General features: G+C 58.9%; 2 protein-coding genes across 9 annotated transcripts; one reads left to right on the top strand and one right to left on the bottom strand.

Moving 5' to 3' along the window:
* Positions 1-3,601: 3,601 nt before the first annotated feature.
* IQCE (IQ motif containing E) lies at positions 3,602-43,681 on the bottom strand. Of its 6 annotated transcripts, XM_052654801.1 has the most exons (23): positions 43,554-43,681; positions 36,209-36,256; positions 35,283-35,328; positions 32,586-32,714; positions 31,925-32,059; positions 30,452-30,522; positions 28,168-28,281; positions 28,019-28,069; positions 25,455-25,525; positions 24,179-24,251; positions 23,884-23,933; positions 22,039-22,202; positions 20,454-20,509; positions 19,120-19,298; positions 17,431-17,535; positions 16,255-16,345; positions 15,254-15,427; positions 13,974-13,997; positions 12,843-12,953; positions 12,112-12,233; positions 11,332-11,432; positions 10,446-10,532; positions 4,659-7,423 (listed from the first exon to the last, which is right to left on the bottom strand). In XM_052654801.1, exons 1-23 carry the CDS (start codon positions 43,587-43,589, stop codon positions 7,296-7,298), a joined length of 2,166 nt encoding a protein of 721 aa, XP_052510761.1. In that variant the 5' UTR covers positions 43,590-43,681; the 3' UTR covers positions 4,659-7,295. The 6 variants fall into 6 exon arrangements, with proteins under 6 accessions (XP_052510790.1, XP_052510761.1, XP_052510775.1 ...); XM_052654830.1 differs by lacking the exons at positions 4,659-7,423; positions 10,446-10,532 and adding an exon at positions 3,602-3,729; XM_052654815.1 differs by lacking the exon at positions 10,446-10,532 and having other exon boundaries at positions 31,925-32,044.
* Positions 43,682-45,372: 1,691 nt separating this feature from the next.
* Positions 45,373-55,227, top strand: BRAT1 (BRCA1 associated ATM activator 1). 3 transcript variants are annotated; one of them, XM_052663386.1, is made up of 15 exons: positions 45,373-45,558; positions 46,161-46,343; positions 46,429-46,571; positions 47,872-48,026; positions 49,814-49,961; positions 50,393-50,765; positions 51,045-51,161; positions 51,352-51,443; positions 52,111-52,229; positions 52,305-52,491; positions 52,699-52,772; positions 53,319-53,421; positions 53,545-53,643; positions 53,792-53,967; positions 54,272-55,227. In XM_052663386.1, exons 3-15 carry the CDS (start codon positions 46,445-46,447, stop codon positions 54,944-54,946), a joined length of 2,445 nt encoding a protein of 814 aa, XP_052519346.1. In that variant the 5' UTR covers positions 45,373-45,558; positions 46,161-46,343; positions 46,429-46,444; the 3' UTR covers positions 54,947-55,227. The 3 variants fall into 3 exon arrangements, with proteins under 3 accessions (XP_052519346.1, XP_052519354.1, XP_052519359.1); XM_052663394.1 differs by having other exon boundaries at positions 54,275-55,227; XM_052663399.1 differs by having other exon boundaries at positions 52,305-52,455; positions 52,702-52,772.
* The last annotated feature ends 12,427 nt before the right edge of the window (positions 55,228-67,654 follow it).

Raw genomic sequence — 67,654 nt, forward strand, 5'->3', positions numbered from 1 at the left:
GGGCCTAGATCTGATAGATAGAGTGCCTGATGAACTATGGAATGAGGTTCGTGACATTGTACAGGAGACAGGGATCAAGACCATCCCAGTGGAAAAGAAATGCAAAAAAGCAAAATGGCTGTCTGGGGAGGCCTTACAAATAGCTGTGAAAAGAAGAGAAGCGAAATGCAAAGGAGAAAAGGAAAGATATAAGCATCTGAATGCAGAGTTCCAAAGAATAGCAAGAAGAGATAAGAAAGCCTTCTTCAGCGATCAATGCAAAGAAATAGAGGAAAAGAACAGAATGGGGAAGACTAGAGATCTCTTCAAGAAAATTAGACATATCAAGGGAACATTTCATGCAAAAATGGGCTCGATAAAGGACAGAAATGGTCTGGACCTAACAGAAGCAGAAGATATTAAGAAGAGGTGGCAAGAATACACGGAAGAACTGTACAAAAAAGATCTTCACGACCCAGATAATCATGATGATGTGATCACTAATCTAGAGCCAGACATCTTGGAAAGTGAAGTCAAGCGGGCCTTAGAAAGCATCACTACAAACAAAGCTAGTGGAGGTGATGGAATTCCAGTTGAGCTATTTCAAATCCTGAAAGATGATGCTGTGAAAGTGCTGCACTCAATATGCCAGCAAGTTTGGAAAACTCAGCAGTGGCCACAGGACTGGAAAAGGTCAGTTTTCATTCCAATTCCAAAGAAAGGCAATGCCAAAGAATGCTCAAACTACCACACAATTGCACTCATCTCACATGCTAGTAAAGTAATGCTCAAAATTTTCCAAGCCAGGCTTCAGCAATACATGAACCGTGAACTCCCTGATGTTCAAGCTGGTTTTAGAAAAGGCAGAGAAACCAGAGATCAAATTGCCAACATCTGCTGGATCATGGAAAAAGCAAGAGAGTTCCAGAAAAATATCAATATCTGCTTTATTGACTATGCCAAAGCCTTTGACTGTGTGGATCACAATAAACTGTGGAAAATTCTGAAAGAGATGGGAATACCAGACCACCTGACCTGCCTCTTGAGAAATCTGTATGCAGGTCAGGAAGCAACAGTTAGAACTGGACATGGAACAACAGACTGGTTCCAAATAGAAAAAGGAGTACGTCAAGGCTGTCTATTGTCACCCTGCTTATTTAACTTATATGCAGAGTATATCATGAAAAACGCTGGACTGGAAGAAACACAAGCTGGAATCAAGATTGCCGGCAGAAACATCAATAACCTCAGATATGCAGATGACACCACCCTTATGGCAGAAAGTGAAGAGGAGCTAAAAAGCCTCTTGATAAAAGTGTAAGAGGAGAGTGAAAAGGTTGGCTTAAAGCTCAACATTCAGAAAACGAAGATCATGGCATCTGGTCCCATCACTTCATGGGAAATAGATGGGGAAACAGTGGAAACAGTGTCAGACTTTATTTTGGGGGGGCTCCAAGATCACTGCAGATGGTGACTGCAGCCATGAAATTATAAGACGCTTATTCCTTGGAAGAAAAGTTATGACCAACCTAGATAGTATATTCAAAAGCAGAGACATTACTTTGCCGACTAATGTCCGTCTAGTCAAGGCTATGGTTTTTCCTGTGGTCATGTATGGATGTGAGAGTTGGACTGTGAAGAAGGCTGAGCGCCAAAGAATTGATGCTTTTGGACTGTGGTGTTGGAGAAGACTCTTGAGAGTCCCTTGGACTGCAAGGAGATCCAGCCAGTCCATTCTGAAGGAGATCAGTCCTGGGATTTCTTTGGAAGGAATGATGCTAAAGCTGAAGCTCCAGTACTTTGGACGCCTGATGCGAAGAGTTGACTCATTGGAAAAGACTCTGATGCTGGGAGGGATTGGGGGCAGGAGGAGAAGGGGACGACAGAGGATGAGATGGCTGGATGGCATCACGGACTCGATGGATGTGAGTCTGAGTGAACTCCGGGAGATGGTGATGGACAAGGAGGCCTGGCGTGCTGCGATTCATGGGGTCACAAAGAGTCGGACACAACTGAGCGACTGAACTGAACTGATGGACTTTCCCTGTGAAGAATCCGCCTGCCAATGCAGGAAACTCAGCCAGTGCAGGGGCGATCCCTGGGTCAGGTAGATCCCCTGGAGGAGGGTGTGGCAGCCCACTCCAGTATCCCTGTCTCGAGAATCCCATGGACAGAGGAGCCTGGCGGGCTACAGTCCCTGGGGTCACAAAGACTCGGACACGACTGAAGCCACTGAGCGTGCAGGCATGGAGGCTGTATTCGATTTTTTGAGGAATCACCATACGACTGTCCTCAACAGTTGTGGTCATATATTCTCACCGTCAGGGCACAGCATTCCTATCTCCCCATCTCCTCACCAACACCTGTGAGTTTTATTTTTGATTTGATAGTAGCCATGCTAATGGGTGTGAGGCCTGTCAGTGTCCTTTGGGAGAAGACGTCCAGACGTCTGAAGAGAGACGCTAAGGAGGCGGCTGGAAAGCGAGGCGTGGGTGAGGGAGGCTCGGCCGAGGGAGACGCCTGTGGCCGTCCGCGTGGAAGGAATGACCGAGGCTGCGGGTGGTGTCACCCTGCGCTCACGAAACCAAAGTTTGTGTTGTTTTATGTGATTTCAAATATGTGTTGCCAGATTAACGCATCAGGGGCAGGCTGGCTTTTTCCAGTGTAATTCACCTCCACAGAAAGTATCCCAACTTTCGGGTTGTTTTGTGGGCGCCTCAGGAGAAATGGCGGTGCTGCACACGTATCGCTCCCAGAGGCTTCAGTTTAGAGTGTGTGTGTTCACACTGCCTGTGTGGTTGCGGTGGTGTGTGGGGGCACGGCATCGTCAGGAGCTGGGCGGTGCCCTGGCGTCCGAGGGGCCCCTGGGGGCTCCCCAGGCTGCACAGCAGGTGCTGGGGCCTCAGAGGAGCTGCCGCTGGGGTCTGGAGACCGCGGAGGGTGAGGAGGCTGGGGGACGCGGCGGGGACGCCTGGTTCTGGCGCCAAGAACCGAGCAGCCGTGATTCCCTGAGGTGGGGCCGCTGGCGGGGGGCAGGTTAGGGGCAAAGGTAAGTCAGCGCTGGGCTAAGCCAAGTTTGAGGCTCAGGAGAGGCTTGTGTGCAATCGTGCACGTCCACACTGAGGGTCCTGGGTGTTGGGGTCAGAGTCCCGGGGACACCCATGTCTGACCGACAAGTGGAGGAAGGGTCGGTACAGGCCGGGGTGCCTGGGGAGGGGCCCCTGGGTCCCCAGCTGCAGAGAGAGGGGCCGTCCCCATGCTGGGCAGCGGACGACAGCGGACGAGGCTGCTGTGAGCAGGGACAGCAGCCTCCTGCCGTTTCCAGGCGCTGCGCCCACGGCCCCCCTATCTCCAGGCTGCCGGCTCTCACCCCTGCAAGCCCGGCTGGAAGGGAGGGGCCGGGAGGCGGCCTGCGTGGCAGCCTGGCACACGCTGGACCCGCTGCTTTGCATCCGGGCTGTTCTGGGCTTCATTAACGAATAGCTCAGGGGCACCCCGTTTCCCTATTCAGACAGGACACGGCACCATGGAAACGTCCCCCAGGGCCCCAGGCAGGACCGTCTAATGGGGCTCCCGGCAGGATGGGCAGCACTGGCCAGAGGCCACGAGCTGGCGACCGAGCAGAGAACAAGGGCCCGTTCCTCAACCCAGTGTTCACATTCTGGACCCAACGGCAGCTGAAGGGAACCAGGGCTTTGTCTTCCAGCATTTCCTCTCTCTGTTCTGAGGAACCTCGTATTTAAAATCATCCTGAAAAAAAAAAAAAAAAAAAAAATCATCCTGGCAGGGCCGGCAGGTTACAGTCAGCCCACAGCCTCTAGCGAGGCTCAGGTGCTCCTTGGCAGACCAGGCTGGGACCACCTTGAAAGGGAAGAGCTGGCAGGCGTCAGGAGAGGGTCCTGTGTGTGTGTGCACACGTGCGTGTCCACGGGTTCACGCCCGCGTGCCACCTTTCTTCCTATTGGGGGGGGTGCATACTCCATTCTCCTCCCACCAGCTCCCCTCGAGGCTGCCTCTCTGCTGCTGGACCCTAGCCTCACACAAGAGTGGGTGCAGCAGGCTCGTGGCCGGGCTGAGGTCTGGCGAGCCCTGCTCTCCTCTGCTGAAGCCTCCTGAGGCCCAGCCCGCTCCTCTGACGGCGCCAAGTCTCCCAAATGAACCGCTTGCCCACAGGGCACAGGGCGACTGGCTTGGGCTGGCGCTGGAGCCAAGCAGCCAGCCCTGGAAGGGCTTCAGACAAGTTCAAGGGCCCGGCCAGCCCCCGCGAGCAAGCCGAGACACACAGGTGCACGTCGTGCTGCGAGCCCCCGCGAAATGTTGGAAACCAGTTATTTTTCTAGAGGTCAACTTTTTGAGGGGTCCTTGGCATCTGTGTGATTCCTAAGTTATTCCTCCTCTGCTCCTAAAACAAAAATTAAATAGACTGAGGGGGAGAAAACCCCCTCATTTTCACGTTGTCATGCTCATGCCCTCGCTCACGAACGAGGATGAGAAATCCGAGGACGGGTGCCCGAGAGAAGAGCCTGCACGGCAGGAAACTGACTGCGGGGCCCCCAGCCCCAAGCCTGCGCTGTGCCCAGAAGCCCAGGAGCCTCGGCGACTGCACCCCCTAGGGTCGTGCATGAAAAGCCACAGGTCTGCGGGGCAGTCCAGACAGAGACCCGCCAAGCAACGTTTATTTACAAAAGCAGAGGGAAACCCGATCCCTTCCAAAGGGCTCACGGTAAGTTACGCGTAAGGTCGGGAAACTCCCACACGCGGCCGTCATCAGGGACAAGAGAGGCACCCCTCCCGCGGAGGCTGCCTGCTGGTGTCTCCCTGCGACTCCCTGACGAGTGAGACCTCTGGCCCTGAAGGAGGCTTGCCTGGCTCTATTAGCTGCTGACAGACCCCAGGGAGCTCGAGGAGGCCCACCCCCGCCCCCCCGAGTCCTGGGGCAGCAGCCAGCCAACCCAGGTGGGTGTGTACGCCCCCCCTCCGGTCCTCAGAACTTCTGAGAGCGAACACTGCTTCCCAAACCACAGCCGGGGATTGAACTGGCTTAGGTGGGTTCTCGCGCAATTTAAATATTCAGACCTTGAGGTGAATGTGGCTTTCCCAGAGGGTATTTACTTCTCAAGAATGAAGCGGAGCTCTGCAGCGCTGGCCCTGGTCCGCCTGGCTGGTGGCTGTCCCTTTCGCAATGCACTTGGTCTTTCTGCTGGGACCAGCGCTCTGGTCTGTCTGCAGGGCGCCCTGGTGGGGCAGCGCCAGGCAGGCGGGCACCGCAGGAGGCGGCCCTCTAGCCCAGGCCCCGCTCCCGTGCTGCTCTCCTCAGGCCCTAGAACCCCAGCCCGAGCCCCGGGCCCTGCAAGCCCGCTGGGCACCTGGCATTCCCCAGGGGACAGAGCCCTGCGGTGTCAGAGGGTCACAGCCTTGTGGTCACCCATTTACTGAGGTGGCTACTTTTCCTACATCAACGTTGCTGGACTCAAGGAGCACAGGCAGACAGATCTACGTTTACAGTCCTCAGGGGCATTTTCTCAGAAAACTCAGGTTCGGGGGCTGACTTCGCCCAGCTCTGCTGATGGCTAGCCCACTGCATACGGCCTGGTCTCCAGGCCCTGGCTGGGGGACGGGTGGTGTCCTGAAGGTGGTCTCTCTGCTGCAGGGCCCAGAGCCTTGGGCTCCTGAGAGTAAGGATTGAAGCTGAAACGCCCGGTTTTGAGTGGGCACTGGGGAGCAGGACCCCTGGGGACGTGCAGGCCCACGGGCACTGCTCCCACCACCTCTGGGTGCCTCCTACGGGCCTCAGCTGAGCTGGCACCCAGAGGAGGAGCAGATCCAGTGGACGAAACCGGGCAGAGGTCAGCCGGAATCCAGCCGCGTGAGCCATCAATCCAGTGAGAGAAACAGATGGAAAACAGTGGATTTGGCAGCTCCAGGCCAAATAAAGAAAAAAATAACTCAAGCCTGGTCCCCAGCTGGCATTTTTTCAAGCTACTGTATGAATAGCACCTAAGTGGTAAAAGGGGCCCGGGGGTCCCCCGAGTGACTTGGGGTGGAAGGGGCTGGGTTTGGAGGTTGCCCCGCACATGAGCCAGAACCACAGAGTTCCTTGAGCCACACACCTCGTCAGTGCTAGAGCCAGAAGCTTCTGACCACTGTGAGGAGGGCCCAGGAGATTCCTGAGAGGAGGACACATCTGAGCTGGAGCCCCTGAGGTACAACACCAGGAGCTGTTGGTGGGGGGGCTGGGGGCCAGGCTGGGGGTTGGCGGGGACAAGACCCCCAGGGTGTGGGCAGACCCCTGGGCTCAGCTGAGAGCCGGCTTTTTGCCGTCAGCCCTCCCTGAGCTGCGCGGCCCGCCCCGGGAGAGGTGGCGTGGACGTGCGGGGATGGCTGGGCAGCAGCCCTGAGTGGGGGGCCCGGACGCCTCAGGCTCCCCCCGTCAACCAGGGCTGATCTCCCAGACAGGAAGCAGACCCGAGCTCCTGAAAGGCCCTTATGTCCGCTCCCGGCCCGGGCTGTGGCCCCTTGGAGCCGGGGTCTGCACGCGGTGGGGGTGCGGGGCGGTCCCATGGAGTCCGCAGCACCTGCCGCCGCGCGGGGGAACAGCAGCCCCCCTGCGCCAGCCGTGTGCTGCAGAAGCGGCCTCGACGCTGCTTCTGTGACTGTAATTGGGACTTTTCTTAATGCTTAATCCACCCAGTGACCAATCTACCCCCCAACCCCTGACTGGGGTCAGTGCCCCAAGGGGGAAGGTGGCAGAAGAAAGGCCTGTGTGTGGGGGGTGGCGAGGCACACGAGACGTCTGGGGGCCCTGACGTTGTCGGCGTCTCCAGACCTGTGTTCTGTCTCAGGAATGGAGAGACTTCCCCGACCAGAGGCCTGTCTCCCGCTCCCTTGCTCCTCCAAAGGCACAGCAGGCGCGTCCAGCGTGACCGACTGGTAAAGCCGTCCGGAGGGTGGCGGAGTGCCGTCGCTGGTGCCGTCCGGGCTCGGCCACAGGGGCCGGAAGGGGCCATGCGGACCGTCTCTGTGGGCTCCCCACAGCCCTCCAGTCCAGGGAGTAAGTCTGTGGGCTCTGAAGACCATCGCGGGAGGGACAGCCAGGGGTCGGAACGGAGTGACCCCTTCCCAAAGGTAAAGGAAAGGCCTTGGGTTCCTTCAACAAACAAGCAAAGGGGCAAACAGAGAGAAGAGGCAGGGGAGGCCGAGGTGTCCAGCAGGCAGCGTTCTTTTCCTAACAGGATACATTACTCTCCAGTCTCAGTGCCTGTCCTCTGAGCCTAGGGTCCCTGACAGGCATCACGGTGTGCAGGCAAGCCCGGGGCCTAGGGCGGGGAGGTGCTCTTCCTCGTGGGCAGAGACGGCGCTAGGATGATCTCGTCCGAGTCGTCGGAGTTCACGTCCTCCGCGGGTGTGGGCACCGTGGGCTGCAGCCCCAAGATGGGGGACTCCGCTGAAACAGAGACGAGGGGGGTCACGGCCACGCTCGGGGCCTGCAGGCAGACGACTGGCCCGCTCCCGGCTGCACAGCCCTGCCTCCATGCTCAGCACCAGCAGGTTGGCAAGGCACCTGCGAAAGGGAGGGGACCTGGGGCTGTAGTGGGAATTCTCCGCGAGTCGCCCTGCTGGCACAGTCTTGGGGTCTGGCGGCCGGTGGCCCCAGCGTCCGAGGGAGGACACGCGCCCCGAGGCAGAGGGGGCGGGACTGGACGGGAGACCTGGGGACCACTGTGACCGTCCACTCCTTTTCCCACACACGTCTACGCTCTCCATCCCCCAGCTGAGGCGAGGCTGGGGCACCGCCTGTGGGCCGCCCTGCAGACTGCCTCCAGCCTCCATGGCCCCTGGACAGGGAGCGAGGGAGGGCCGGGCGCCTTGCTCTCACTGCTCCGCAGAGTGGAATGAAAGAGGCGCCATCTCCGATCTGAGATAAAAGACGGGAGGAAATTACGACCCAGCCGCTCTGCACATGCTGTGACCGGGCCAGCTTTTTCTCTGTAACTTCCAAGAAATTGATTAAAGTGGAAGCTTCTGAAATTAAAAACATCAGTTTTTGAGGTTATCTTCAGTTATTTTCCGTTACAAATACTCTCACAATCAGATCAGAGGACTCACTGCCCAGTTTTCACGGAGACTGCTCCCTCGTGTGAACAGGAGGCCTGGCAGAGACCTCCGAAGGTGCCCTCCAGGCAGGAGGGAGCGGCTGCTTCAAAACGACACACATTTCACGAGAGGAGGAAACAGCGGCACGAACAGACGCTTCAGCCCCGATGCAAGGCTCTGAAGGCCATGCCGCGTGGGGTCTGCTGGCATCAGAGTGAAAGTGGTTTTGGGAGGAAAATGTGCCAGCATTGGGAGCTTGCGGAGTGGAGGTCTGTGAGGGAACGTCCAAGTTGGCAGTGTGCCGGCTCGGACAGAGCCAGGGGGTGACTGAGCTGGACAGAGGGCGGTTTCAAACGTGGGGGCTCCCGGGTCAGTGAGGACGGCTTTCTTATCTCTCCTTGCTCTCCTTTGGAACTCTGCCTTCAAACGGGTATATCATTCCTTTTCTCCTTTACTTTTAGCTTCTGTTCTTTTCTCAGCTGTTTGTAAGGCCTCCTCGGACAACCATTTTGCCTGTCTGCATTTCTTTTTCACGGGGATGGTCTTGATCCCTGCCTCCCGGACAATGTCACGAACTTCGAACCTCTGTCCATACTTCTTCAGGCACTCTGTCTATCAGATCCAGTCCCTTGAATCTATTTGTCACTTACGGATTTGATTTAGGTCATACCTGAATGGTCTAGTGGTTTTCCCTACTTTCTTCAATTTAAGTCTGAATTTGGCAATAAGGAGTTCATGATCCGAGCCACAGTCAGCTCCCGGTCTTGCTTTTGCTGACTGTATAGAGCTTCTCCATCTTTGGCTGCAAAGAATATAATCAATCTGATTTCAGTGTTGACCAACTGGTGATGTCCATGTGTAGAGTCTTCTCTTGTGTTGTTGGAAGAGGGTATTTGCTACGACCAGTACATTTTCTTGGCAGAACTCTATTAGTCTTTGCCGTGCTTCATTCTGCATTCCAAGGTCAAATTTGCCTGTTACTCTAGGTGTTTCTTGACTTCCTACTTTTGCATTCCAGTCCCCTATAATGAAAAGGACATCTTTTCTGGGTGTTAGCTCTAGAAGGCTGTAGATTCTCCAAGCCAGGCTTCAACAGTACATGAAAGGTGAACTTCCAGATGTTCAAGCTGGATTTAGAAAAGGCAGAGGAACCAGAGATCAAATTTCCAACATCCATTGGATCATCAAAAAAGCAAGAGAGTTCCAGGAAACATCTACTTCTGCTTCATTGACTACACCAAAGCCTTTGACTGTGTGGATCACAACAAACTGTGGAAAATTCTTCAAGAGATGGGAATACCAGACCACCTGACCTGCCTCCTGAGGAATCTGTATGCAGGTCAAGAAGCAACAGTTAGAACTAGACGTGGAACAACAGACTGGTTCCAAATCGGGAAAGGAGTGGGTCAAGGCTGTATTGTCACCCTGCTTATTTAACTTCTATGCAGAGTACATCATGCAAAATGCCAGGCTGGATGAAGCACAAGCTGGAATCAAGACTGCCAAGAGAAATATCAATCACCTAAGATATGCAGATGACACCACCCTTATGGCAGAAAGTGAAGAAGAACTAAAGAGCCTCTTGAGGAAAGTGAAAGAGGAGAGTGAAAAAGTTGGCTTAAAGCTCAACATTCAGAAAACGAAGATCATGGCATCTGGTCCCATCACTTCATGGGAAATAGATGGGGAAACAGTGGACACAGTGAGAGACTTAATTGTTTTGGGCTCCAGAATCACTGCAGATGGTGACTGCAGCCATGAAATTAAAAGATGCTTCCTCCTCAGAAGAAACGTTATGACCAACCTAGACAGCACATTAAAAAGCAGAGACATTACTTGCCCAACAAAGGTCCATCTAGTCAAAGCTATGGTTTTTCCAGTAGTCATGTATGGATGTGAGAGTTGGACCATAAGGAAAGCCAAGAGCCGAAGAAATGATGCTTTGGAGCAGTGGTGTTGGAGAAGACTCTTGAGAGTCCCTTGGACTGCAAGGAGATCCAACCAGTCCATCCTAAAGGAGATCAGTCCTGGGTGTTCATTGGAAGGAATGATGCTGAAGCTGAAACTCCAATCCTTTGGCCACCTGATTCGAAGAACTTACTCACTGGAAAAGACCCTGATGCTGGGAAAGATTGAGGGCCGGAGGAGAAGGAGAGGACAGAGGATGAGTTGGTTGGATGGCACCACCAACTTGATGGACATGAGTTTGAGTAAACTCCGGAGTTGGTGATAGACAGGGAGGCCTGGTGTGCTGCAGTCCATGGGGTCGCAAAGAGTTGGACACGACTGAGCGACTGAACTGAACTGAACTGACTTCCAGGTCAGATGAGCCTGGAAGGGCAGGGGACTCGGCCACGGGGTCCCGCACTCACCGGAGCAGGGTGGCGGCCTCGGTGCTCCGTCCTCTGGAGCTGGCCCCTTGGCGGTCTCCCTGCTGCCCCCCTCGCTGTCTCCAGGCCCTGCGACAGCACGCAGACGGAGGCTCTCATCTGCACAGACTCGTGGTCACACCACGTCCTCCCAGCTGTCTTGGTCAGAAACGCTGCTCCTTCTGTAGCTTCTCCTTGATGGGAAGCGCCCTTCCCTTCCCGCAACCCCCTTTCCCCGACTCCATCTTCGCGACCTCAGGGCTCGGCCCTGAAAGGCCATCTCGGGAGGTTCCCGCCTGCAGGCCTTGCTCCTGAGCCAGGCTGAGGACCGTGCTTTTGGTCCAGTGACCGCTCTGACCCCGAACACCGCCTCTGCCCATCTCTGGCCTCACGGCCCAAGCAAGTACAGATGGAGCCTTCCCAGTTAGAGGAGGGAGGTCTTGGAGGACAGTCGGAATCAGCTTTCGGGCCAAAGGCGACGGGCAAGTGGTCTCGCCCCATGCTCTGTCTCACACAGGACGCCCAGCCGCGAGCGGACGCAGGCCTCTCCTGGGGCGGCCGCCCCGCCACGCCAGGGGTTTCTGCACTGACGGCTGGCAGGGCTTAAGGAGGCAGAAAAGGAAATACAGTTTTGCTTAAAAGCAACAAACAGGAAAAACACTGGCCCAAAGGAGGGAAACCACCTCACTCTGGTTAGAGCTGAGAATAAAAATCAAATCCACAAGGCTTGGACCGCGCAGTCGGTGGTCACCAACCCTGGACCCGGCTCCGGGCCCAGCCCCTTGACTGGCGACGACACAGCCCGGCTCCCGGGAGGCTAGCAGCCTTTTCGGTATCTACCTCAGAAGGCCAGCCACCCTCGTGTGGAACCCAAACAAGATGCACTTACCGGGAGCGGCCGCAGGGCGGGGTGGAGAGGAGGGGGCCCTGGGGGGCAGCCAGTCTGGCCTGTCGGGAACCACGGCAGTGCTGGCTCCGGGACCGGGGGCACTGGGGAGAGAGACACCTGCCGGCTCAGACCTCACGCAGGCCAGCCCCAGGCCGGCTCAGACCTCACGCAGGCCAGCCCCAGGCCGGCAGCTGGACCTCACACAGGCCAGCCCCAGGCCGGCATCTGAGGCCCCAGAGCCGTGGCCAACACGGCCAGCTGGCACCCGACGGGCCCAGGTCCTGAGATGTGGGCTGTGGGGAGCCTCAGACGTGGCCCCCCACCTCCCGGCCTGGGCCCTGACCCGAGCTCAGCCCCTGGCCCGCAGTCAACGCCACTCGGCCGAGTCGACGGCTGTGGGGCTCTGAGCCCTTGCAGAGGCGGGTCCAGTGGGAAGGGAGCCGTGGACAAGAGCAAGAGTGGATGAGGGGAGCTCTGACAACGCCCACGTCTTCCTGAACATGGCTCAGGCCACGCTCTCCTCCAGGAGGGAACAGGGTCTCAGGACAGGCCGCAGCCAGTCTGCAAACCGGTGGCTCCCAGAGCCTCATAGAATCTAACGCTTCCAGCGGGAGGAAACAGTTCCAGGAAGGCCTCCTCTGAGGATGGGAGCCTGGGGCCCCCAGCAGTGAGAGGCGGGTGCAGCACGCTCCGGTCCCTCACCCTGTGCCTCCCTGGATGGCAGCCTGCGCCCTCCACCCCCCGTGGTGTCTGGGCACAGGGGCCTGCAGGTGGACCAACCTGTGCCTGGCCCGTGCCAGGTGTGCCCGGAAGGCAGACTGGATGATGGTGATGGCCTCCTCTTGCCACGGGTCTCCCTCGGCCTGGGCAGCGGGGCTCGGGGTGCGGGGCTCGGGCGAGTCCTGGGGCGTAGGGACGGCGGGGGAGAACGGTCTGAGAGCCCTGCCCCCTCCCGCTTGGTGAGGGCCGCCTCCCTCGACCCTCAGCGCAATCTGATTCAGGTGGCTCCCCTCGTTACTTAGGTCAATTCTTAAGACTCTAGAGATTCTTAGAATTCATGTCCTGTGGTTCACAGGGTGGGGGGTGCTCCTATCCCACGTTAGGCCTGTTTTGACGCTACAGTGGAGATGGTACTCCACGTCCCAGCGCCTCCACGCCACTCAGCCCCTGAGCTCAGCCCTGCCAGGTGCCCAGGGCCGGGGGCCGGGGGCAGGGGCCAGGGGCACACCCAGGGCCGGGGGACACCTGCACTTGCCCTGTTTTGTTTTTCGTGGACCAATTTTAAAGTCTTTATTGAACTCCTTACAACATTGCTTCTGTTTCCCGTGTTTTGGCCACAAGGTGTGGGGGATCTTAGCACCCTGACCAGGCACTAAACCTGCACCCCGGCTTTGGAAGGTGGTGTCTTCACCACAGGACCGCCAGGGAGGTCCCAGCGCTTGCTGGTGGATGGAGCGTGAGAAGAGATGGGAGAGAGAGAGGACTTGGGTCTGAGTGCAGCCCCGATGTACCTGGGTGGGAGGGCTCAGCACCCTGGGGCGTCCCGAGACACACGCTGCGCTGGACAGCAGCCTCGCCCGAGCTAGATGCCCCCGGAAAGCCGCCTGCAGCACGGCAGCCGCCTGGCAAGAGAGACAGACAGAGGTCAGCTTCCCTGGAAGACGGGAGGCTCCCGCAGGAGGGGTCCCGACAGCAGAGAAGACGCCCCGCTTCCTCCTGCCCTTGAGGCTCCTGCTCCTCACTCGCCCGGGACCTCTCCCACCCAGAAACACGCCCGGCCTCCACGGAGAACCAGCCCGGACGCCGGACCCCACGGGAAAGCAAATTCTGGAACACAAACGATCGTCGGCTAAAGGCAAATGTGACTCCGTTGCCCAGTTAGGCTTGCACGCCAAGGCAGTGACTCCATTTTCCATACTTTATTCTCTGCGCATCTTCACGGTCAAGCCAGGTCGGGCGCGGCCTCACACTGTTGCAAAGGAGTTACTTATACTCTAACCTTGCTCTTGAGCGCTTTTCTCTAGACACCTGCGCGGACGCTTTGTAAGCTCTGGGATCAATGGGCCGGGATTCAGGAGCGGCGCTGTCATTTCGAGGATCCTGCTTCTAGCCCCAGTCAGCAACAGCAGAGCCCAAGGACGGGCCTGCAGCTCGGGAGAGCAGCAGCCGCAGTGCCCGCGTCCCAGGCACACCCTGGCTCTCCCCTTCCCGGCGGGCTCCGCTCGTGACAACTCTGCCCGGGTGCCCTTCCTCTCCCCCCGGTCCGGCAAGGCCTCTCCTCCTCAAGGCTCCCTGCAGGGATGCCCCGGCCGGGCAGGCGGAAGCAGTGGCCCCACAGTGCCGGGGGTGCGCCCTGAACCCACCTTCCAGCCTGGACTGGCCTGCCTTACGGTCCGTGTTCCGAGGGCCCTCAGCTTGCGGACGCAGAACTGAGGTCCGCACAAGTGTGCTGAGAGAATGCTGTGAGTGAGATGGAGTGTGAACTCATCCACGCACCGACTGGATGCTAAGAGCATTCAGGTGTCTCATCTCGGTGTTGGGGTCAGCCTGATTTCATGAAGACAGGGACCCCCTCCCCCACAGGCAGTGGAACCAAAGTGAAAACATGTGTTTTGGAAATTGGTGAAATAAAACTTGCTTACTTCATCCAGAAGAGCCCTTTCTTTCTGAAATAGAGAAAGGCGATGAGTCAACACGAGGGTGAGTTATTTCGCAGTGCAGTTTCTGTTTCTTGACCCCACCCTCCCCCTACCCCTACCACGGTGCCGGCCTCCCTGACCCGCCGGGAGCAGCAGGTGGAGCTGAGGAAGCCGGACATGCCCGCAGCAGGGAGGGAGAAGTGGGCGGCCGTGGTCAGGATGGCAAATCACTGCAGAAAACGCAGCCTGGTGGGGGCGTCTGCTGTGAAGTGCCTCACGGGGACCCGCCGTGACGGGGCTGTCTGAGGCTCCAGACGACGGAGCCCCCCAGCTAGAGCCGTCCAGGCACAGGGTGCCCTCTGTGGAGGACACACTCACCCTAACTCTAACCCGTGCAGGCTCTGGGTCCCTGGCTCCCGAGCCTGAACAGCCATCAGAACCGCGGGGGCAAGTGCCTCAGGGTTGGCCACAGTCCTGCGGGTTGCAGCATGTCCTTATTCAGAGAAGATACCCATGGGGGCCTCGTAACGTCTAAAACTTATTTGCAAACGATTCTTAAAAAAACAGCATGTGTGGGAAATAATCATGACTAAATGTTAATTCTTGTTGAATTGAGGTGGTAGGCAAGAATCAGCACATCACTGCACTGAATTCTTTCAACTTGCCGTCTTTTACACTTCCTTAATAACAGTTGGGAAGAAATTACAATAACAAACCTCCACTGGCCACTTTCTGGAGCTAAGATTTTACAATGTTCAGGTAAGCAGAGAACTCTGGTTTTGCTTGTCCGGCAGGGGGAATGAGGGCCGAGCTGTGTTTCATAAACCGGAGGACTCCCGTAGGGCCCTCCACCATCAGAGAGCCCATGCCCTCTCCGCGGGCCACGCGGGGGCCGAGGAGGAGTGCCCCCAGGGCTTGGGTTCGCAGTCCTCGCTGTCCCGGCTCACGGGCACCAGCACGGGCCCACTGGCCTGGCCCGCCTGCCCTGCCCCCTCAGCAGCCTCTCCCTACCCCTAACAAAATGCAGTCCCGGGAGCCCCGGGGAAGGGCAGGAACACGCTTGTGGGAGAGGATGTGCCCGGAGCCAGCGTCCCCGGAATCCGGGGACCTGAGGGGGACCCGAGCCGCCACTGTGTGAGCCCACCGGAGGGGTGACAGCGCTTCTAGACCTGCCGCTGGGCCCCCCAGCCCCCACGTGCCTCCAGGCGCGCCTCCCTCCCGCCCCTCCACACCTCTACCCTGCCTCCCGGCAGCGGGTGGAGCAGGGGCCACGGGGCGCTCACCTGGCGCTGGTACCCCTTCCACCTGCGCTGCAGGAGCCTGGCGGCCTCGTCTCTCCTCCCCTCTGAGCAGGTGGAGGGGGGCCGGGAGGAGTCCCCCTGGCTCCAGTCTGGCCCAGTGTCCGGCTGGGAGGGGCTGGCGGTGGGGCTGGGAGGCTGGCTGGGTTCTTCGTGGGTCTGCAGGAAATTTAAGGTGAGAAGGATGAGTTCTGGAGGCTCGAGGTGTGGGGGACAGAGAAGACGGCCTTCGGGCAGGTGGTGGCAGGATATGAGAGCGCCGGAGACGCTCATCAGATCAGACTCTAATTTAGAGGAAACTGTCCACACTGCTCAGAGGTCTACGAGTGTACAAGGTGAAGCCCGGCTTTCGTGAGCCCTGACACTGGTGGGAACGCTCTCCCGTGAGGACGGGAGGCGGCCGGCCCCGCGGTGCCACCCAGGTGACCGTAACGCCCTGTCTGGGCTCAGCGCATCTGGGCATCCGTGCGCGAGACATCTGCCTCTCGGGGGTCCTTTCACGGTCTTCCTTCCAGGGCAGTACCCGATTACGTGGGGGGGACTTTTGAGATAAAAGGCAAGAGATCCCTAGCTTGGTTTTTAAGGTGGAAAGAATCAAGAATTGCTTTCACGACAATAAAAATCGCACTTATTTCTACTATTTTAGGGTCCCCATTGTTATCTGCAGGGAAACTTCTCCGTGAACGGAAAAACATTAGGACTTTCTCACGGGAAGACTGCAGGCTCTGTGCAGACACGTGCTTCTCGGTGGAGAAGTCCGTGGGGAGAGCCGATACACCAAGTGGTGTGATGAACTGACCATCGGTTAGTCCAGAAGCCCAGGACTCAACGCGCACCATTCGCAGAAACCAACAGTGACGATGGGGCTGGACTCTCACCGTGGGCTTCCAGAGAAACCGCGGGTGTGGGGACAAGTGGGGACACGGCGCGTCAGCTCAGGGTTCCCCCGCCTCCCGGCGCTGGCGGGGGAAAACAGACAGCCCTACCTCGGGAGCCGCCGCAGCGGGCTCATCTTCCTCTTCCCTCTTCCTTCCTTCCAGTTCCCGAAACTTCCTGGTCAGCTCCTGAATCTCCTCTCTAAGGTGAGAAGGGGGAGGATACCTCACCTGCCATGCCGCTGCGTCAGCGTCTGCACGCGACAGCGGGGGGCTGCCCACCGAGCCACGGGGGCGCCCGGCCACCACCCGACGGCCCGGGGGACCCCACGGCCGCTCATGGGAGGAACTGAGGTGACCGACGATTAGGTAATAAACAGCGGGGACGGACGGAGATACAACTCACGTCCTGGCCACAGATCTCAAAGGTAAAGTAAAAACCGTTCTCCACCACACACCTGCCCACTCTGATTTACTTTAATTCTAGGCTTCTGACAAAGTCTAGTCACGTTTATTCTGAAAATATTTTTTTGTTCCTTTCAGTAATCTGCATCTTACTAATTATTCTGAGCACCAAATATTTCTGCTTGGATTTCTAATCTACTTTTGGGGCCTTTGTTATTGAGATAAATTCACAGAACCCCAAACCCACTTTTTTAAAGTATGCAGTTATGTGGTTTTTCAGTCACAATGTTGTGCAAACATCATCACTGCCTAATTCCAGGGCGTTTCCGTCCCCCTAGAAAGGAGCCCTTTAACCTGACAGTCACTCCCTGCCCCCACCCCCAGCAACCACCATCCGCTGTCTTCTCGAGGAATCTGCCTGCTCCGGGTTTTTCCGAATCAGACGGTCTAAGAGCGCCTCCGCCTGCCTCTTTCGCGGGCGTCACGTCTCTGAGGCTGGCCCACGTGCAGCAAGGCTCGGGCCTCACTCCTCTCGAAGGACGCACTTCAGTTTTTTCAATCTGATGGACGTTTGCCTCGTTTCTACGTTTTGTCTCCTGGGTCTTATCCCGACCAGGGTGTGGAATCTGGGCGTGTTCTGAGGCTGCCCAGGAAGATGTGCTGGAGGAGGGGGGCCGTGATGCCCAAGAGCCAACACCGGCCTGACCGTGAGGGGCCTCTCCCGGAGGCAGCAGCAAAGCCATGAAAGGAGAGCAGCCGTGTGATCAGGTTGGAGCTTTACGAGAGCCGCTCTGGGCCCAGGGCGGGGGTGGGCCTCGGGGGGCAGGCAGGGAGGCGGGGACAGCCTGGCACCGCGTGGCTTCCTGATCCTCGCCTGCTCACCTCAACACCTTCTCTCTCTCTCTTCTCTCCCTCTCTCCCTCCTTCACGTTTTCCAGCTCCTTCTCCAGCTCAGCCTTCGTCTGCAGCAGCTGCTTCACCTCCAAACTGAACGAGGAACCAGAGACATTTCAGCGTCGCTGAAACGGAGGCTCACAGTGATGGGGTCATCGGAGCAGGGGGAGCTCTCAGAAAAACCCGCGGGTCCGGCCTCCTCACTTCTGCACAGACGAGGATGCAGACAGGCCCTTCTGGGTGATGCTGGGAGCCCGGGGCCGCCTCCGTCCGCTCAGCTGTTTACTGAGCACCCGCCTGTGCCAGGAGCGGTCAGGAGCAGGGCGGCCGGACGAGGCGCAGGCCCTGCTCTCGCAGGCGTCACCGACCCGGGGACAGGCATTAGCCAGCGGTCACACTGTTTGGTGATCGACCTGCACTGAGATAAGAGCTCCTGGGGGTGCAGCCTGAGCCGGGGACAGGGGGTCCCCCCGGCATTTCCCCCCAAGCTCTCCCGTGCCCCACAGGTGGCACGTGGCCAAGAATGTGGCTTTAAAATGTCCCACTGCTCACTGAGGTGGCGACCTCACATGAGTGAGATACACGCGTGGGTCACATCGATAGGGCTCAGTGAGTAGAGACTGTTATCATGCCGGCTTAGGGGATCACCAGAGATGCTCGTCACTGAAGTGAAAGGCGCTCAGTCGTGTCGGACTCTGCGACCCCGTGGACTATGAGGTCCATAGGATTCTCCAGGCCAGAGTACTGGAGTGGGCAGCTGTTCCCTTCTCCAGGGGATCTTCCCAACCCAGGGATCGAACCCAGATCTCCCGCATTGGAGGCGGATTCTTTACCAGCTGAGCCACAAGCAAAATGACTCCTAATGTTTATAAACCTAGAGCCTGGATGCACTGGAACTTCCACTGGAAGTGAAATGAGTTGCCTTCTGCTGTGAACCCAAGACCTAAACATGCACGTGAATCGGGGAGGGGGCTCAGCAGACAAAGCCGGGTTCAGCAGAGGTGGGCAGGGCCTGGGAGGGCGGGGCCCGAGCGGCTCCACCTCTAAGCGGCCCTGTGTGACGCTGAGGCTGCTGGCTCCCAGGCCACGCTCTGAGCAGCAAGGCCTGAGAAACAGCATCTGCGAACTGCACCTGGAGAAGCCACAGGTGAGCAGGTGACAGGCGTCTTCCGCGGGCGACAGAGCCAGGCGCGAGAGAGCAGAGAGGGGACGAGCCAGACCGGAGGCTCTGCCGTCCACACACTCACGGTCGCCCTGACGACTCCGCGCTCTTCAGCACCAGCGTCTTTTCTGATGCACAGATTAGACGTCGTGAGCAGAGCACGGAATCTTTAAACCCCTGTGTGTGAGCTCTCACGGAGGGCCGACATTCTACACAGACCAATGAAAGTGAGTCCTTCTCCAACAAAGAATTTGGAAAGCCCCCTGGAATTTCGTGTAAGATTTCCATGGCACTCCCCACGCATCTGACGAGGAAACAGGCCAGTGAGTGCCACCTCGTATCACCAAAGCGGCCCTCGCCTCACGGGTGAACCGTCAGAAGGTTAATACCACGCACAGAGGCGTGTACGAGGGCCGCCGTGCGCTGCGCCTCCCCAGACCCACAGGCAGCTCCGCTGCAGCGACAGCACACGTCAGCGGGCGCGGGCCCCCTCCCGCCCGGAGCGGGCCACCTACTCTCTCTCCTGCAGCTGGGCGTGCAGGGCGCTGCGCTCGCCCTTCAGGCTCCTCACCGCTCCGCGCAGACGCTCGCTCTCTTGCAGGCGCAACGTGGGGCTGGGCGCCGAGGGGCTCGGGGAGCCCGGCCTTGCTGCCTCTGAAGGCTGGGGCTTGGGGCTTTCCATCGAACTGAGTTTCTGGAGGCGACACAGGCATCTGTTAGACGTTATTTCTGATTTTACTTTCCTAGAAAAGGGACAACGGCCAGAGGGAACCTCCTCCCAGCAAGGGGGTTGGGAAAAGCTCTGCGTGTGACCCGAGAAGGCTGGGACGCTGCCTGGGGAGAGGGCAGCTCCGCAGAGTCCTGAGGGCGACGGCAGGGGCGGCCCCCCCACCCCGTCACTCTCCCGCTCCGGGGCGGGGAGACCCAGCCGGCTCGGGGCGGGCCCTGCGGCAGCTGGAGAAGGTGAGCCCCGTCTGCCCCTCCCTGGGCTCGCCGGCCTGCTGTCCCCGGGATGTCTGCAATGTTCTGTCCCAGGCTGTCGCCCGGCACTGACGGACCCGCTCTGCGCCTGAAGGTTCCGAGCACCTTCTCCCACCGATGTCAGCGTCTCCCCAGGTGGACAAACTCTGCCCACTGGCTCCTGGACCGCCTTCAGGCGCCTTGCGTTCCTGATGGGCTTCATTCTTAAATTACCCACAGTTTACAGGAACTTTCTGTCTTCTGCCTTTGTAAACAGGTTCGATTTTTATTTTTAATGTTCCCCTCCAGGTTGACTCTGCTCCAACAACTGATGGCTCTAACTTGGTGTTCTACCAGTACTGGGACAGTGTAGACACGTCTGACCAACCTCAACAGAATCAGACTGGTTACACTCACAAATTCACACGGGGGACATGAGGATTTGTTAACGTCCTGGTTGGTAAAGTGCGGATGCACACTTTTCTGGGAACTCAGATGCTACACAAGTGGTGAGAAAACCCGCCTGCGAAGTGACTGGCAATAAAGAGCCCCCGTGTGCACGTCAGGCTGGCTCTCTGAAAGGCTCGGGGTCCTACGCTTCCCCGACGGTTATACTGTACAGTCGGAAGTGCTGTGGCGTGCTCTGTGGCCACGCCTTGCCGTCTGTGACGCGGGGACAGGCTTGACACGGCCAGGCGTCCTGTCCAGACCCTAAGAGTCTCCTCTGCCCAGCTCATCCCGGGCGTAGCTGTCCCCGGGCAGCTGTCCCCCATAATGGGGCCCCCATTATGTCCCGGGAGCGAGGCTCCTTCTGCCCGCTCCCTGGGACCTGCCCCTCTCGCATAGGCAGGGCCGGGCAGGGAAGGGCTCATAGAGGCCCACCACTCACCTTTTCCAGCTCTGCGATCCGCCGAACCAGCCGGGGCTTGCTCCAGTCCGCGTAGCCTGCCGGGACAACGGGGCTTGAAGGACACACCTCCACAGCTGTCAGACGGGCCCCTTCGGCCGGGACCTCCTGTCTGGGGCACAGCCAGACGGCTCCCCTCCAGGGGCGGCCCCCAGTCCAGGACCCTGTGGTGCCCACGCGGCTCCGCGGTGACCACTGCTCCTTTCAGCTCCTCTGTGCGACCTCTCCTGATTGCCCCACCCGCCGGGACAGCCCTGCTCTGGCTCACCAGCGAGCCCTGCGGCCGATCCCAAGCCCACCCCAGCCCTCGTCCTCCCGGACCCAGCAGTACTCCTCCAGCGCCCCCTCCACCCGGCTCTGCGGGTGCTCGGTGCCCACTACCCGCCCAGAGGCTCCGCGGCTACCCCCTGCCCCTGCTCACGGGCTGGGCATCTGTCCCCTGACCTGGTAACTCCCAGGTTCAAGTCTCCCTCCGGGGCCCCGCCCTGACTCACCCCTGTGCCTGACCCCTGCTGGGCCCTCGAGCACAGCCGCAGCCTCCCCCTGTGGCCCACTCTGTCCTGCTCAGACCAAGGCTATGACCCTGACCCCCCTCTGCCCGCACCGGCTGCAGCCAGGCCAGGGCTCACGTGCACGAGGAACGCCGCCGCCTCCCGCCACTGCAGGGCCCCAGGCCAGGCCACCAGCAGCCCCAGAGGACCCTAGGGGGTGCTGTCCTCGCGGTCCCCTTTCCTGCCTCCACGCAGCAAAGCAGCAGGGGTCCTCTCTCCTCCGCACAAACCCGCTGCCCTCTAAGTGGCCTTCAAGGCCCCATCTGCCGCCGGCCCCCGCTTCCAGGGACTGGGCTCGCTGGCTGCCTCACACTGCCAGGCCCACTCGGGGCTCTGTGCCCGCTGCCCAGAGTGCCCCTCCCGTCCGTGGGCACGGCTGCCCCCCTATCTGCCCCTTCCCCAGCGCTATTCCCACAGGCCAGCCTCCCCTCACCCTGCACGCGCCCCCATGGCTCTGCCCAGGGCCCAGGACGGTGCTTGGCCCACGGCAGGCTGGTGACTCTGGGGGCAGCCTCCCCGGCCCTGCACAGGCCTCCATAGCTCTGCTCGGGGTCCAGGACCGTGCTTGGCCCACAGCAGGCTGTGACTCTGGGGGCAGCCTCCCCGGCCCTGCACAGGCCCCCACAGCTCTGCTCGGGGTCCAGGACCGTGCTTGGCCCACAGCAGGCTGGTGACACGGGGCAGCCTTCCCCTCCTGCACAGCCCTCCACGGCTCTACCCGGGGTCCAGGACTGTGCTCGGCCCACAGCAGGTTGGTGACACGGGGCAGCCTTCCCCTCCTGCACAGCCCTCCACGGCTCTACCCGGGGCCCAGGACCGTGCTGGGCCCACGGCAGGCTGGTGACTCTGGGGGCAGCCTCTGCCCCCTGCATGGGCCTCCACAGCTACACCCGGGGCCCAGGACCGTGCTGGGCCCACGGCAGGCTGGTGGTGCGGGGCAGCGCTGCCCAGCGGGGTGGCCAGGGGAAGCCGGGCCCCCTCCCCCGCCCCCCGCCCCCGGGGGCCCGGGCAGGTACCCTTGGTCTTGGAGGCGGTGGGGGAGTTGCTGAGCATGCGGTCCAGATCCTCCTTCAGGCTCTGGTTCTCCTCCGTGAGCTCCTGGACGCTCCGGGACAAGCTCAGCAGGGCACTGCTCATCTTCTTCTGCCTTTTAAGGCCGATTTTCTTCTCCACTGGAGGCCTAGGAGCAACAAGACCCAGCGGGTAAGGTTCAGGTCCTGAGCTGGCCTAACACACATCCCGAGTGAGGGGCAGGCACACGGCGGCCTGGGCGCTCAGGGTGTCCTGAGCATGAATGTGTGCGGTTCACGGGGAAGGCTGACTACGAACCCAGACCAGAGGACTGTCACCCGGACAGAGGTCCACTCCTTCAACGGGCATGCCTGTCTAACACGGGACCACGTCCAGTCGTCAGCGACAGACGGAGCAGCATGCCCAGAAGAGCTGCGGAGGGTCCTGGCCCTCCTGCTCCGTCAGTCCTGTCCTCGGACGGCTGCTCTGATCTCGCCTCCTCCTCCAGAGTCTGAAGTACAGTCGGCGCCGGCTGGTCACAGACTCCTCGTTTGCCAAGTCGTCTGCTCGCTAAATCGTCTCTGTGAGCCCCGGGCCGACGCCTGCGGTGCCTCATGGGGCCCCCGTGGCCACCCAGGGTGGAGGGGAGGAGGCTCTGAGTCTCGGGGAGCCCGCTCCCAGCGGCGGGATAGGCGCTGCCCGCCTCTGCTCTCATGTCCGCTCTCAGCAGGGTGGACCACGAGGCCTCTCCCGTTTCTGGGCTGACTTCACCACTTTCCCTGGCCCCCACAGCGGAGTCCGTCATCGCGAGGAGCTGAGACGCGTCTCCGGGGAACCACGTGGGTCGGGGCTTTGCTCAGGCTTGAGCCAAGGCGCGGAGGGTCGAGGGCTCAGGGCTTGTGAGCTACCAGTGGGCACGAGGTGAGGCGCCTTTAGACAGCAACCCGGGGAAGCGGGCTGTGCGCTGGCCGGGTGATAGGAAAGCTGACCAGAGGGTGCTGGGGTGGAGCCCCTGCTTCCCCAGGGGTAGCGGGCCATCGCGTGCCAGCTCACACCCGAGAGCACATTACAGAACACAATGCCGCCCACCACGGGCGTTGACTGCAAGTCCTCTGGCCCCTCTCCCGCCCCCACTTTAAGCTGCTGCTGCTGCTGCTGCTGCTGCTGCTGAGTCGCTTCAGTCGTGTCTGACTCTGTGCGACCCCATAGACGGCAGCCCACCAGGCTCCCCTGTCCCTGGGATTCTCCAGGCAAGAACACTGGAGTGGGTTGCCATTTCCTACTCTAATGCATGAAAGTGAAAAGTGAAAGTGAAGTCGCTCAGTCATGTCCGACTGGAGACCCCATGGACTGCAGCCCACCAGGCTCCTCTGTCCATGAGATTCTCCAGGCAAGAACACTGGAGTGGCAAGGGACCCCTCCTTCCCTGACCTGCTGAGAGCCTGACGTCATCTGGGGACGGGACAGGGGAAGATGTACGTGGTGAGGAAACGGCCCATCTCTCCCAGTAAACGTACTTGGCAAGACGAACCTGTACTCAGCCCTAAATGTCTTCCTAAAAGGAAGATCTGCTTTGAGAAAGTGTTTCTGCTTCTAAGCTGGAAGCTGCGAGGCAGGACCACCAGTGGAAGCCCGACTATGCTGCCAGGGGTCAGAGATGGCAGCGGGGAGGGGGCATTGCGACGCCCCCGGGAGGGGACACGAGAGCTCGAAGCTCGAGCGGCAGCTGGAAGCCCCAGACCCAGGGTGGGGTCCGCGCTCCACGGAAGGAGCGCCCCACTCTGCCAGCTGCTGAGCATGCAGACAGCACGCAGAGCAGGGCTCCCAGACAGACAGACAGAGGGTCGTACCGCCGTCCTGTCGTCTCGGAGCTTGCGAGGAGACCGTGGAGACGGTGAATCTGCAAACACAAAGTTAAAACACGGTTAGCACAAAACGAGTGCCAAGGAAACTGTCCTCCGACAAAGCGAGTCTCCGTGTCGGCCCGGCGGCAGGAAGTTAGCACTAAGTTGCTGATTTGTGTTCCGGTCAAGATGAACTAGAAGGGGAGGGTCCCACACTGCAGCCAGGCCACCACCCAGCTCGGCGACTGGCCGTGCCCCCCAACGCCAAGCCCGCCGCCTGCCCCGGGTGGGGGACACGCACCTCCTCGTAGTACGTCTCCATGGCGACCCGCATCTCCTCCAGGTTCGTGGTCTTCACATCAGTCTGCAGCTTGCTAAGAACCCAAGGTCAGAGTCAATGGGGCAGTGCCGGACGGGTGAAAGGCTTCAGTCCATGGAATTCTCCAGGCCGGAATACTGGAGTGGGCCTTTCCCTTCTCCAGGGGATCTTCCCAACCCAGGTCTCCCGCCTTGTAGACAGACTCTTTACCAGCTGAGCCACCAGGGAAGCCCAAGAATACTGGAGTGGGTAGCCGGTCCCTTCTCCAGTGGATCTTCCCGACCCAGGCATCGAACCGGGGTCTCCTGCACTGCAGGCGGATTCTTTATCAACTAAGCTTCCAGGGAAGCCTGAGGGGCCTCCAGCTGGTGGGTGGCTTGCACAAAACCCACCAGAGAATTCTCACACCTACAGGGCCCTTCCCAGTTGGACCAGCCACCCTCCAGCGTGAGGTAAAAGGCCTCCTTCCGGGGGATATTCTTTGCTAATAAGACGGTGTCTTTAAAAACCTGAGTAATTGTGAAGAAAGACCTCAGGGTTAGAAAGGACAAGTCGTCTTTGGGGAAGGTGGGGGGATGATTATTTTTTTAAGGAAAGAGAACCATTTTTTTTTCTCCTTGTACTGTCCATATAATTCAGAGAAAAGGCTCTACAGAGAAATGAAGGTAAAGTTACTAATACAGTTTAGGATTCTGAAACAGCAGAAATCAGCAGATAATAAGGTCTTTTTAAGGCTGGCAATTCCGGCAAGAAACAAAGGAAGACTGGATCTATTGTATAAAGAGGATACACAGGGCATCAGAGAGTGAAAACTCAGATTTCCTTAAATAAACTCGAACACACCAGGAAAGGCTCCCCTCTGGGATGAAAGAGCAGGAAAGAAATCTGTAGCTGCTCTAAAAACAGCACAGGACCGTGCGGAACGGTGAGAGGCAGCCTGGGGAGGTGTCCAGGCAGCAAGAGCCTGGGTCTAGTCCAAGAAGTCAACCCTGGAGACGAGACGTGATCACAGGAGGTCAGGAGAGAAGGCGCTTCTTCCAAGAAACGGGAGCGAGGAGAGAGAGGGGAGGAGAGCACTGCTCCCCGGTGGTGTCTGGAGGAGGCCACTGCTCAAGCTTCGGTGGCAAGTGAGGCCAGGACGTGGGCGGGGGAGGGGTGGGACGGCGGGCGCAGACACGGGGCTGGGGGCGGGGCGGGTGCGTGCGCCCAGCTGGCCCCGGGCAGGGCCCCCCGGCCCCCCGGCCCCCCGGCCCCGTACCTGATGGCGCTGTCCTTCTCCTTGCACTGCTGTTCCAGCCTGAGGACCCTCTGCTTCAGCCCGCTGATCACCTGCCGGGGGACCACGCCCGTCAAGCTGACCGGGGACCACCCCCAGCCTCCACGGTCAGGGCCTCCTGCGCCGCACAGAGACGCAGCTGGCCCTGTGCCCGGCCTGGGGCGGGGTCCGCTGCCCACTCCCTGGGCTGTCCCCCCCAATTCGATCGCCGGCGTCTCTTCTAGACTTGGAGCAGGGGGCAGGGGGGCGGGAACAGGGTGCTCCCCCTCCTCAAAGGGCGCCAGCCCCACCCCACGCAGTCCACAGCCACCCTCGGGACGAGGGATGGGACACGCACCGCCTCAGTCACCAGGCACGGACGCCCCAAGCCCAGCAGCCCAGGGCAGCCCCATCCCTAGCACGCTCCCCCGGGCGGCTGGACTGGGGTCCTGGGGAGGCCCCTCTGCCTCAGAGCTTCCTGCTCTCTGCTCACACAGCGCTTTGGGAGATGACACCCTGCATTCCCGACAGGACTTCCCTTGTCTTTTTGAATAGTCAAACATTTTTCAACTGGATTTTAAGGTGATTTTTAGTTAATACTAGCAACACCAGGGCACACTTACCCTTTGCGCTTACCCCTGTCAACTAACTGTCGTTACCAGCATAACATGTATTCACTCTCCAGACCTCATTACGCACATGCACGCGCGTATGCACGCCTACGGCAGTCGCGGCATTTCGCTGTTTACATAAACGGTAACCCCACGCACACCATCTGCACTTTGTTCTCACCTCACAAACCGTCGTGGAGCCCTAACTCGACGCTCCTACAGACCTGCGTCATTCCTCCAGGGCATGAGCGTGCGGTGTAGCTGCCTGTTCTGCTACCGATGGACACAGAGTTCGTAACCCACTACTGCTCTCACAGAAACCCCTGTGCACATGGGCAGGTGTTTCTGGAAGGCACGTGTTTCTGGAAGGCACGTGATTCAAGCAGAAATGTTCAGTCACAGCCACTTTGAAGGGTGATCTGGCAAAGGGCAGCAGGGCGAAACTGGCACATACCTATGACCTAGAATTTCTACTTTTAATCAACTTTAACTAAAGAAAGAAAGAAAGAAGAAAACCCCAGAATTACCCGGCAGTCCAGTGGTTAGGACTCTGCGCTTCCACTGCAGGGAACATAGGTTCCATCCCTGGTCAGGGAACTAACATCCCACAGCCTCAAGGTGCAGTAAAAAAAAAAAAATTCTGAGGATCCAAACAGCGGTATGCTAATCTGAATGGCTCCTCCTCAATCTCCCCTCCCAAACTGGGCAGCTAGAAATATCCTTGTGCCAACAGCCTTTTGTGCTGGATTTTTTTTTCTCAAGGCATAATCCTAAAGAGAGCATCATCAGGGCTCTCCTGGCGGTCCGGGGGCTAACACTCTGCTCCCAACGCAGGGGGCACGCGTTCGAGCCCTGGTCGGGGAGCTAAGATCCCACATGCCGCCTGGTGCAGCCAAAAGATAAAAAAAAAACAACAACACACAAACCAGCATCACGGGACAAGTGGTGAGCCAAGGGACAGGAATGGTGGCTTGCGCGGCCACAACGCCCCAGCCTGCAGAGCCGACGGCCACTCACCGTGAACCCGATTTGGGACACATCTCTTAACCTGAGTTTCCTGATTTTAAACATGGGGACTGAAATTCCGACTGCAAAATGGTCACCGAGATTTTGTACCCGTGAAAACCGCATGGAGTTTGCTGAGCCGCCGTCACGCAACATGGGGTTTTCTCAAGCCTGTGCGCGGTTCCTCTGAGCTGTCCCAGGCACAGAGCCGGGCTAGTCGTCCGCTCGCCGCACGCTGCTTCCCTTCTTTATACACGGGTGTAGATTCTTTGCATCCCCTGGATAAACTGTTTTGCTGACCAGTCATCTCCCCCCGCTCTTTATACGGATCCATTTTCAATCGTAGTCGTGTGGGTTTTCACTATAAATTTTATGTTATCAAACCCATTTATCGCGTCATTAACGTGACTTTGTGTCAAGAGTCTCAGAAGTGAATCGCATCTCAGGTATTTCTGAAACGTCCTTCCTCGGCTCAGGTGACGTTTACTGACTCACTTTTCTCCGACTGAGGCAGCCTGTTCCCACAGCATTAACAGTGCAGCGGCTCCATTTTCCACAATTCTGTCCTGTTCAACGTGTTATGTGCTGTTACATGACGCACAAGAAGGGCCTGCGTGTGCTTAAGGCCCTAACCCTACTCCCGCTTTGGTTCCTTCTTGAATCAGCAGCGTGTGTTGGGCCCGATGTGTCCTCTGAGGCGTGGCGGGGCAAGTCCCCGCCGTGACTGCCTTCTCCCGCGTCTTTGCGCCCTTGCGCTCAGCCCGCCTCCTGCTCCCTCTAAGGCCCCTGCGGTGTAAGCCCCACCGCTCCCTGGAGGGTTTCAGGAAGGCTTTCCGCCCGCCTGTTCCTCCTCTGCTCTGAGTGCTTCAGAGATAAGGCCTACCTCTAAAGGCCGTTTTGGAGGTAAGATTTCAGCGGACAGATTAGCTGTGCGCTGGGGATTATACTCACCCAGCCAGTATCAGGCCTTTTCTCTGCCAGAGTCCGAACAAAATCTGGGCCCTGTGGTAAGCAGATTGAGAGATGAAGACAAGGTGCGCTGGGCCTCCCCCGCAGCGGGAACGCCTGCGTCCGGCACCGCGTCCCGGCCCCGCACTTACTCGGGACGCGTCCAGAAGCTGCTCTATCTGCCGGTCCTTTCTGCTGTTTTCCTCTTCAAGGCGCCGAAGCTTCGTTCTCATCAGATCCACATCACTCTTTTGCACGTTTAGTGACTGAAGGAAAGAAGGACCACACACACACACACACACACACCCACCATGCACACACAGACATCCAGGTGAAACACGGAGATGGAGAGGAGCGTTAAAGCTCGTGGTTCCTGAGCAGGGCTCTGCGTGCGCGAAGGGTGAGGCAGGTCTGGACGCTACCCTGGAGGCTGGGGCTGGGGGGCAGACACCCCGTTAGGTGCAGGGCAATGCAGGCAACCAGGAACCCTGCCCCCTAAAATGCCAACAGTGCCCCCGCCACAGACGAGCGCTGCTACACAAATGGCACGGCCAGCGGCAGTCCTGGGGGCGCCGTGGGAGTGTTCTTCACGCCACAAACTGTCACAGGCTGACGTCTACTCAAGACTCATGCTCAGCTAAGGCTCAGCTGGTCAGAGCGCTGGTTCCCACACATTTATCCGTGGGTGAATTTCCCACCCATCTGCGGTGAATTTAGAAGGAAGACTGTCAATTTTTCATAAAACTAAGTTTATTCACTTTTTACAACTATCCTGTATTTTGAAATGATGTCCTTCCTATTACTCCAGACATGTGTGGTCCTTTGAGAAAACGCTCACGGGAGGGGACTTCTAACAGCCTCACTTGAGTAAACTTTCTCCTGGTCCGTGGAACGCCATGGCTGGGAAAGTGTCAGGTTAAGTCACATGTGAGCCTCGTCCAGAAATGCCCATGGGGTCAGCCAGCACTGGAGCTGACCAGCTTCCAGCACAGCCTGCACCCGAATTAGCCAGTCGTCTTGGAGACGTCCTGTCAAGGGACTCGCAGTACTCAGCAGAGAGTCTGAGCATCAGAACAGACCCAGCCCAGCCGCTGGAGAGACAGTCGGGCGTCCACCCACTGCGGGCAGCCGGCAAAGCTGGCCAGCGGCTGCCGCCGGCGGGAAAGAGACCTGGCCCTCAGGGCCCGTTTCGTGAATTAATCAGTTAACGCCCATTCACTGGGAAAGACGAGAAATCCAATAACGGGAATTCTGCTTCCAGGAATACCCACCCTGCTCAGCACAGCTAAGAACCCTGCGCTAAAGCCCTCTTGTGGATTACTGCGTTGAACCCTCACAAAACCCCATGAAGCTGCACTTACACCCCTCCCCATTTTCAACAGCAAACTGAGATGTCACTTGCCAGAGAAAAACCACCTGTGCCCCTGCCCCCCGGGGCAGCAGAGTGCTGAAGATAAACCCTCCCCTTGGAAGGGAAGAGGAGGCCTGCGTACTTGGAATAAGGCAGTGGTCCCACCCAGAGACCCGCTTCTGGCCCCGAGAAGGCTCCCCCCGGAGTGTCGCGACCACGGGGACGCAGGGCTCTCGGTCGCCTCCCGGGTGAGGACTCTGCAGCTCCCACAGCGGGGCTGTCGTGTACAGGGACCCTCGCCCAAGGTGGCTTCCAGGCTCTCGAGTGCTCTGGGCGTGCCGGCCGCCAGCACCCTGCTTGACCTCGCGCCAGATGGGTCCTGGCTCTATTGGCGGGGGTGGGGGGGGCGGCAGACTGTGAACAGACCCGCGTCACGGACGGGAAAGGCCCCCGAGTCTCCGGGCGGCACCATGAGCTATGCGGTGCACAGAGCCAGGCGTGGCGTAGGGGGGACCAGGTGGGGACGAGGGGGACACTGCTCATCTCGGGGCGGCTTGCGCTCTGGGGAGCGGCAGCGTGGGTTATGCAAACGGAGCCATGGCCCCGGGAGGCAGATGACCTTGAACACCCTGGGTCTGCTAGTGGTAACCCCTGGACAGACTACGAAGCTCTCTGAGCCTCAAGGCCATCACCTCTCACGGGCGTGTAGAGACAGAGCCAGTGAGAGCTGTGAAGCATCATGAGAGCAACGAGGACGGGAAGTTGCTGGTCACAGCGGCAGCCAAGAAAGGGTCATCCTAATGCCAGGGCTCGGGCGCAAAGGGACGGGAAATAACCTCGTCCCCCCAGGGAGACCAAGCTCGCTGGCTGACCGCTGTCTAGGTCCCCTTGCCACTGGCGGGTGGCCCTCTGGGAGCCAGCGTCTCCCAGCCGCTCAGGCGCCCGGCCAGGGCTTAAACTCGGTGTCACCCCGCAACCCTGGCTCTTCCCACGGGACACATCCCGGCACAGGTGCCGCCCTCCCATCCGCGCTCCCGAGGGCCCTCCCCGCGTTAACAGCCGCAGAGGACGGGCGGGAACCCTACCTTCTTCAGCTCAATGATCTCGTCATACATGTCCTCCTTCTCTCTGTAGATGGGGTTCCCCGGAACGTAACCTGCAGGGAGACACACAGCCCTCTGTAAAGAAGGGACGCTGGACTATACCTCAGGGACACCTGGAGGTTAACACAATTATCTTTAAAAAAAAAAAAAAAAAAACAGTAAAAAAGAGCAAATATGTTTCAACGTTTTTAACCTGATCATGGTCTTTCCCCAGAAGTAGGAAAACCCAAACAGGTATTGATTTGGGAAGAAGCAGCAAAAGAAAACTAAACCATGTGAACAAAGGGCTTAATTACACTCAGAGGATTGAAGGAGAGCTGCTGCTGCTAAGTCGCTAAGTCGTGTCCAGCTCTGTTGCGATCCCAAGGACTGTAGCCCGCCAGAATCTCCAGGGGATTCTCCAAGTAAAAATACTGGAGTGGGTAGTCATTCCCTTCTCCAAGGGATCTTCCTGATTGAACCTGGGTCTCCCGCAGTGGCAGGCAGATTCTCTGAGCCACCAGGGAAACCCCTGCATTCATCTACAAAAGGATTAAAGGAGGGAGTCGAAAAGAAAAGCCACGTCTTTAGACTTGAAGCAGCAAACAAACAGTCAAAAACAAACGCAGTGACATCGTCGTGCACATGCCAGCACCCGGCCCTGCGCCCAACGTCGGCACAGTGCCCGGGGCACTCTGCTTCAGCGCGGTCCCTAATGGGGACGGGACTCTAAAACACGTAAGGCTGAAACAGCAACGCCGGCCAGCAGAGCCACAAGGGGACCAGCCCGGGCGCCGGGACAAGGCTTCTCGGGGCTTCCCACGGGGCTGACGGAAAGGCAGTGGATGGTGGGGAGGAGGGGTGTGGACTCGGGCCGGACAGGAAGACAGGAGCACACCACCAACCGGCCCTGCTTTGTGAGATCTGGGCTATTATCCTTGCCATCTGGAGAAGACAATGGCACCCCACACCAGTACTCTTGCCTGGAAAATCCCATGGATAGAGTAGCCTGGTAGGCTGCAGTCTATGGGGTCGCTAAGAGTCGGACATGACTGAGCGATTTGACTTTCACTTTTCACTTTCATGCATTGGAGAAGGAAATGGCAACCCACTCCAGTGTTCTTGCCTAGAGAATCCCAGGGATGGGGGAGCCTGGTGGGCTGCCGTCTATGGGGTCGCAGAGTCGGACACGACTGAAGCAACTTAGCAGCAGCAGCATTATCCTTGCAGCTTTCACTTCTAAGAGCGTTTATATAACCCATTTCGCTGTGACTCCGGGAGGCAGGCACCACTGAAGCCAGGGATGACGTCTCCCTCCACAGCAGGAAAGCCACCCTCCAGGAGGCAGCAGGGACCTTCAGGGTCACCGTCCTCAGGACGCTTGGCGGCCGCCTGCGGGGGGCCCGGCCCTCACTCTGCAGAGCACCCCCGGCCCCCACGCCCGGCCTCGCGGCTGTGTCACCGCGGCGAGCTCACCGTGGCTGGCAGAACGCCTGAGGTTTGACCTCTTCATTCTCAAGGCTTCGGTCACAAAGTCGGGGGCGCTGCTGGGGGGGTGGGTCCAGGCACACTCCAAGGTGAGGTCTGAAGTCTGGGCTGGGGTCAGACTGCCTGGTTTGAATGTGCACGGTTTTAACGCGATAGGTACGAGCAGACACGATGGATGGCGCTGCCTCCAGTAACCGGGCTCGGGGGGTTGAAGGAAGCTCACGGGACCCGTGGTGTGTGAGCAACGCTCAGCCACCCGCCCCAAGATCAGCAGAGCCCTCCCTGGGGCACCTGCCCACCTCCAGGCTGTGCATGCTCCCAGCACATCGCCTCCCAAGCTGCCGGCGTGCCCTTGACCGGCTTGCACGACTCCCAGAGCCGCTGGGAGGAGGGTCTGTGACCCACCACTGCCAGCCCCGCTCCGACAGGCCGCCACCCACAAAGCAGACGTCAGAGGTCGCACACACTTGGAGTAAACACCTCAAGGCGCCAGGTCTTTGACAAGGTCAGAAACGGAGCCGTTCAGACAAGGCATATGCAAAGCTCTGTGTTGTCAGCACCTGGGACCAGGTGCTGCTTGTGAGCAGGACGAGTCTATTTCTTTTTCTTTTTTTAAGGAGGGGTCTATTTCCGAGGGGCGACCGCGTACCTTGCTTGGAGCTTCCCAGACACAGCTTTTGGGGCGTCAAGGACATCCGGCCCCCGAGAGGCATGCTCACCGCGGTCCTCAGAGATCTCCAGGAGGCCACCTTCCTCGGTTTAGAGTGATAAGGTGACTCTAGAAAGACAACACACGGGTTTAGCGGCGCAGAACACTGTGGCCCCCACAACATCTGTGCTTCAGAAAGACAAAGATGGTAGATAACAGCGAGTCACTCACAGCAGCCCCAGATGAGCACATTCCGGCAAAAATAAAACACACGGCTATGTTTATATACTCACATTTGCTTTTTAAATTTTATTGTAAAGAAGTAACTGGAATTGATTTTAAAACATGAACCTAAAGTTGTACCAATATTGCAGTATTTAATTTCCCATTTTTCCCCCCTAGGGCATTTTTTTATTTTTTCACCAAAACAAAGGAAGGGTTTTAAAATTATATTTTAATCCGGAATTTTGCTTCTTCACGTAAAATATAGAGATTGTGCAAATTTATGCAAAACCAAGTTGCTCATAAAACATGCTTATATTTCTTAAATACCAAAGCAATTTATACCTGTAGAAGGTCCTGAGATTCTAAATCTAATGTATTTAGTTTTTAAAATTTCTAAGATTTTTCCATGGCTTATGGAATTTATGGAAAATTCCCCTTTATCATTTAGGATGTGGGAGTAAGGACACATGGGGCCCTGAGGCGTTTCCACTCACCCAGGACCACTGTGGTCACTCCCAGGGTATTTGGAAGGTCTTCCAAACTTTAAACATGCATTTAAGTGCGTATTTATGAAGGTAAAAAAAACCCCACAAATGACATTTCCCTCCTAAATGTACAGGGTTCATCAATAAATAGTGAGAATTCCACAACAAGTACGCCCACGGATAAAGTTGTGAAGAAGCAGCTGGTGGTTCCTGCCGCTGGTTGACGTTGCAGAAACAGTGAACGCGGAGGGGCCGGAAGCCTCGCCGCCTCGGAGCACAGCGAGGCCCGGAAACCTCAGCACACGGGGACCACAAACCCCGTAGACCTGGAGCGGGCAGTCGTTGTTCAGCCGCTAAGTCGCGTCCGACTCTGAGACCCCACGGACTGTAGCCCGCCAGGCTTCCCTGTCCTCCACTCTCTCCTGGAGTTTGCTCAAATTCACGTCCACTGAGTCAGCGATGCCATCTAACCGTGTCATCTTCCGCCACCCCCTTCTCCTCCTGCCCTCAACCTTTCCCAGCATCTGGTCTTTGCCCATGAGTTGGCTCTTTGTATCAGATGGCCAGTACTGGGCAGTAGAGACACATTTATGAAATGAACGGGACAGCCTGGATTCCTGCTGCTGTGGCTTGGAAACCAGACAGGCGTACACTTATTAAGGGAACGTTAGGAGTTAGAACTGGACATGGAACAACAGACTGGTTCCAAACAGGAAAAGGAGTACGTCAAGGCTGCACATTGTCACCCTGCTTATTTAACTTAAATGAACTGAACTGAGTACATCATGAGAAACGCTGGGCTGGAGGAAGCACAAACTGGAATCAGGATTGCCGGGAGAAATATCAATAACCGCAGACCTTCTTTGGGCATTGCTAATTAACCATGCTGTGTTCGTTTCTGCCGCACAGCAAAGTGAATCAGCTGTACTAGTGCTAAGTCACTCGGTCGTGTCCGACTCTCTGCGACCCCGGGGACTGCAGCCCGCCAGGCTCCTCTGTCCTTGGGATTCTCCAGGCAAGAACACTGGAGTGGGTTTCCACGCTCTCCTCCAGGGGATCTTCCCCACCCAGGGGTAGAATCCGCCATCTCTTATGTGTCCTGCGTTGGCAGGCGGGTTCTTCACCACTAGCGCCGCCTGGGAAGCCCATGTGTCTGTATAGCCCCTCTCTTTTGGATTTCCTTCCCAAACAGGTCACCACAGAGCGCTGGGTGGAGTTCCCTGTGCTGCGTGGTCGGGCCTCTCCAGCCACCTGCTCCACGCACAGCAGCGTGTATGTCAGCCCACCCCCGATTCACCCCACCCCCTAGCCCTCCTTGGTTTCCGTACGCTTGTTCTCTACGTCTGTGCCTCTGTTTCTGCTCTGCAGTCAAGTTCGCTAGATGGTGCCTTTCTAATGCTTGTATTTATTTGTACTACAAAACATGCTCTCTCTTCTTTGCAGGAATTTATCTTCGTGCGTATGTTCTTCTTGCGCTCATATGAAAGTTCATTTGTGTTCTCTGACTGTCACATACGTAAGACAGTATGCTTGACGGTGAGCATATAATAAAATCAGGCAAAGCCACAGGCTTTGCGGCAGCAAAAGAAAGCTGACCTAGGATGTGATTGGTCACAAAGACCTTGGGAAGCATAAAATTCAGTATATCGCCCAGATGAACTCTTTGTGTCTCAAGAACAAATCCTGTGTTTCCCTCACTCCAGCAGCTCGGAACGAGATCACAGCAGACCATTGCTGTGCCCTGGGGCTGGGGGCTCAGCGGTGCAGGGAGGGCTCAGGACCTCTGCCCCACGGGGCCTCCGCCCACAGGCACGCCTGCGGAGGGCGAAGACTCGGGGGTGAGCCCCAGCATGAGACAGAGCCGAGGGGCAGAAGGGCGTGCATCAGTGAGTCTGCACAGAAGACAGACGCAGCTGAGTCTCCTCCCAGGACACCCGGGAAGGAGGCCTTCTGAAAGCCCCTTCCGAGGCAAGCTGGTCATACTTACTCAGGGATGTGGGTGGAGGTTTGTGGAAACTTTTCTTTTTTGCTTTCTGAAAGAAAGAAGAGATGATTGAGCCTTCTCAGGCAGCTGGAACGGCCCCAGCCAAGCAGCACCGGAGTGCTCAGGATGGGGGGAGGCGGGTGGGCGGTGGTTTAAGCGGCCGACACCAAGAGACCAAGCAGAGTCCGAGTGGAGGGCAGGGGGGCGCGGAGGCGCCCGACACGGGGGGGGGGGCAGCCCGGGGGAGGTGCCCCCGACACAGCGTGTGGCCAGCAGGCCCCAGAGATGGAGGCGGGGGGATGCCCACAGGTGAGGTGTGAGATGGGGGCGCGGGGCAGCGCTAGCCCGGCTGGAGGGCACCCCCGACAGCCTGGGCCACGCGCATTGCTGGGCACCACCCAGGCCTCACCCACTGCTTCACTCCAAACGGGAAATCTCGCTCATAACACTGAGATCCCGGGAGACTGATTCGGATCCCTGGATCCCTCTCCCTCCTGGGAGCATCTCGGCCGTGTCCTGAGTGTTGAGGAGGAAACTCTCTGTGGAGGCCCTGCTCCTCAGACCACGGACTGGACCGGGGTGCTCCCCCTGGAGTCCTCAGAGCTGCGGGAGGCGGGAACGCACTGGGCCCTTTCTCACACCTCCATCACCCTGCTCTGCTCTCTCCCCTCCACGCAGGGCTTGGGAGCTGGGGGCAGGGGTGGGGGCGTGCAGGCCAAAACCAGACTGCAGGCTAGGAGCTTGTCATCAACCTCAAACGCACTCTGCTCACAACTGACTTCTGTAGAAGTCTTAAAGCTATCATCTCAGTTGTTCAGATCCAGCCGAGGGCACCTGGAATCTGTGATCTGGCCCTGAACGTAGCGCCTGGGGGGAGACCCGCGGGAGTCAGCGGGTAAACAGAGCACCAGCCCCCCAGCTGCACTCACCGTGTCAGAGTCAGAGTCAAAGGTGGTCGCAGACAGACTGTCATCCCCCTGGAGGAAGAGACGCAAAGTGAAACCGTCGGCACCGCTCGGCGCCACGGCCGCACTCACAAGGTGGAAGCCGCTGGGCCGAGCTGTGGGGGAGAGCCCCGCGTCCAGCAGGAGGGGACAGATCACTCGGAGTGGGCGGCGGCCGGTTCGGTCCACTGCATCCAAAGGGACGGTGGGGACACGAAGCCAAACTCTGCTGGCGGGGCGGCTCCAGGCCTGTCAGTCCAGCAACAGCATCTCCACAGAATCGACAGACAGTTCTTTTTTTTAAATTGAAGTACAGTTGCTTTAAAAGATCCTTTTCCATTATAGGTTATTGCAGGACACTGAATGGAGATCCCCGCGCTATACGGGAAACCTCCGTTTCTTTCTCTGTCTCATAGACAGTAGTGTCTGTTAATCTCACGCTCCCAGGTTATCCCTCCCCCAGTGAATGGTTCTTGATAAAAGCATTCCGTCTTTGCATCAGAGCACAAGGAACCTACGACTGCCCCCCGGTGAGAGTGATCAGCGCATCACCAGCGCAGGCGCTGTCTTCGTGTACAGAGGCTCCTGCCTCTGGCTCCAGCGATCAGACCTGGCGCATGGAGCACAACAAAGTCGGTACTATCCCCAGGGCTAGCACGTCCCGGAGAAAAGGGAACTTGCCCAGTGGATGATGTGTCTGTGTTAACGCACTTAGGCTTACATCCTAAAACGGGGGAAAGCAGAACAATTTTTCAAACCCTTTCCTCACTAGCATCGTTAAGTCTCTCAGCTGTGCCCGACTCCTTGCGACCCCAAGGACTGCAGCCCGCCAGGCTCCCCTGTCCATGAGATTCTCCAGGCAAGGATACTGGAGTGGGACCCCAAGGACTGTAGCCCGCCAGGCTCCCCTGTCCACGAGATTCTCCAGGCAAGGATACTGGAGTGGGACCCCAAGGACTGTAGCCCGCCAGGCTCCCCTGTCCACGAGATTCTCCAGGCAAGGATACTGGAGTGGGCTGCCATTTCCTTCTCCGGGGGAGCTTCCCGACCCAGGGATCGAACCCAGGTCTCCTGCACTGGCAGGTGGATTCTGAGGTGCAAACGGCAAATGACAGGTATACTGCGGAACACAGGGGATTCTACTCGGGGCTCCGTGGTGACCTAGATGGGAAGGAACTCCAAAGAAGAAGGGACGTGTGAACAGGTGTGGCCGATTCACTTCACTGCACAGAAGAAAGTAACACAACGAGGTACGGGACCCATACTCCAATACAAAATTTTTTAAAGTAGCAAATGACAGTTACAGAGGAAAGTCTTCATTTAACAAATTGCACAAGAATGATGTGGAAAACTCAGGCAGGGGGACCAGGGCAGCAGGTGAAGGCTGTCTCAGCCCCAGCGTCACAGCACAGGCCCGCCAGCCACCAAGGGAGCTGTCAACAGTCCCACAGGAAAGCGGCAACACTTTCTCGTGTGAGCACTTGTCACAGCTCTTTGTTCTGAATAAAACCCTGATGACTTTTCAAGGACCTGAAATTTCAACAAGGGAAGGAGATGGCCCGCGTGGTGAACAAAACCAGGTGGGCTCACCCCCTCCATCGCATCCCCCGTCAGCCCCCCGAGTCTGTCCCTCCTCGTTCTGCCGAAGGACCTAGACAAGTGCAATACTCTCAGCACCTGAGCTCACCGAGCAGCCCAAGGCCCATCCCTCCAGCAGAGGCCATGCACAGTATCGGAAAGCAAAAGAGTGCGCTAACGGTCGAGGGCAATGCATTCTTCCTCGGCAAGCAGGACCGGAGCCTGCGCGGATTCCTACAGGAGACCGCACGCAAACCGCACGTGAGGGACTCTGCGGGGCGGTAGCTGGCGGGCAGTGCGCTGGGGGGTCCCAAAAGGCCTGGGGCAGCAACGTGGCCTCGCGTCAGCTGTGCGAGGCTGGTCGCGCCACGGACCCCTCCGCATCTCAGCTTCCTCAGTGACAAGAAGGACACGTTCTCCCGTTGGGATTTTAAAGTGTTAAATCTACATTAACTAAGACACTGGGGGAAGAGACATAGTGTCCAGAATGAGATGCTGGAACATACAGGGTTTTGATTCCCAGTGAATGGAGGGGAGGCAGGGATGCCTTCACAGAGGGGGCATCTCCCAGGACGGTGGGGTGAGGAGCCTGGAAGGCCCGCTCCTCAACCAACAACCATCTAACAGAAGAACCCACAAAGCAATCAATCTTCATCAATTAGTGAAGATAATCAATGAATCTTTCATTCCAGAAAATCTACTAAGTCAGGGAAGCGCCTCCAGAGTCAGGGGCCCCTCGGCTCCCCAAGGACTGAAGTGACCCCAGAGTGCGGTCCTGCAGGCAGGCGGGTGCAGTCGAGACCCCAGGGCTGGGTGCTTAGGGTGTGAGCTCCTCCCCAGACACTGCAGGCTAAGAGCCCCTGTGTCTGTGGGGTGGGGGCTCCGTGCAGGGAGGGGCTGGTCCAGAAGGAGCGCCGCTCGGGGGAGACGCCGCTGCCCTGCCGTGCCGGGGCCCAGGGGCCCTTCTTCAGAAGAGGCAGGATGGCAACTGTGCCCAGAGGACTGATGGCACAGTTCCACCCGGGCCCCCAGCTCTGGGGTCACGGCTGCAGAAAGCTCACTGCAGAGCAGCCGCTGGTCGAAGAGTCCAGAAGCGCCCTTCTGGGGCGGCAGTCAAGCCTGAGGGTCAGGGAGGCTGGGGGCAAGGGCCGCAGTGCAGCCTCGGGGCAGACGTAGAAACTGCCCCCGCCCGGCACCCAGGCCAACCAGAGGGTGCGAGCCCCAGTGGTAACCGAACCCTGGTGGAACGGGGGACCTCCCTGGCCCGAGAGCAGATCCCAGGGAGCCAGGCTTAAAAACCACTGACGGGGACGCCCCTGGCGGTCCAGGGCTGAAGACGGCGCGCTTCCACTGCAGGGGCACGGGTCCGACCCCTGGTCTGGGAGCTAAGATCTCGTGTGCTGCGTGCCCGAAGCACGGCCAACGAAGTAAAAAAGGAACATGAAGGCAGATACCCAGGAGGGCTGGGGGACCATGGCACGTCCGAGGCTGCCCTCAGGAGAGACAGAGAGGGAGAACCACGCACGGGTTCCTGGCTGTGTGTGGGCAAAGCTGTAAACCCCTGAACGGCAACAGCCGCCTGCACACACACGCACAAACACACACGCAGGGGCACACACATGCAAGGAATAACGGCAGAAATCTGGCCCAGCGGGTGAGACAACCTCTGACCAACACGTGGCCTCTGCTGCCCTAAGGGTAACCCCACGGTAGTTGGGCTAAAGGATTTCAAAAGAAAGAAAAAAGTCTGAGCAGGGAACCAGGCTGCACAGTGCGGGCACGACCACTTCAGAGTGAGATGAGCCAAGTCCCTCCCCAAACCAACGGGGGGGGGGCGGCGTGGGAGAAGCTGTCATGTATCATCTAAATATTGGGGGGGGGCGAGCTGCAGTAATATATTAACTAAATGTCCAGTTTTCAACAAGAAACCTAAGAGAGAACAGAGGACAGGAAAAGTGCGGCTGAGGCACAGCGGGGAGCAGGTGACCAGCAGCTCTGTTTGAAGGGCCCGCTGCAGGCTCGGCGTGCGCAGGCTTCAGGGCAGCCGCCTCTGTAAGCTCAGAGGAGGGCTGTGGTGGGGCTGGGCAGGACGGTGAGGCGGGACAGCCCAGTGGATGTGAGCAAGAGGTCCGGCGGCGGGGCGGGGTGCGGGGGGGGGGGGGGGCGCAGGTGACAGAGAACCTCGGGAGCAGAGACGCTCTGCAGATGCTCTCACCTTGTTCTGGGACCTGGAAGCCCTTCACCAGGGACCCCAGCACCGTGCGTACCCCGTGAAGTGCACGAGCAAGCCCAGAGGCAGCTCTGCCCCCAGCGCCTGCCCTCGAGAGGGTCTGGTTGAGAACAGATGTCAGCTCAGCAGGGGAACCGCCAGTCAGCCTGGGCCGACGGCTGCCAGCCTCCTAGCAGAGCACTGGTGCTGGTCCCTCCCTCGGGACTGCGCCCCTGGGGACCAAGACACGCGGGCACCGGGTGGTCTCAGAGCCAGCGCGCGTCAGGGGCTTGACAAATGCTTTTGTGCGTAAGAACCTTAAGAGCAGCGTGGTTACCAAGAGCACAAGGTGAAGACAATGGAGGAAAAGCAAGGAAGTGTTGCTCGGTCGTGTCTGACTCTCTGCGACCCTGTGGACTGTAGCCCGCCAGGCTCCTCTGTCCAGGGGAATCTCCAGGCAAGAAACCTGGAGTGGGTTGCTATTCCCTTCTCCTGGGGATCTTCCCAACCCAGGGATGGAGCCCAGGTCTCCTGTATTGTAGGCAGATTTTCTACTGTCTGAGCCAACAGGGAAGTCCAAAAGGAAGGAAGTGGTGAGTTACAATAGGAGTATCCTATTAGGTTAGAACTTCTTGATGAAAATGAAAGAGGACAGTTGAAAAAGTTGGCTTAAAACTCAACATTCAGAAAACTAAGATCATGGCATCTGGTCCCATGAATTCATGGGAAATAGATGGGGAAACAATGGAAACAGTGTCAGACTTTATTTTGGGGGGCTCCAAAATCACTGCAGATGGTGACTGCAGCCATGAAATTAAAAGATTCTTGCTCTTTGGAAGAAAAGTTATGACCAACCCAGACAGCATATTAAAAAGCAGAGACATTACTTTGCCGACAAAGGTCCGTCTACTCAAAGCTATGGTTTTTCCAGGAGTCATGTATGGATGTGAGAGTTGGACCATAAAGAAGGCTGACTGCCAAAGAATTGACACTTTTGAACTGTGGTGTTGGAGACTCTTGAGAGTCCCTTGGCCTGCAAGGAGATCCAACCAGTCCTAAATATTCACTGAAAGGACTGATGCTAAAGCTGAAACTGCAATCCTTTGGCCACCTGATTCGAAGAACTGACTCACTGGAAAAGACCCTGATGCTAGGAAAGACTGAAGGCGGGAGGAGAAGGGGACGACAGAGGAGTTGGTTGGATGGCATCACCGACTCCATGGACAAGAGTTTGAATAAGCTCTGGGAGTTGGTGATGGACAGGGGGGCCTGGCATGCTGCAGTCCATGGGGTCGCAAAGAATCGGACATGACTGAGCAACTGAACTGAACTGATTAGGTTAGAGGTTTTATTTTTTATTTAAAAAAATATTATCTTTCCATTTTTGCATGAATAACACTTGTGAAGATTTTTATACATATATTTATTTATTTTGGCTGTGCTGCAGGTCATGTGGGACCTTAGTTTCCTGACCAGGGATCAAACCTGTGTCCCCTGCAGTGGAAGCTCAAGGGTCCTAATCACTGGACCACAGGGGAATTCCCAAGTTAGAGTTTTTATTTTTTCATTTTATTTATTAAAAAAATATTTTTCTTTCTTTCTTTGGCTGTGTTGGGTCTTAGCTGCAGCACACAGGATGTCTGATCTTCCTTGGGGCATGCGGAATTTTTTAATGGCGATACGTGGGATCTTTAGTTGCGGCACGTGAACTCTCAGTCCTGGCACTTGGAATCTAGTTCCCTGATCAGGGAGCGAACAGCGTTGGCCACTGGACCCACCATGGAAGTCTCCCAAGTTAAGAGTAAAAAAGGTTTAAGTGAAGTATAGTTGATTTACTATATTATATTAGCTTCAGGTGTACAGTAGAGTGATTTAGTTATATTACATACATACCTTTTTCAGATTCATTTCCACCATTGGTTATAAAATATTGAGCCTTTGCTATACAATCAGTCCTTGCTGTTTAGAATTCAGCTTTTTGAGATTCCATATATAAGTGAGATCATACAGCATTTGTCTTTATCTGTTTGATGTATTTCTCTTTCTCTTTTAAATTGAAGTATAGTTGATTAACAATGTTGCATTAGTTTTACGTGTACAACAAAGTGATTCAGTTATACATATATAAACTTAGTTTTTAAAACATGTTTTTGAAAACGTAGGTATGGGAAGATGCTAACAGTAAATTAAACAGCAAGAATTACAAACCAATATAAATAGGAGCCCAAGCTTTAAAAGGCCATATGGGAAGAAAAAATGTGTTGGAAAAAAATCAGAAAGAAATATACCAAACATTAACTGTGGTTTTCTGTAGGCAGTCAGATTACGGGTAATTGACTTTCTTTTCTGGGCATGAATAACCTTTACAGTCACAGGATGAGGAGCTGCTTGTAAAGGTGAAGGAGCAGTAACTGAGACCCGCGCAGGCAGGAGTCCTGGTGAGGCAGGACTCGGCGCCCTGGGGGACAAGTGGCAGGAACCCTGAGCCCCCACTTGGGGAGAGCGCCCAGCAGCCCTGCCGGGTTCTGCCATCTGCTCCCTGTGAAGGAAGCAACCTGTGAGTCAAGCTCCAAAGCCTCTGGAGCCCTCCAAAGCCTTCCCACTGTGGCAGGAGTGAATTCAGACCCGGACCACTGCCTGCAAGGCTCTCCGTGCTCAGGTCCACGGCTCCCTTCCATCCACGCAGGCCGCCCAGTGAGATCCCAGCGAGCTCTCTTTCGTGCCCTGGAACCCTGCACTTTCCCACCTCAGGACCTTCGCACCTGCTGGCCCCGGTGTCTCAGATCTTCACCCCGCTGCTCCAACTTCTCGGGGGCTGCTCCTGGCACCCAATCTAAAGCAGCTCACCACCCCGCCTCCCTTACGTGGCCTGTTTTATTTTCTGCAGAGCATTTTCTGACTTGATGGACACGATCCGTTTGGTTTTTTTTTTTTTCTTGCCGTGTTTTCCCTCACCTCCATCCCGAGTCCCATCACCTCGCCACCGGAGTGCAGCTTATCCACCCACAGTGGTATCTACAGCTGATGGCTGACGCCCCAGAAACACTGGGTGGAGGAAGAGTTGAGAACACGCTCGCTCTGACCCGGGGGAGCCACCCTGGGCGGGCGGCCCCTCCTCCGGAAAACCTGCCCTATTCGGCGCCTGGGGCTCCTCCCTCACACCCGGCACGGCTCGGGTCCGTCGCCCCGTCCGAGGCCCCCAGCCCTGGAACGGCCGTGCTGGCGGGCACTTACGCAGGGAGCTCCGTCACCCCGGCGGGCCGCGATCGCAGGCTCCGCTCAGGCGCGGCTTCGCAGGCGCCAAGCGGCGAGGGCGCAGCGTCCGGGAGGGCTTCCTGGAAGCGGCGGCCAGGGCAAGGGCGAGTGGGGAACTAGAGGCGGCTGGAGGCTGGCCGAGGGGCGGCGGCCCGAGGTCCGCTCTTATGCGGTAACAATAATGGCTGCGGTCACCGGCGGCCGCCGGCCCGCGCCCCTTCCCTCCGGCCCGCGCCCCGGCGGGGGAGGCATTGAGGGCGCCCCCCCGCCCCCGCCCGCCGCGCTTACCGTCTCCGAGGCTGGCCCCGCGGTGCCCAGCGACATGGCGGCGGCGCTGCCCGATCGCCCCGGGGCGCGGCGGGCTCGGCCGTCGGGTTCCGGGGCTCCGCAGGCCACCCGGCTGCCCGCAGCCTCTCCGACGGCCCCAGCGCCCGCCGCGACCCCGCTCCCATGGCAACCGCACTAGCCCGCCGAGCCCCGGATGTGGCGAGCCCGGCCGACTATAGGTGTGCCCGGGGACACCCTCGGGCCGACCGGCTGCGCGCCCAGAGTGTGGGGCGGAGAGCGGGGCGGAGCTGAAACAGCGCTCTAGCTCGCAGAGCTGTCATTAATGAATATTTAGCAGGGTAATGGGGAAAGGGACAGGGAGTCCACAGCCTACTAGCTCTGAACGCCTGGCATTGAGAAAACCATCTTCCTGATCTCGGATCTTAGGCTCAAGGGTTATGATGTAAAAAAAAAAAAGTCGCTGTCGTGTCTGACTCTTTGCAACCCCATGGACTGTATAGTCCATGGAGTTCTCCAGGCCAGAATAATGGAGTGGGTAGCCTTTCCTTTCTCCAGGCGATCTTCCCAACCCAGGGATCAAACCCAGGTCTCTGGCACTGCAGGAGGATTCGTTACCAGCTGAGCCACAAGGGAAGCCCAAGAATACTGGAGTGGGTAGCCTATCCAGTGATGTAGTCAGAGGACAAAAAAAAAAAAAAAAAAAAAAGATCTTAGGCCCAAGGGTTATAACGCAGTCACAGGACAAGAAAAAAAAAAAAGAGTTTACACTCGCTGTATTCAGTGTGTATAATGAAGATCTTTGGGCCCGTTGGGCTGCAAGGTTCATTTAAACTATTAGCAAGCATAATCTGCCCTTTCTCTTCCTACAGGCCTCCAAGGGCATTTACTCTGTTCCTCTGCCCTGCTGTATTTTTCCAGCCCCCTGACCTTTATTATCTACAAGAACTCCCTTTGCCTAGAATGTAAGCTCTCTGGGGCAGGGCTGTTTCCCTCCCGACTGTACTGCTGTCCCTTGGAACAGTGTCTGGCACACAACAGGTGATTAATCGGTAGGTATTTGGTGCCGGGCGAGTGATAGCTTCTCTGTGCTTGTGTCCTCTAATATAAAGGGAAAGAAAGAGCTGCTGTGAAGAGTGCCAAAGAATTGATGCTTTTGAACTGTGGTGTTGGAGAAGACTCTTGAGAATCCCTTGGAGTGCAAGGAGATCCAACCAGTCCACCCTAAAGGAAATCAGTTCTGGGTGTTCACTGGAGGGACTGATACACCTGATGGGAAGAATTGACTCATTGGAAAAGAGCCTGATGCTGGGAAAGATTGAAGGCGGGAGGAGAAGGGGACGACAGAGGAGTTGGTTGGATGGCATCACCGACTCCATGGACATAAGTTTGAGTAAGCTCCGGGAGTTGGTGATGGACAGGGAGGCCTGGCGTGCTGCAGTCCATGGGGTCGCAAAGAGTCGGACACGACTAAGCGACGGAACTGAACTGAACCGAACCGAAAGTGCTTAGAGCAGCTGCGGGTTCCAAAGTGCGCGCTGTGTGACACGGATGGAGTCCGCACACGGGGCAGGTGGTGTGGTAGGATGATGACGCTGGTGGGGCAGGGACAGTAAATGCATTCTGAATTTAGTCAGGATGAAATCCCTCTGTAAGTAGAGGAAGGCGTGCCTGCTGCGCGGCTAGCATTTTGCTTTGCTGGCCAGCTCAGACACGCGGGCCTTTGGTCGGCGAGGCCACGCCCCTTCCGCCGAAAGCCACGCCTTCCAGGCGCAAAGCCTGCTGGGTTCCGGTGCACACACCTCTGAGCGCCCTGGTCGGGTGACGGGTCCAGGCAACGGGCTTGGCGGCGGCTTGTCCCGCTCCTCCTTAGCCCGTTCCCTGAGCCTGGGCCTTTGGGGCTCTCAGAGTGGCCTCCAGGGGCGTCCTCCCCGTCCTCGCCTCCTCCAGTCCCGGCGGGTCGCGCGGCCCGGGGCGGGGCCTGCGGCGGCTGAGGGAAGCGAAGCGGGTGAGGCGCGCACCCGGGGAGGGGTGGCGGTCGCTGTGGAGGGCCCGGCGGGGTCGAGGTTAGGGGCCAGGGCCCCCCGGGCCGTAGAACCGCCTGGGGCCCGCGTGCGCGCCCCTGGACTGGGCCCCAGCACCACCGCAGCCGCCGGCCTGGCGTCCTCCTTGGGGTCCACGGGGAGGGCGCCTTCCTCAAGAACGTAGCCTGGCCAGGGATGGACAGACGGACGTCCCAGCTTGCTCTTGACCCCGGCAGACAGAGTCACTGGCCACCCCATACCCCGGCGAGAGCCCTCCCTGCCCACAGGACCGCCGGGCTCCCGGGCCTCTCCCAGGCCAGACCCGCAGGGGCTCTTGCAGTCCCTGGAGGAACCAACAGTGGGCAGGGCGCCTTCCCCTCCGCACACTGCTGGCTGCAGGGTTTTCACACTGACTCTGGGAGGGACAGACAGAAAGACAGACACCTCCCAGCTGGACTGAGACCCTTACAGCTCTGACTGACTAAGCCGATCAGCCTCCTACACGTGGCTGGCCCCAGAGAGGCATGCGCCCCTAGCTCGACAGGCCTGCAGCCTAGATCAGTTTCACGCTCTTTCCTCCCACCAGAATCCAGAGTTGGCTGCCTTTGAGCTCCTGAGGCTGCATGGTTTACCCCAGACTCCCATCTCCACCGCCAGACTCGAGGGCTCCAGTTTGCTCTTGACAACCTCCAGTCCTACCCCAGCCGAGGCTTCACCGCAGTCCTGGCAGCTGGGAGTTTCCCTCTGAAGAGTCATCACCTGGCCTGAGGTGAAAGTGCTGGGGCCTGGTGGGGCTGGGGGCTGCCTGTGACTAGGCAGATGGGGTCTGGCCCTGCCTGACATCTCCTCTGCAGGAAGCCCAGCCCCATCATGGACCCAGAGTGCGCCCGGCTCCTCCCGGCTCTCTGTGCTGTCCTGGCAGACCCCAGGCAGCCGGTGGCAGATGACACTTGTTTGGAGAAGCTGCTGGACTGGTTTAAGGCAGTCACTGAAGCAGGTAGGGTGAGGGCAGCTGCCGACTCTCCCCGGAGGCCGGAGGGTGCAGGGCTCCCCTGTGCTAGGAAGAGGCCGTCTGTCTGGGGTCGTTCCTCTACATCTTAGAGACTCCCCCTGGCTTGTCATATTTCCTCACCCACAAATTATGGTTAGGGTGAGGGCATGTAGGCTTTCCTGGTGGCTCAGTAAAGTCACCTGCCAACGCAGGAGACTCGGGTTCAATCCCTGGGTCAGAAAGATCCCCTGGAGAAGGAAATGAGAACCCACTCCAGGATTCTTGCCTGGAGAAGCCCATGGACGGAGGAGCCTGGCGGGCTTCAGTCCACGGGGTCGCAAAGTCAGAAAGGACTTAGTGACTAAACAACAACAGGTGTGCGTACACGCACACGCGCACACACACGCGTGCACACGCGTACGCACACGCACACGTGCGCACGCACGCACACACACACACACACACTCTTTGAGAGTGTTTTCCGTTATAGTTTATTACAAAATGTTGAGTATAATTCCCTGTGCTTTACAGAGACCCTTGTTGTTTATTTTAAATGTAGTATCTGCTAATCTCAAACTCCTAATTTACTCCCCCACCTTCCCCTTTGGGAACCATAAGTTTGTTTTCTTTGTCTATGAATCTGTTTCTCTTTTTCAGATAAGTTAATTTGCATCATTTTTTAAGATGCCACATGTAAGTGATATCAGGCGATACTTGTCTGACTCACTTCACTTAGGACAATAGTCTCCAGGTCCGTCCACGTGGCTGCCAATGGTCTTGTTTCACTCCTTATATGACTGAGTCGTAGTCCACTGTGTATGTGCAATGGAACCACACCTTCTTCATCCATTCACCTGTTGGTGGATGTTTACGTTGCTTCCATGTCTTGGCTGTTGTGAGCAGCGCTGCTCTGGTGTGTAGACACTTCAGGTGCCATGTCTGGAGAAGAATGCCTGTTCCCTGTGTGTCTTGCTGTAGTACTCTCCGTTTAAGAGAAGATTACCCACTGGAGAGGCGAAGATTTTCTGCGGCTCTTATTTGTGTCTTTTTTTCATAATCAGCAGGACAGAATGTCTTTTCGGGTCTGCTGGCCATTTGTATTTCCTGTCCAAGTCCCTTGCCTGTTGTCGAGGTGTTGTTGAATTAGAGTAATGAGTCCTTTGAAGCAGTTGTTGCAAATACTCCCGGTTGGACTGCTGACTCTAACAGACTGAGAGAGGGGGTCTGGGAGTTGCCAGAAGGACGGTCCCTTCGGAGGCACGCACGGTGCCCTGGTGACGTGCGTCCCGGCTGGGCCTGTCCCCAGGGTCCAGTCTCCTGTTACTGCAGGAGCACCCCTGCCTGGTAGAGCTGCTGTTCCATGTGCTGAAACCCCAGGATCTGAGTTCCAGAATCCTGTCCTTCGCACTCCGCCTCGCAGGGATCTTGGCAGCCCAGGAGAACTGCTTCCAGTTCCTCCAGGTGAGCCTGGGCCTCCCACCTGCGTGACCCACCTTCCCCTGCAGGTGCATAGCAGCGGTGGCTATCGTGGCCCCCAAGTCTCTGAAACTCGCTTCGCCCCCGTACCTTGGCGTGTTCCACAGGGTTTTTATTCCTGGGTATAGTCCTCCTCTGAAAAACTCACCAGGAACGGATTGGGGTGGAGGGTGAACTTTTTGGAATCAGACAGAGCTGAGGTTGGGCCTCTGCCCCTTCGGGGGTGCCCCTCAGTTCAGCAGTGCAAGCTCCTAAGGCCCCGCCCACCCCAGCTAACGGTGGGGCAGACTTTCCAGGGTGTTCCACACTGAAGCCTGTTATAGGAGATGACTTCGTGTCTGATCATCCTTCCGTACATACCTCAGCGTTTCCAGAATCACGTTCGGGTTATCCTGAGAGCCCTGGCCAGTTCGCAGGTCAGGAGCCATCGCCTCTGTCTCCGGGTGAGGAGACAGCGAAGGCTCCGTAGAGGAACGCCACAGGACCGGCAGGGCTCACAGCGGACCCTGCAAAGTCGGGCTGCTGGCGTGGTCTGTCACACCATCTGCCTCCCTGAAACAGATCCTCAGTCCCAATCACGTGGGTTTTCCCAGCTTCTCTGACTTCCTGGGTACTCCCTGGTTCCCGTCTCTTCTCCTCCATCTCCTCTTTTTCCTTCCTGCAGCCAACCGTGGCTGTGGAGGCTTAGCAGGCCGCGGGCTGCCCTTCTGTCTAGTGGCTGGCCCCTGCATACGGGGACAAGGGGCACGGCAGGTCTGGGCCCTGCGTCGCAGAGGCAGCTTGCCTTGGGCCCTGGGCCCCTGTCACTGGCTTGGGCTCCTGTTCCCTTTTTGGCTTCCCTTTCACAGAACCCCAGGGCTGCTTGTCAGTGAGATGCTCAGCATGGGCCCCGTCTGGGCAGGGGGCATGCGGACAGACGACATGAGGCTGGGGGCTGAGCCTTGGTGCCCTCCCACTGGCTACAGGCTGCCCCCAGGAGGGCTGTAACTTTGGGGGGGCCATTTAGATGACGGGTGATCCCACAGAGGGCCTCCCTGTGGGCTGCCACCAGCAGCGGTGCCCCGTAAGGCCATCGTGGGGTCAGACTCATCCTCCAGTGACTGAAAGAGTGTCTTCTCGGCCCAGGGATCCCGCACCCGGAGCCTGAGATGACTAGAGGCACCCTGTCCCTCGAGGGTGGGGCCAGCATTTTATTGTCAAGATAGACAAGGCTCTGAGCAAGTCACGGCCCCAGGGAGGGGCTCTGGGGGAAAGAGGCAGCCCCCGAGTTCCCACTCACTGTACTGGGCCCTGTGGGGAACAGGAACCTCGGGCACATGGCAGGGGTCAGGGCGGTGTGCTGCTGTGCCGCAGGTGGACACCCATGCGCAGATGGGCACTGAGTGGGGAGTCGGGCACTGCCTGCTGCGGGGCCGGGCAGCGGGCTCGCAGCTGGGTCCGAAGGGCTTTGCGCAGGTGTATGTGCAGGGCAGGCCTGACGCATGGGGTGTGCTGGGGAGTCTGGGGCGGGGGACATCTGGAGGAGGGCACGAACCACACGTGCCAAGCGCAGAGCGCAGGGGGCTGTGGAGACCTGCGGGTGTCTTCGGGCACAGGGCGTCATGGTCAGAGGGGTCGTTTGGCATTTTGGCCAGTGTTTGCGGTGGGAGGGGCTTCTGGAGCGGACTGTGACAGGGTCGGAGCCTGAGTGTGACACCCAGCCCTTCCTTCCCAAGTTCTCTCCCTGGGAGGCAGAGCCGGACTCACTCGGCTCATTCCTCCTTCACTTCCAGCAGGGGGAGCTGCTGCCCGGGCTCTTCGGGGAGCCGGGCCCCCTCGGGGCAGCGGCCTGGGCGGCCCCCTCCGTGCGCAGCGGCTGGATCCAAGGCCTGCACTCCCTGGCGCAGCACCCCAGTGCCTTGCGCTTCCTTGCCGACTCGGGTGAGTGCCGCCCGCGTCTCTGCCCTCCCCATCCCTGTGTGAGCTCCTGGGCTGCGCTGGGTTCTTCTTCTGAATGGGAGAGTGGCCGTGGTGTCACAGGGCTGTTGAGAGGAACACTCGGGGTGACCAAGTGTTGGGGCCCCTCTAGGCTGTGCAGTGTGCTCTGGTTTGTAGGTCAGATTCAGCAGCTGGGGTGGCTTTGAGACTGGTTAGAAGGCTCCAAAGTGGCAAGGGTTCTCAAACCCCCACCCTGTGAACCCCCAGCTGGTTCCAGCCTCCGAGCGGGGGGAGGCTGGGCCTCTCACCCTGCCTCCCCAGCGGGCGGGATTCAGGCTCTGAAGCCCCTCAGTGTCTCCAGCGTCCCTGCTGCCCCGTGACACTGTCCCAGCTGAACCCTGTCTCTCCCCCCTCGCCCCGTTGTCCCCCCCCAGGTGCTGTTGACACCATCTTCTCCCTGCAGGGAGATCCCAGCCTGTTTGTGGCCTCCGCCGCCGGGCAGCTCCTGGTGCGTGTCCTGGACTTGGCCCTGCGCGGGCCCGCTGAGGGGCGCGTCTGCCCACAGGCCTGGGACTGGCCGGCCTGTGCCCGGAAGGTCGTGTGTCACCTCGAAGACTGCCTGCGCTCCGAGGCCGCCCCGCGGGTCACGCAGGCCCTGCACGTCCTGACCACCACGTTCGGGCACTGCCATGGCCTCTGGACGCAGGGCCTTTGGGCGCGGCTGAGCCCCCTCGTGGCCCGCCTGCTCGAGAAGGACCCGGTGCCGGCCCCGCACGCGCTTGTGGACCTCCTCCTCAGCGTGGCCCGGTCAGGCCCCCGGGCGCAGCTGCCGGGCGGGGGGAGGGGGTGCCGCTCGTTTCCTTTGAGGTCTCAGGGCGACCATCACACCCGGGGCCGCTGCTCGTTGGCTCCTCAAGAAGGTTGCCTCGAGTCAGGGGAACCCCTCAGGGGGTCTGAAAGCCTGCACACTGGGAACGATCTCTGGTCTTGGGTCGGGCACGCCCAGCACCACGGGCACAGCTGCCCACTGGGCATGGTGTGGGCTGGACGGAGGAGTAATGCTGGCTTCTGGGGCCTCCTCTGCAGCTCTTCTGTGCTGAGCTCTGACCCTGGCCTGTGGGAGACCGCAGCACAGGCCCTCAGCCGCCTGAGCCCCACGCAGGCAGGGCCTCTGGCCGCGGGGATCCTGAAACTGCAGGACTGGTAAGGGCCAGGGTTCATGTTGTGCAGGGCAGGCAGTGGGGTCAAGGACCTCCCAGGACCCCTGCTCCTGGTGGCATGCCAGTCAGGAGGCTACAGGGTCGCTGTCTTCCGGTCCCCAGCTCTGACCCCTTGCCCCAGCCTTGGTGGGGGTGTTAGAGGGGCAGGCACCCTCACCCTGTCCTGTCTGCAGTCCCCAGGTGCTGAGGATCCAGGCCTTCGGCATCCTCCTCCAGCCCCTGGCCCATGTCCTGGAAGCCACTGCTCAGGCCCCCGGAACGCCACGTAGGCTGTCGGGGAAGGGCGGGCGGGTGCAGGGAGGCAGAACCCTGGGGTCCTGAGCATATCCCTGGGGCCGGGGCAGGCTGGTGGGCATCGAGGTACCTGGCTCGCCTCCCCAGCCAAGAGTGAGGCTGGCAGGGCTGTGGGCCGTGGTCTCGGCAGTGACTGGCTCGTGTGCCACCAGGAGTTCGTGGGGCAGCGTCCCCTCCCCAACCCCGTGGCATCGTCGAGGGGGGCCCCAGAGTTGCCGACCCTGCAGTCGGTGGTGGATTCTGGGGCCTTGGCTGCGTGGACTGTTCCTGACCATGTTGGGCACCTGGGCCTGGCACTCGTCCTCCCAGACTGGCTGTTCTGTGATGGGAAAGCGGGTCTCCTCTGCCACAGCTTGTCTGCTTCAGTTGCATGGCGGTTTGGGGGTTAGACACAGGGAGCCTGCTGTGCCCAGTAGCCCCACGTCAAGGGAGAGAGGGGCCTTCTGACCAGCAGAAGCCAGCCCCTGCACGGGCTGCCGGGAGAACGGGACTCCACTCGAGAGCCCTGCAGACAGGTTCAGACTATATGTCACCCGGCATGGCCACTGCTCAGAGCTGCCAGCCCCGTCTCTGGTAGGAATCAGTGACCGGCGGCCTCGCAGGAGGGGCCCACTCACCAGGAGCGTGTTCCCCCCCAGGCTTGCTGGAGGGGGCCGCAGGCGACCTGATGGCCGTGGACACGTTCCCGCCCTCCAGGTCGGCGTGCGTGGGTCTCCTGTGCAGCGCCCTGGCCCACCTGGAGCTGCTGCAGCCCCTGGTAGGTGTGGCCCGGCCCGCGTCTGCCCTGGCAGCGGGACCTGCGGCTGGCACTGACGCTCCCTCCCCGCCCCAGCCCCAGCGCCCCTCGCCCTGGCCCCAGGCACCCCTGCTTGCCGCTGTGGTGACGATACTGCGATTCTGCAATGGCTCAGCAGCCCCCAGCTCCGAGGCAGGCGGCCGCCTGTGCACAATGCTGGTGGGCTGTGTCCGTGTCCAGCGAGCTGCCCTGGATTTCCTGGGGGTCCTGTCTCAGGGACTGGGTGAGTGAGAATGTGTTCTCTTGCACAGCTCGGGCATCGCTCAGCGGCGTCCCGGGACCGCTGTCCTTTCCTGTCTCCTCCCGGGAGGGGCCGGGATTCAGCTGCCTGAGGGCGTCTGTGCCCCTGTTCTCCATGGGCTGACACCTCTGGGCGCGGGAGGCCCCAGGGCGGCAGGCTGGGCGCTTCACCCATCCACGTCTGTCACAGGCCCCCAGGAGTTGGTGACGCAGGTGTTTGCCATCCTGCTGGAGTACCTCGTGAGCCCCGACTCCAGCCCCACGGTACGGGCAGGGCGGGCGGGGGTGGGCAGGCAGCTGCTTGGGGCTTGGCTGGGCTCGGGGCTGGTGGAGATTGAGGGAGGGGCCGTGGGAAGCAGGGAGAGGGCCCAGTCTTCCCAAGAATTCTCTCTGAGAGACGGAGACTAGAATCGGGTGGGCCTAATGCGTGGGACCAAGTTCCCTGAGGTTCCCTGCCAGCCTCCCTGTTCTCACAGCCCCAGAGCTGCTATGCTGTGAGGCGCAGGGTCAGTGGTTCATGCCCTGAGCAGGCGGCGGGGTGGGGGGGTTAGGTGGCAGGCCTTCAGGAAAAGGCCCTGGTGTTCCCGTCTGACCTGGGAACCAGGGGTCCCGAGAAGAGCCGCCCTCTGCTTCTCTGTCTCGTGTTGATGCCTGTCTGCCTCCTCCAGAGGCTCCGGCCTCACAGAAGCTGGGCCCAGGTCCCCTCTCCCCCAGCACGCCGTCCCTATCGCACAACCCAGGGCCAGGCAGGCGTGGAGGGCGCTGGGCGGGGCGGGGGCCAGCTCACCCCTACCTACCCTGCCGCCCCAGGTTCTGAAGAAGGCCTTCCAGGCCACACTCCGCTGGCTCCTGAGCTCAGCCACACCTCCCGGCTGCTGTGACCTGGAGCCCTCCACCCAGCTGGTCCTCGGAGGTAACCCTCCCCCCCCCCGGGGGAGCCGAGGGACGTGCAGGGTGGGGCGGGGGGCCGGGGCACGGCAGGGAGGCCACAGGTGGGGGCCGGGGCAGGCCTCCCTGAGCCGTCCCTCCATCCCAGAGCTGCTCGCCGTGCTACAGAAGCGCCTGTGCAGCCCCTGCTGGGAGGTGAGGGACTCGGGCCTCGAGTTCCTGACCCAGATGACCAGACACTGGGGAGGTGAGCGCAGGGTTCGGGGGCTGGCCTGGCCTTGGCACCGCCCCCAGGCTGTGGGAACTTGGGCCCTCTTGGCTGCCTTTGGGGGAGTGAGGCGGGGCCGTGGACTCAGCGCTTGGTCACTGCTGCTTGTGGCTGCTTGGACCCGCAGGGCAGGGCAGCTTCAGACAGGCGCTGCTAGGCTCGGAGGTGCCCGAGCTCACTAGGCAGCTCCTGCAAGACCCTGAGAGCTACGTCCGTGCAAGCGCAGTGGCCGCCGTGGGGCAGCTGTCCAGCTGGGGGCTGCTCGCCGCCCCCTCCAGCCCTGAGCACCCAGCCGTCCCGCAGGTAGGACACGGTGGGCCCCACGGCCATGCGGCCCACCCCTGGCCAGCCTCCTGATGGCCAGGGTGAAGCGGGTCTGCCGCGGGTGTGGGCAGGGCCCGGAGTCTCCCGCTCGGCCTCCTACACCCCTGTCACTTGGACATGGTCACCCCCCTTTGACAGATGAGCAAGTGGGGGGCCCAGGGGCACGTGGCCTGAAGGAGGCAGAGCAGGCCGAGCCCCAGCACTCACGAGGGGTCCCTCGGGGGTCCTCCCTGCCGCCCCTGTGCCTGGCCCCCACCCACCCGCCTCGCGCTCTGTCTTCCAGAAGACCCCACTCGACGAGCTTCTGCTCGTCCTGACCACAGACTCGGAGGGGTTCCCCCGGCGGGCCGTCATGCGGGTCTTCACCGAGTGGCTGCGGGACGGCTACGCAGACGTGGCTGAGGACCCGGAGCAGTCCGTGGCCCCGGTGCTGCAGGCGGCGAGCAGGGACCCGGACTGGGAGGTGCGTGTCCAGGGCCTGGAGCTGGCGCTGGTGTTCCTGGAGCAGCTGCTGGGCCCCCGCGGCCCCTCCACGGCGGCCCCGCCCGGCGCACTGACCCAGGCCCTGCAGGCCCTCTGCCGGGTCCAGCTCTTCGAGTTCGCCTTCCGGTCCTTGTTTGACTGTGACCGCCCCGTGGCCCAGAAGTCCTGTGACCTCCTCCTCTTCCTGAAGGCCAAGGCCACTCTCTCCGGCAGCCAGCAGGAGGTGGGGGATGGTCCCAACGTGGCCTCCGTGGAGGCCGCCCTGCGGAGGTGGCGGGCCGGTGAACAGAGTCAGCCCCTGGGGGAGCTGGCGCCCGAGGCTGTCCTGGCTGTGCTGAGGTCCATGGACCTGGAGGCCCTTCGAGACACACTGGCTGAGAGCAGTGACCACGTGGAGAGAAGCCCCCAGTCCCTCCTGCAGGACATGCTGGCCACTGTGGGCGTCCTGGGAGATAACGAGGCCGACTGCTACTGACCAGCCGAGTGGCGCCTCCCTGGGACCCTGCGGCCCCACAGCCCTTCCTTGGGCCCTGCCCTCCCCGGGACCCTGCTGGGGCCCCACGACCCTTCCTCGGGCCCTGCCCTCCCCGGGACCCTGCTGGGGCCCACGGCCCTCCCTCAGGCCCTGCCCTCCCCGGGACCCTGCTGTGGCCCCAGTCTTTCCTCGGGCCCTGCCCTCCCCGGGACCCTGCTGGGGCCCCACGACCCTTCCTCGGGCCCTGCCCTCCCAGGGGCCCTGGTCTGGCCGGGCGCCCAGGGGACCCTCCAGGGGATCCAGGACCAGGCGAGCCCAGCAAGGTCAAGGAGTCCCATTTTGATGTATTGCTGAAGAAATGGCTCATTTTCTACTCAAAATAAATGTCTTGTGACCATGCCAGTGGGTCACCGACTCAGACGGCCTAGGGGTGGCCCAGGCCCCGTGGGGCTCAGAGACACAGCTGGGGAGGGCCCTCTGCACGGGCGCCACGTGCTTCCCTGGCCTGGGGTGGGGGTTCCTCTGCTGAGACCCCACCATGCCCCAGGGACACCCAGGCTCAGAGAGCCAACAGCTCAGGCTGGAGAGTGTGGCTTCGGCCTTGGCCCTGAGGCCAGTGACCCTGGGCCCAATCAGGCCAGACTTTCAGTCTCCGAACCCTCCAACCTTGTAGCAGCTCAGCGCTCACTGGCCAGGCAACGGAGTCACCCATGACATCAGCCGAGTCTAGCTCTGGGCTGGTCCTCGGGGCTGGGCAGAAGGTAGTGCAGCCGAGCTCTGCTGCCTCCCGGCTGCGTGGGCCCGGGTGAGGTGGCGGTTTCGCCTCCCGGCTGCGTGGGCCCGGGTAAGATGGGGGTTTTACTGTCTGCCTCCCGGAGGTGAGTCTCAGTGTTCAAAAGCACACTGCGCAGTTGAGAAATCTCAAGAGAAACTTAGAAATATTTTTAACTGAATGAAAATGGAATTATAGCTTATCAAAATTTATGGACTGCAGCGAAGCAGTGCTCAGAGGGGTATTTAGAGCATTGAATACATGTATGAGAAAAGAAAGATCTAAGGTCAATAAACTAAGCTGCTACCTTAGGAAACCAGGAAAAGAACAAATTCAACCCAAAGTAAGGACAGGAAAAGAAATAATAAAAGAGCAGAAATCAATGAAACAGGAAATTAATAGAGGGAGTCAGGAAACCAACAACTGGTTCTTAGAAGAAATCAAGAAAGTCAGTAGGCCTCAAGTCAATCTTCCCTGGTAAAGAACCCGCCTGCCCGTGCAGGAGATCAGGGTTTGACTGGATCGGGAAAATTCCCTGGTGAAGGAAGTGCAACCCACTCCAGAATTCTTGCCTGGGAAATCCCATGGACTGAGGAGCCTGGTGGGCTGCAGCCTATGGTGTCCCAAAAGAGTGAGACACAACTTAGCGAGTAAACAGCGAAGGCCTCTAGCTAGGCTAAGAAAAAAGACAAATGACTAGTATTGCAAGCAAAAGCGTGGGCTTCCCTGGGGGCCCAGTGGTTAAGAATCTGCCTTGCAATGCAAAGGACAAGGGTTCCAATCCCCGGTCATGAAAGATCCCGCATGCCACAGGGCAGCTAAGCCTGTGCACCCAAGCCATGGAGCCTGTGCGCCCTGGAGCCCCTGCTCCACAACGAGAGAAGCCCCAGACTACGACGGGCTGGAAAGTCGCCGCAGTGATGACCTAGTGGGCAAGGAAGCAGTGGAAACAGTTGAGAGAGTGCATTCTGGGCTCCAAAATCACTGCAGATGGTGACTGCAGCCATGAAATTAAAAGGCGCTTGCTCCTTGGAAGAAAAGCTATGACCAACCTAGACAGCATATTAAAAACCAGCGATACCACTTTGCCGACAAAGGTCCATCTAGTTAAAGCTATGGTTTTTCCAGGAGTCATGTATGGATGTGACAGTTGGACTATAAAGAAGGTGAGCACCAGAGAATTGATGCTTTTGAATTGTGGTGTTGGAGAAGACTCTTGAGAGTCCCTTGGACTGCAAGGAGATCCAACCAGTCCATCCTAAAGGAAATCAGTCCTGAATATTCATTGGAAGGACTGATGGTGAAGCTGAAACTCCAATCTTTCGGCCACCTGATGGGAAGAATTGACTCACTGGAAAAGACCCAGATGCTGGGAAAGATTGAAGGCAGGAGGAGAAGGGGACAACAGAGGATGCGGTGGTTGGATGACATCACTGACTCAATGGACATGAGTTTGAGTAAGTTCCGGGAGTTGGTGATGGACAGGGAGGCCAGGCATGCTGCAGTCCACGGGGTCACAAAGAGTCGGACATAACTGAGCAACTGAACTGAACTGAACTGAGGCGTAGTTACCCAGGAAGTAATGTTTGCAAACAGGTGTCCAAGGGGAAGGAAACAGGAAGCTCTGCTCCAGCCAGGCTCTGTGGCCATGCCCACCTTCTCCTACACATCGCAGGGCCTGGGCGGCTCACCCCGCCTCTCTGAAGTGCTGTGGGCTCCCAGGAGGCAGCAGTGGTCCTCTCCACCACCAGGCTCAGGCACAGGGTGGGTCCATGGATAACCCACACGCTCTGGCCTGTACTGATTGCATGAGGCCCTTGGAAGAGGAAGAGGGTGTGTCTCTTAGCTACTGCTGTGTAACAAGCAGTCTCAGGCCAGTGACTTAAAACCACGTTTTCTTGTATCTGAAGGGTCTCAAGGCCAGCCTGGCAGACTGCTACTCTGGGCTCGCTCTGTGGCGGGTTGGGGGGTGGTAGTCTCAGCTAGGAGGCCCCACGTCCCCTCCCCTTGCTGCAGACTGCAGGAGCCCACGGGAGAGCAGGCAGAAGCATGCCATCCTGGGCTGAGCCCTGGCACAGTGTCGCTGTCGCCTTGGGTGGCCAAAGCCAGTTACCGGGCAGGTTCCCTCCTTCACAGGTGTTGCGGCACAGAGGATGGAGGTTCAGGCAGGGGTGCAGAATCAGGGTTGCTTTTGTGTTTGGTCTTCCAGCATGTGGGCTGGCAGGGAGCATGGCTTCCTTGCCCCATGTAAGCAGAGGGTGAGTGGCCAGGCCTCGATGCTCAGGGACCACTGACCTGTGGGATGGGCCTTCAGCCAGATGCTGGGATAACAGTCTAGCCTCACTGAAAGCTTCAGTGAGCCAGGCCTGTGCCTCAGGTGACTGTGCAGCCAGCATACAGGGTTTGTTGAATGACTGAGTGACCTTCGCCCTGGAGCATGTAACCCAGAAGTTCCAGAGCCGCCGCCTCAGGTGCCAGCCTCATACAGGCTGGGCCAGGGGTGGTATCTCCACTTTGGGGAGCACCTGCCCTTGCCTGCCGGTGGAGCTGGTGGATGCAGAGACCTCAAGTCTCGTCCCCTCCATGGAGGCCATCTTCCCTGCTCCCAGCCGAGCTGAGATGTGTCGCCATGGAAACTGCTTGGCAAACACGCCGGAGGCAGAGGCGGCAAACAGCAGCTCAGGCGCCTGTCGGAGTGAGGGTGGCGGGGACGGCATGAGCAAGCATGCTCAGCTGTGTGTGTGCCCATGTGTGCACAGCGTGAGGGCCCTGTGTGTGGAGGGGCATGTGTGCAGCACTCTGGGAGTGAGTGCAAGCATGCATGCGCGTGCATGTGTGTGCCTGGAGGCCAGCATGTCTGTGTGGACGTGCTCGGAGAGCCGTGTGCGGCAGGGACGCGGGGTATGTACAGGGGTGTGCATGCCGGGCTGTGACACGTGGCCGTGCGCCCACCTGGGCTGAGCGCTCACTATGGGCTGGGCGTTGCACTAGCTGCTCAGGGAACACACAACCCCCAACGTGCTCTCACGGCCGGAGACAGACACTGACCAGGTAATCGTGTGTCGGTGGCAGTGCGTGTCAGGAGGGCGCCTGGGAGGAAGTAGCCGTGGGGCTGACACCTAAGTGAGGGGTGGGGGTCCTCCCTGCAAGGGGCAGGGGGCGGGGCTGCAGGCAGAGACCCGGAAGTGAGACCAGGCGGGAGAGGGGGCCGGGGCGGACGGGGGGCAGCTAGGAGTGGCGGCCCCGCTCCGTGGCACCCCACCAGGCTGGGGCTCACCCTGACTCGGGAATCCCTGCCGGGGTTGCAGGGGCTGGGTACCTTCTAGGCTGAGGGACCCCAGAGGGAGAAAAAGGATGGTGTCTGGGTCAGACAGAGCCGGCAAGCCTGGGACATGGTGGGCAGGATGGCCAGGACCCTCACGGCTCGTGGGGAAGGCTGGGCTTCATCCTTAGATACGGGGAGTCCTTGAAAGGCTCTGTGGCCATGTGGCTTCATCTGGCTCTGGGAGTGTGGTTGGATGGGCCGTGGGAGGCCTGGCCTGGGGCTGGGGGCCGTCGAGGGGTGTCTCGGGGGCCGACCAGATGCAGCCTGGCCTCCTCAGGCTGCCTCTGCCTTCACCTGGGACCCTCCCCTCATTGCCTTCCCCAAAAACCCCCACCCCTCCTGTGCCTGCCTGGAGAAGCTTCTGGACTGCGGGCTCTGAGTACTCAAACTGGCCACAAAGCTGGGACCCCCTCAGGCAGGGCTCTGTGTGGCCAGGGCCCGAGTCCTCACAGGCCTGGCTGGGGAGCCCATGGCCTCAAGGTCTTCTACTGGACGCTGGGCCTCCTGGGTCTCCCTGTGGGGCAGGGGGGCTCAGGTCATCTGTAGGGGTTAGGACACCTCAAATCCCAAGGAGATGGCCTCAGGTGGGGTCCCTGGCCAGATCCCCACACCCCGAGCCCCCTGTGTCCACCAAACACACGCTGGGCCGCTTGCGCTGGGCCAGGGTCTCAGGTCAGAAACCATCAGAGTGAGTGTGGATGGCATTCCTCTCCACCATGCCCACGTCCCGGCTGCTCCATCAGCCCTTGTGACCACCCAGGTGGGCGCTGGATGGCCTATGTACTACAGTGAGGAGCCAGGTGGGGCGGAGGGGAGGACACTGTCTGCCTGGAGTCAGCCCTGTCGCTGCTGAGCAGGATGCGGCCTCGGTCCTGGGAACCCCGGCGCCTGCCCTGCCCTGGGCACCTGGGGACAGAGCTGTCGTCGTTGGGGACCCAACGCAGGGGCCGAGCTTCCCCAGAGCCCGCACAGGCGACATTCAGATCCAAGGGGAGCATCGCCCAGTGCCCAGAGTCCAGACTGGCCTGCGGGGACCATGTCGTCAGGCAGGGGGCCGCTGAGCCCCGCCTCTTCTCTGTTCCTGTGGGATGCCTCTGGGCCCCCGCCCGCAGGGACCACCGTCGGGCAAGGATGGGGGGGTGGGGGGCAAGAGGCCCAGGAGGAGAGGCAGACGCAGACATGGGGTGGGGGTCTGCCCTCTGGAGGCCAAGGACGCCCACGCTCTTCCCCAGCCTCTGCTGAGCCTGTGGGTGCTGGGAAGGGGCCCCTGCTGCCAGCAGGGGCAGGGTCACTGGTGTGTGCATATGTCTGGGTGTGTGAGTGTGTGTGGATGTGTGTGAGTGTGTATACGTGAGTGTGTATGTGTATGCATTTGTGTATTTGTGAGTGTGTGTATGTGTCTATGCGTGTATGTGTCTGTATATGTATGAGTGTGCATCTGTATGTGCGTGTGAGTGTATGTCTGTATGCATGTGTGCATATGTGTGTAAATGTGTGCATGTGTGTGTGCATGCGTGTATATGTCTGTGTATCTGTATGTATGCATGTGTGTGTATGTGTGTATGTCTGTGTGTGTGCGCCTGTATGTATAAGTGTGAATGTGTGTGTATTTGTGAGTGTATATGTGTCTATGTGTGTATATGCGTGTGTATCTGTATGTGCGTGAGTGTATATGTGTGTGCATGTACGTGTGTATGCATGCGTGTATATGTCTCTGTGTGTATATGTCTGTGTATCTGTATGTATGCGTGTGTGTGTGTGTATATGTGTGTATGTCTATGTGTGTGAGTGTGCACCTGTATGTATAAGTGTGAATGTGTGTGTGTATGAGTGTGTATATGTTTGTGTATATGTGTGTATTTGTATGTGAGTGTGGATATGTCTGTGTGTGTGTGTATCATGTGTGTATGCGTGTGTATATGTCTATGTGTGTATACGTCTATGTGTGTGAGTGTGTATCTGTGTGTGAGTGGATATGTATGTATGTATGTCTATGTGTGTGAGTATGTAGGTACAAGTGTGAGTGTGAGTGTATGTATGTGAGCGTGTATCTGCATGTATACATGTGTGTATGTGTATGAGTGTGTGTGTGTGTATGGGTCTGTGTGTGTGTGTGTGAGTGTATGTATGTGTATGAGTGCGTATGTGTGTGTGTATGGGTCTGTGTGTGTGTGTGAGTGTGTGTGTGAGTGTGTATCTGGTGTATGTGTGTGTTGGGGGTACCTGAGGTGAGCCCACCCCGGCAGCCCAGCTGGTCTGGCTGCTCCCTGAGGGACATGGGATTCCAGACCTGGGCACCCCGAGTGAATGCTGACCTGGAGCTCCAAAGGCGTCCTCACCGGCAGGGTGCGGGAGTTGGAGGCCCTGCCCGCTCTGCCCGCCACACCCACAGGACGCCCTTCTTGGCCTGGGCTGCATGTCAGGCCCACTTGTCCTGCCTCTGATGCGGGGAACCTCCGAGTCCCCCAGGCTGCGGGGAGCCCCAGCCAGCGCTGAGCTCTGGCGGGAGGTCGCAGGCGTTTGTCTATGCTGTCCCTCTGGCCGGCAGGATCCCATCTCTGCCCAGAGACCCTGCTCAGCTCATCTTGCCCATCGCACATGGCATGAGCCCCTCAGCCCTTGCGTCCCTGTCTGTGCCCACAGGACGTCCGCCTTCACCCTTGTCTGCTGCCCATGGACAGAAGGGAAGCGCCCAGTCCCCACTCTCCAAAGCACAGCGGGTGTCCAAGCCTCGGCCAGATGGGTGGTGTAAGGAGCCACTGAGTGCCGAGAGCATTCTGGATGTTTTCCTGACCCTATGACAACCATAGGAAGCGGCTTCTTATTCTCCAGCCCCATTCGTTTCCTACAGCGTGGTGGTAAAGAATCCTCCCACCAGTGTAAGAGAGACGGGTTCCATCCCTGGCTCGGGAAGGTCCCCTGGAGGAGGGAACGGCAACCCACTCCAGTGTTCTTGCCCAGAGAATCCTGTGGACAGAGGAGCCTGGCGAGCTCCCGTCTACGGGGTCGCGGAGTCGGACGTGGCTGACCGCACACGCGCCCAGTCCTCTCCTGAGGCTGCTGTAGCAAATGACCATAAACGGCAGCGTGGAGGCTTCCCTGGGGGTCCCGTGGTTAAGAGTCTGCTTTGCAGTGCAGTGGAAGGGGTTCAATCACTGGTCAGGGAACTAAGAGCCCACGTGTCACGCGGCAGCTAAGCCAGCATGCCACAACTAGAGAGTCCATGCTCCGCAATAAGAGAGCCCACGGGAAGCAGTGAAGACCCAGGGCAGCCAAATGCATGTTTGAAAAATAACAGAAATTAATTTTCTTAAATGGAGTCCAAAGTCAAGGCCTGGGTAGGGCCTCCTTGCAGAGGCCCTACGTGGGGGTCCTTCCTGGCCCTGCCAGGCTCAGGGGCCCCTCAGCTCACGGCCTCATCCTTCGCCTCTGCCTCTGGGGTCAGTGGTCTTCTTCCCTCCGTGTCTCTCCTCTTGTCTCTGAGGAGGATTCCTGCCACTGGGTTTATTTATTCACTTTCGTATGTTTAAACTTGTGTCTTTTAAAACAACTTTATCCAAGTGTAGTTGATTTATAGTGTTCTGATTTCTGCTGTGCAGCAGAGTGAGTCAGTTATACATATAAATCCTTTTTCACGTGCTTTCTCATCATGGTTTATCAGAATATTGAACAGAGTTCCCCGGGCTATACAAGAGGACCTTGTCTGCCATCCTGTGTATGACAGTCTGCACCCGCTAAGCCCGAGCTCCCAATCCCTCCCTCCCCGACTCCCACTTGGCACCACAAGTCTAGCCTCTGTGTTTGTGAGCCTGCTTTTGTTTCGTAGATAAGTTCACTTGGGCCGTATCTTAGAGTCCACATATAAGCGGTATCCGCGGGGCTGGCGCTTCTCTTCCTGACTTGCTTCACCTAGTGTGGTCGTCTCCGGTTGCGTCCCTCTTGCTGGAGACGGCGCGGTTCCGCTCTTTCTCAAGCCCGAGGGGCGCTCCACTGTGCCCTGGGCCGCATCTTCTGCGTCCACTCCTGTCGACGGGCGCTTAGGTTGTCTCCCTGTTTGGTCTGTTGTGAATCTGCGGCTGTGCGCGTAGGGCTGCGTGTATTTTTTTGGATTAGAGTTTGGTCTGGATCTATGTCCAGGAGTGAGACTGATGGATCATATGGCAACTTTTCATTTTGGGGGGGAAAAAAAGTGAAAGTTTTAGCTGCTCAGTCGTGTCCGACTCTTCATGACCCCATGGACTGCAGCCTACCAGGCTCCTCCACCCATGGGATTTTCCAGGCAAGAGTACTGGAGTGGGGTGCCATTCGCTTTTCCAGGGGATCTTCTTGACCCAGGGATTGAGCCCTGGTCTCCCACATTGCAGGCAGACGCTTTAACCTCTGAGCCATCTTTAGTTTTTTGAGGAACCTCCGATTTCTGGCAGTTGACAGGGAAAGGTATCATGTGATAAAGCCTCCAGCAGAGGAAACTATGCAGAGTGCATTCCTTAAAAATTCTGTGTAAATGCTGAGAGAAGAATTATTTGAAGCATGTCTAACAGGAAGTTAAGAGAAGTAACCTCTTGATGGTTGGATTATGGAGTCTTTTTCGTTTCTTAAATTGGTTAGAACTTTTCAAATCTTCTACAATGGATGTCTATTGTTATAGGATTGTTTCTTAAGGCTTAAACAAATTCTCCAGCAATGCTGGGGATGACGGTGACACACCCCTCAGCCACGCGTGGGGCATCTCTCCAGAATGAGGCCAGGCAGGCGGGGGTGGGCGGGCTGCCGGGAAGGCCTGGGAGCTGGCAGTCCAGAGCCAGGGCAATATTTGCCTCAAAGGAAGCCCTTATGGTAGAGGTTTCCAAAGGGATAAAGGGCAGATGGAGGGAGCGTCTCCCCCTTGGGGCCAGGGCGATAATGCCGGCCTTCACATCCAAGCTCCTCTCTGTCCTGGGGGTCCTCTCCCACCTTGGGGTGGTGGCCCTGGGCAGCTCTGGGGACTGGGCAGGAGGCTGCTGACCAGACACGATGATCTGGAGACGGGACAGATGGCGGCCCTCACTCAAGGTGCATGTCCTGAGGACCAAGCCCCTCCCTCGGGGGCCCACCCCCGCAGACAGGACCCCTGTGGGGATGGAGACTTTATGGAAGCCGGGCAGGTGGCTCCTCGCCTCCCAAAATGCAGGGGGAAGCTTCTCCAGGAGGCTTTCCCGGTCACCCAGGTGACCCTGGGGATGACACGGGGTGCCCTGCCTCTCAGCCCCCAGGACACACACCCCCTGGACCATGTCGGGGGCCCATGGCGTTCACACTGTAAAGGGGCACTGAACATGGAGCCGGGGCTGCTGGGTGGATCCCCGCCCCCCGCCCCCAGCACCCCCCAGCACTGGGGGTGCTCAGCCCCGCTGCTCTGCCCTCTGGGTGGGCCTGTCACTTCCCCTGCCCTCTCCCCAGTCTTTGCTTTTTTCTCAGTTTTTCATCTATAAAATGGAGACAAAAAGGACAGTTATCTCACAGACCTGAGATCGTACATTTAAAGCATTTAGTGTATATATAATGCCTGGCATATATATACTAACAAAGAAATCATTATTACATTTTACTAGGGAGGCCACCAGACAAGGTTCCCAGGGTGGGGAAGGGGGCAGTGATGGCCGGGCTAGGCTGAGTCATTGGTTGGAGCACTGGGGTAACCCTGATGCCAGCGCCTTACCTGGGCAGGTCTGGTTTACCTGTCTCACGGGGGGCCCTACTGGGTGGCTCTGGTTTACCCCCCTCACCTGTGCGGCCCTAAGATCTCAGGCCCCGCCCCTCCTCCGGTGTTTCTGCGAGTGGCGGGGCGTCCCTGGCAGGCTGTATGGGGATCAGCAGAGGTCAGCGCCTGTAAGCCCACGTCTGAGGCCCAGGGGCCCCTGCCAGCACCCTGCCCACTGTGGTCCGCGCGTGATGCCCCAGAGCGGCGGGAGGGCGCGGCACCCCCGGGCGGCCCCTCGGTGCCGACGTCACGAGCCCCCCCATTCCGGTGGCCCACGCACCCTCGGCCGGCGGCGAGGTCGGGGCGCGGCGGGGAGCCCGAGGACCGAGAAGAGACCGCCAGGGCGGGCGGGAGCGCGCAGCGCCGGGTGCGGCCGCGCCAGCCCCGGGGACGGCCTGGCGGCGGCGGGCGCGCTCCTGCGCGGGGCCCGCGGGAGGTGAGACGCGGGCCTGGGCGCGCAGGAGGCGTTGGTGCGGTCCCGCGCTCTGTGCTCCGCGCCCGCCTGGGGACTTTCCGGCCTGGTCCCGGCGGAGCGGAGCCGGTGCAAAGCGGGAGCTCGGAGTACCCCTCCCGGCCTTACGCTCCCCGGGGGAGGGCGACCCGCGGGCTGTCTTGCATCTTGGTGATGGGGGCTCACAGGCTGTGGGAGAGCCCGGGGCCAGGCCCGGGAAGAGGGCACTGCCTGGCCGGCCCAGGTGGGCATGGAGTGCCTCCCCTGAGCCTGGGGGTGCGGGGAGGGGCCCCCGACCGGCTCGGTGTTGGTGGGGAGGAGGCTCAGTTGCTGCTCCCAAGGAAAAGAGGCAACACCTCCAGCCGGAAAAGCGGGCCATGGGGTTCCGCCGCGATGCAGAACGGGGCAGGGGAGGCCAGGTCCTGCCCACCCGTCACAGGGAGGAAGCCGTCTGCCTGGTGGCCGGGTGGACGGGAGGTGGGGGCAGCTGCAGGAAGCAGAGGTCTGCCGTCCAGCCGGGCCCCTGAGGTCAAAGCCCTCCGTGCCCCTCCGAGCAGGCGGGAGCCTCTGAGAAGTGTGAAACCCCAAAGCCTTTACATGGCTCCAGCGCGGGGCTGCTCGGAAGGCAGGTGGTGATGAATAGCTCGCTGCAGCTGCCGGGCTGTTTTGCAAAGCGTATTCAGAATAGGAAGAACCAGAGCGTGCTTTCTTGCCTCTGACTCGAAGGCATTGCCTGGTTGGGGGCAGGGGAGTGGGTGCCGGGCCGAAGGCTTTGGGGCAGACCCTCCTCTGGGAGTGGAATCAACACGTGTCCTTCCCTGGCCTCTGAGCAGGACCGTGGACAGGTGAGGTGGACGTGGGCACCCCAGGGAGAGGGGAGGCTGGCTGAGAAGTGTGGCCACAGCCCCAGTGTTAACAGTGGCAGGACAGAGACATCCCATCTGGTTAAGAGTTAACCAGGTTAACTCTTGATGGTTAAGAGTTCTGGCTCTTTCCTAAGTTTGCTGATTTGAGCATGTTACTTTTTAAAATTAAAGGTCATTGATTTGGGGTTAAAAAAAAGAGTTCCAGCTCCAGTGTGAAGCATGGCTCTGAAATGGGGCCTGGCCCCAGTTTCCCCATCTGAGACAGGGGCACCATAACAGCACCCCCAGCGGCCCCGTGTTGTGCAGCTTGAGTGAGACAGCGCGGGCAGGGCTCAGGCATGTGGCTGGGGTCTCGTGCGACAGTGTATACAGAGGAGAGCCATGGATATCTCAGAGCAGGAAAGACAGCCAGTGTTTCTGGAGGTCTCCCTTCCGGAGCGTTCTCTGTTGCCAAGATTAACGGGGTGCAGGTAGCGGGGAGGGCAGGGAAGTGCCTGCTCTGGTGGCGGCTCCCTCCGTCAGTGCCCTGGGACTGCGTCTCTGCCCACGCTCAGCTTCTGGCTCTGCACGAGGGGTGGTCTTGTGCAGAGATGACCCGGCAGGACTGAAGAGTCCCACGAGGGTTTCCCTTAGCGACCCAGGAAGGGAATGTGGCCGCCTGGGGCTCTTGAGAGGAAATGCTGTCTGGGCAGAGGGATGGCCAGACCCCAGAGAGAGTGGGACCCAAGTGAGTGGACAGGATCTCATACACCCTGGGGCGTGACCTGGAGCCTCCTGTCCCCGGGACCCCCTAGCCCGTACTGGTCCGCAGCTAAGGGCCCGTTTCTTCCAGGCTCTTCTATGTGGCTGGCAGGCCAGCAGCTCTGCCCGGGGTGTGTTGTGGGGTGTCTCTGGCTCATGCCAGGCCCAGTTTTCCCATGTGGATGCTCCAGGCACAGGCGTGCCCACGTGGTTCTTGTGGGAATTCACAGTGCAATAGTGGTCCTCACAGTATGTTCTAGGGACCCCGCAGGGGAGCCTCAGGTCAAAACCGCCTTCACGCCGGCAAGGATGTGTATGTCAGGTGTGTGCTGCCGATAGAGGCAGGACACTGTGTTCCTGTATTTGACACGGTTCTTGGTTTTAAGTTCAGACGCAGAAGATGGTTGATGTAACCGCGTAAGCCAACGTTCTCGGGATCCCCCGCAGGGTGTGACGCTGTAGCTTGTTCCTGGGGTGGAAACTCCGCTTGTGTCTTGGGTTGCTGTGGGCCACACGACCTGGCCCTCTCTGCACACCTGGGAGGAGCCTGGGGTTTACAGTGTGGGCCCAAGTCACCCCTAGCCCTTGAACTTTTGGTGAAAAGCAGGCGGTTTCCACTTCCCGAGGCTTTGCGGAGCTCTCTGGCACTGAAGTCCCCGAGCAGGGTCCGTGGGTGGTGGCAGGCAGTGGGTGCCGCAGGAAAGACCCTTCGAGGGAGGAGGTCCTGCCAGGGAGGCCCGGAGTGACACGGGCAATATTTATTGCTGTTTACTGTCTGCCTTACATCTCTGTTGGAGTCTGGAGCACCGTGTC

This window comes from Budorcas taxicolor, chromosome 2 (genome assembly GCF_023091745.1).
Source record: "Budorcas taxicolor isolate Tak-1 chromosome 2, Takin1.1, whole genome shotgun sequence".
NCBI lineage: Eukaryota > Metazoa > Chordata > Mammalia > Artiodactyla > Bovidae > Budorcas > Budorcas taxicolor.

Coding starts and splice junctions, on each gene's coding strand:
- IQCE (XM_052654801.1), bottom strand. CDS start 43,589: ATGTCGCTGGGCACCGCGGGGCCAGCCTCGGAGACG. Junction 15,428..16,254: donor CCGCTGCGGCGGCTCCCGAG/GTAGGGCTGTCT, acceptor AATTTCCTGCAG/ACCCACGAAGAACCCAGCCA. Junction 7,424..10,445: donor GAGGCCGCCACCCTGCTCCG/GTGAGTGCGGGA, acceptor TCTCTGTTTCAG/CGGAGTCCCCCATCTTGGGG.
- BRAT1 (XM_052663386.1), top strand. CDS start 46,445: ATGGACCCAGAGTGCGCCCGGCTCCTCCCGGCTCTCTGTGCTGTCCTG. Junction 48,027..49,813: donor ACTGCTTCCAGTTCCTCCAG/GTGAGCCTGGGC, acceptor CTTCACTTCCAG/CAGGGGGAGCTGCTGCCCGG. Junction 53,422..53,544: donor CACCCAGCTGGTCCTCGGAG/GTAACCCTCCCC, acceptor CCTCCATCCCAG/AGCTGCTCGCCGTGCTACAG.